The sequence below is a fragment of the Paroedura picta genome, chromosome 2 (assembly GCF_049243985.1).
Source record: "Paroedura picta isolate Pp20150507F chromosome 2, Ppicta_v3.0, whole genome shotgun sequence".
Classification (NCBI taxonomy): Eukaryota; Metazoa; Chordata; class Lepidosauria; order Squamata; family Gekkonidae; genus Paroedura; species Paroedura picta.
This window is the reverse complement of record NC_135370.1, coordinates 95,193,066-95,265,154: the sequence shown is the minus strand read 5'-3', so window position 1 is coordinate 95,265,154 and position 72,089 is coordinate 95,193,066. Positions and strand designations below refer to the sequence as shown.

The 72,089-nt window shown below is 42.8% G+C and overlaps 1 protein-coding gene across 1 annotated transcript; it reads left to right on the top strand.

Moving 5' to 3' along the window:
• The first annotated feature begins 34,022 nt into the window (after nt 1-34,022).
• On the top strand, nt 34,023-56,429 carry LOC143828751 (transcription initiation factor TFIID subunit 10-like). The gene is made up of 2 exons (XM_077318993.1): nt 34,023-34,095; nt 55,724-56,429. The coding sequence occupies exons 1-2, from the start codon at nt 34,043-34,045 to the stop codon at nt 56,367-56,369; spliced, it is 699 nt and encodes a 232-aa protein (XP_077175108.1). The 5' UTR covers nt 34,023-34,042; the 3' UTR covers nt 56,370-56,429.
• The last annotated feature ends 15,660 nt before the right edge of the window (nt 56,430-72,089 follow it).

The window sequence follows — 72,089 nt, the reverse complement described above, 5'->3', positions numbered from 1 at the left end:
AAAAGCATTTTGAAGAAACACATGCTTCCTTATTTGCATCTGTCATTTACCAAACCTGAAATATATCCTTACTGCACTGGCAAGGGGGCACTGGTTTTGCTGCTGGGGACTAATAGAGTGGCACTGGGACATTCTGCTGGACTTGTACTGCTGCCTAGCTATTTCCCCCACTGGAAATAATGGAGAAGGGGAACCTGAATTGGGCCCCTGAAAGTTTTTCCATCATTATGTTAAAGATCTTTTGAACCTAGCTATTTATTAGCCAGCCTGGTTCCTTCTGCTATCCTAAATTTAGCCAATCTTTTCCTTCTCTGTACTGCTTTGTATAAATAATCCATATAACTTTCACAAGATTGTGGAAGGAGGAACCCTTATTTTCCAGATCTTCAGTACGAAAGAAGCAACAGTTTATTCAAATATAAATAAACATAGGCAATGTCACCTGGATATAAGATGAAATCCTGGGAGATCTCCATCTACCACCAGGAGGTTGGTAACTCTAACTTTAGAGCCCACCATCAGATTATGGCTGGAGAATACTTTGGAAGTTGTCAGCATCCATTACTGGACATGCCACTTGAAGTGATTGTTAGAAATGATGTTTTATAATTGCATTTATAGTCATAGTGATCCACCTGTGATTACTGTGATTGGAATTATGTGGGGTTACATTGGGAGCGTATTCCCCCATTGTATCCCAGTTTGTTCATCCATGACAACAATTCAGCATCCCAGTTATTCAATTTGCTGACCTAATGATGGAGGATATAGATATCTTAAAGATCATTTGTTAAAATATGAACCTATCTCCATCATCTACCAGAAACCCTTCTCAAATTACTCCTGGCTTCAGAAGTTAGGCCTGCAGTTAGAAGAGAAAGGACCCCTTCTGCCTGCTGTGGAACTCTCTCCATAGTCTAGGTACCTGTTTTATACATTAACATCTTTCAGGTGTCAGGTGATGTCTGTTCTGTTTTGTTTAGTAAAATGCAATATCAAACACATTATTTATTTTTATGTTAAATGTATGCTTGCTCACTGATATAGGCCAATTACTTCCTGTCATGTGTTGCTGTCATGTGTAATGCACATATCTCAATCAGTCTCTAGATCAGAACAGTGCTCTTACTGCTGTCCTTCCTTAGGCAGAGGCTTGTGAATTTGATCAATGGAGAATTGATTGATTAACTTCTTCTCCCATAGTTTGCCCACTAGAACCTCCTCTTCCTGTTACCAGTATGTTTTTCTTTTCCCACAGAGCAAGCAGGAGTCTGGGTCATATGATTCTAGCTGTCTGTCTATTTGTGCCCCAGAATACAAACAGTCGCTGGTAAGGGCTAGCCATAGCCCATAGCCCAGGAGGGACACACCTGCATCACTCCCCTCCACACACACACAACTGCAGTCTGCAAGCCTCTACCATAGTATCAAGATCGCTGCTCATCTCTAGATTATAATGATCAGCTCTGCAGGCAAAAATGGCTACTTTGGACGCCAGACTCTGAGGCATTGTATGATTTTGAAGTCCCACCTCCAAACCTCCAGGAATATTTCTAATCCAGAGGTAGCCAACCTCCAGGTGGGGCCTGGAGACCTCCTGGAATTACAGCTCATTTTCAGAGTATAAAGCTCAGCTCCCCAGGCAGAAAGAGCTCCTTTGGACAGGGTTGTGGTGGAGAAGAAACATTTAAGGCCTCCCACACAGGTTGTTGTTGAACTGAAAGACTTGAGGCCTACTGCACAGCGTTGTTGTGCAGATGAAACAGGAGACAAAAGAATCTCCGCAACAGCATCCAGTTTAGTCTGCAGAATAATGCTGTGCAGTAGGCTTCAAATCTGCAGAGAGTTGTGAAGAAGAAATTCACATGGCTTGGCTGTGTCTAACCCCCAGCCAGAGCAGTATTTTAAATGAGAAGGGGCTTTTCTGTGGCCTCCCTGTCATCCAGCTGTTTGGCAGAAGAGGAAAGCTCCCCCCTCAAATTGAATGCCCTCAGACTCCCCTGTGTTGCTCTTGGAAATGCCTCCCTCCCCTCAGTCAGGGGCTGTCAGAGGCTCCTTCACAGCAGGCCTGAAGGGAGGGGGAGGGAGAGCACTCACCAGCCTCCTGCCAGCTCTGTCAGGGTTCTGAGGCAAAGTGAAGGAAGTTACAGTTGGACATGACAGTTAGGACAGCCTTGGGGTGAAAAGGGCTGGTGCAGCCTTCCAAGCCTCTGTTCTCATCCCCCTTGGCAGCCCTACTGACCTCCTCTCCCTGCAGTGGTCAGGGGCTGACTGGCAGTGATGTCTCCAGATTGCTCCTGGCTGGGCCGGGTGGACAGGCCCTGTCAGAATTTTGGCCCAATGATTGGGCCATCCGCCCACTTAGAAGAAGTGGGCGGTGACTTCTGCTCTGCAGGTGGGAGGCGCAAAGCACCTCTCGACTGGCTAGAAGTCTGTCCTGTCCTGGTGAGGGCCCTCACCCTGACTGACCCCGCCTACTCTCCGTCTCCCAGGCCCTGAACGAAATGTGATACCGCTCACTAAGCGGTTACAGGTTAATAATGAGAATGAGAATATTTCTAGCCTGTCTTTTCCTGAAGGCTCAGGGCATGTTACAACAGTTAAAATGGAACAATTCAAAGATACAAAAATAAATATGAAATATTAGGCTTTAAAATATATAAAATAAATACAAACTACAGGCATCACTTTACTATCAGAGAAAATATGTCTTGGCAGCCCTGAAGCCCCTTCTCCTTGTGCCATGGCTGTGACTGGCAATCAAAGTCCTGTGGCAGAAATGGGGACTTTGTGTTGTGTGGACTGGCCTTTCTGATCCATAATGTGACACACGTCTTCATCAAAGCTGTTCTGAGTAGGAAGAGGCATTCAAACCAGGTAGTGGTGACCCTGGAACTTCTCACTGTTCGGGTAAGTGAAAGCACATAGCATATTTGTTAAAGCTAGCAGGTGTAAAGGTAAAGATAAAAGTATCCCCTGTACAAGCACTGGGTCATGTCTGACCCTTGGGGTGATGCCCTCTAGTGTTTTCATGGCAGACTCAATACGGGATGGTTTGCCAGTGCCTTCCCCAGTCATTACCATAGGAGGGCATCACCCCAAGGGTCACACATGACCCAGTGCTTGCACAGGGGATACCTTTACCTTTATGATGAGGAAAAACTCTATGGCTGTGGCTTTTTTTAAATACATGAAGTTGGATTCTATAACCCGCAATCACTTGGTGGGTCTTCCTCCTGCACTAGGCCTTCATGGAATCTAGCAACTAAACTGCTGTCTCCAAGCAGAGAAGATTCAGCGAACTCCTTCTAGACTGGAAAACTCTGTTATCTACCAATCTAGTGCCAACCACTTGTGGGAATTACTGCTCTCTCTCTCTCTCTCTCTCACACACACACACACACACACAGACATATTCTCACTAACAATTACAAATGCCCATAAGCCTCCCATATAACTCCTGAAGGCACAAATATCAAGTTAAATCATTGCCTAGAGAGAAAATATACTTCACAGTCTTACTGGGATGTCCATTCTGTAACATTCAAAATCTTGTGAGGGTGTCTCTTGTGAGGGTGACTGCCTATGTTCAAAGGTGTGAAATATTTGGCAGAGTTTTAAAATCTGTCTCTTCAGGGCATAAAACATTCTGTGCATGTACATTGCTCTCACTGCCCTTAAAAGACGTTTAACGTATACATCAAAGGAAGGATTTACCCCATCATGAGCCCTGATGGGCAAAGACAACAGCAGCAAGCTCACTAGTACAGCTCCTAAGCCAGGAGGGAGACAGAGTTCAAACCAACAATGAACATTTTTTCAGTAGTGTGGGTGCATACATGTTGAATATAGGTCAATAGATAAATACGGGATGTTCTGTGACCAAATAACAGGTTTTCCTTTTAAGCAGGACATTGTTGAAACAAAGGAGTAAATACTAGCAGATAGGGTTAGCAGGTGCCAAGGAGATCACCATGTCAAATATTTGGTAAATATATCTCATTTTGTGGGGGTGAAAATATTTGAACATGCTGAAATTCTGTCTTCTAGACACTTGTTAAGGGAATTGCAATAGCATAAATCTTCCTGGCCCTGTTGACAGCAACCTCCATCAACAGAAGTAGCAGAGAGGCTAGGGGAAGCCTGTGATTTCAGGGTGCTGACCTGAAACTCACATGTGAGCATCTTGAAAGAACCCACCCTCATGGCAGAGTCATGCTGTAGTCCTTTGAACAAACACCATTCAAAAGTGCTTCTTATGAAAATATGTAGCAAACAAAGCTTGAATTAGAAATACAGTTTTTCTTGAATATTTGTACAGGGAGGGAGAGGTCTGGGTAGGAAAGGGTTAACAGCTTGTGCCTGAATGCTGTGGTTTGCAATCTCTAAGCAGCTTTAGTGTCTCCTACCACAGCCCTGATTTAAAATTCATAAATGCTAATCCTCCATAATTTACGGTTTAAAAAGCAGCCCCACTCACAGGCCCTGTGGCTACAGCTCTGTCAGAGTAATTATGCCGCCAAGCTGAAATTGGACTACTAACTGAGATATTAAACAGGGTAGGAAATCCTCTTCCCTGGCAGCCTACCCAATTATTCCAAATAAGCAAACAGATTAGTGAGTAATTTTCCAGTTAAATCTGGTGATTGGTGCCAGAATTGTATGTTAAATATTCAGAAGTAAATAGATTAAAGTTGAAATGTCCCCTTTTTTTCCCAAGCTTAATTTAGTGTGTATATTCTAACTTTTTTTTTTTTTTAGAAAGGGAGAGAAATCTTCATTGAAGTGCAGGATGATTGTTTTGAAAACAGAGCCCCCCCCCCCCCGCCCCATTTTGTTTGTCCTTGGGGAAGCTCTACTATTAATTAGTCAGGGCACGGCATGCTGAAGGAACCCTGTGTGGAGCGGAGAGAGGGGTGGGTCTTGGTGTTCTATTAACCCTGATCCTGGGGGACACCTCCTGGGTGGCAGCTCTGGAAAATCCCCAAACAGCTCCAGCAGGAAAAACTTTAGAATGAACTTTAATCAACATTTGATGGTTGCCAGCTTGGTTCTTTGAAATGCACTGAAAATGTGAGCCCTTTGTGGTCCTGTCAGTAGCTTATGTCCATAGAATTTTTGCTTTCAAGTGTCAACCCCAAAAATGGGTGTTTGGCTTGGTGATTTTTGCCCAATTGTGAATAGTTTGCTTTCGAAACTTACATGTGTTATTCCAGTCTTTCACCTTAATGGGACGAAGAAAAGATAGGATTGGGTGTATCTTCAGATGTCTCCAAAATTTCCTAAATAGAATATCCATTTCTAATTCTATAGCAGCCTGAGACAGTGTCAAGAATTCTAAAAGCACTTCCTACTCTATGTACTTCCTACTCTCTACAAAAGTGATATTTCTGCACGTATATCTCTAGATGAATATGGCACAAAAGGCAAATTAGCCAGATATCCCCCTTGATTCAGATGCAGGGTTTCACCCTGTAAAAATCAATGATAGCACCAATCAACTGTTCCAGAGAAGCAGTGGGCGGTGACTTCTGCTTTCCCCTCCTTACAAACCATTAACCAATTTGAATTTGTTAACTTGCTTACTGTCTAGGAGAACTCCATGAGTAACTGCACACCCACTTGAATCTAGACCATTATGGTAGCGGATGAAACTGCTCAAATGATTTCTTTATAAGGCTGGCCCAGTGGTAAATAATCAGTTCAACTATTTATTTAGTTCTGCCACTGTTGGGGTAGAACTTTTGAATGATTTACAGTGTGGTGCTCTGGAGCAGAAAGCTCCACAGTTTTCTATGTCCCCACAGGGGGCACATTTCAGTGCCGGGTCCACTCCAGCACCAAAATGTGTCCTCCTGGGAAACAAAGGAGTGGTGGAATAGTCCCTGCACACAAGGTGCATGAGGGGTTTTGTGTTTTGCAGGAGGGTGGGTTTACGTTCCATGCAGTCCCACCCTCCTACAAAATAAAAATGAATGTCCTTGTCTGCCCCGCAGTGAGGCAAAGCACTGTGAAGCTGATCTGGGCATTCTTTGCTCCCTCTGGGCCACTGTAGGGCAGGGAGGAGCCGGGCTTGTCCACACTGACCTGCTACAGGACAGGCCTTGTTGGCCCCTACAAAGGCTAAAGGGAAGCAGATTCTTCTGTGTCCCCATAGCCTGCACAGCGGCTGAGTCATGTGGACATGGGGATTTGCCCATGCAGAATCGACCACAGTTGACTTCATGTCTATATCATTGTAGCATTCTTTATCTGTGGTATGGCTGTCTCACAGAACAGGGACATTTACATAACAGAAGGTTTCATGCAATTGGGGGTGGGGATTAGTGGTACAACATCTGTTTGGCATGTAGAAGGTTCCTGGTCCAGTCTTTGGCATCTCCAGTTAATGGACCCGGCACTAGGTGAGGTGAAATATGTCTGCCTGAGACCTGGGACCATTTCTGCTTTAGGAGACATACCTTGTTTTCCCCTTGCTTTGGATTTCCTTTGGTTGCTGCAAGTTGACTCTGGTCTTTCTGCATTTGGGCTTTACTCCCCTCATTTCTCAGGCTGAAATTCATTAAATGCCTTTTGCACAGAGTCTGATTGAGGCAGCCTTCCATCATGCTTTGCTCCCTTCACCTTCTTTAAAAATGTGTATTTTGCAAAATGGTGCGTGTTTGTTTTCATTGCCCCCATTAATCCTGCCATTCTTCATCCTTGATTGCCTCTCCCCATTCCCCTCAAAGTGTCCTGAATGTAATTTCTTTTACAAAAAGTGTGGGTTATAATGTTATAACACTGCTGGACAAGGGTGCTTAAAAAAAATTAGAAAACTGTTGTAATGTCATCATCCCTTAAAAAGACAGATTTTTTTGGGAAGGGAGAAAAGGGAGAGGAAGGGAGGGGGAGGGAGGATGGTGATGAGTCAAGGAGTGTGCCCAAATGACCCAAAATGGCATGCATGGCAAAAAATCTGATTAAAAAAATCATGGCAAAAAATCTGATTACACACATTTCCGCATTGGCTGATGAAACTGCTATAACCGGGAATTCACAAAACACATTCTAAGCTAGATTCAAATGAGTAGCCGGGTTGGTCTGTAGCACAATAAAATCAGAGTCCAGTGGCACCTTTAAGACCAACCAAGATTTATTCAAGGCATGAGCTTTCGAGTGCAAGCACTCTTCCTCAGACTATGATCTTCAGCAATCCAGGACAGCACCCGGACAGGTGAATTTTAATGTAGAAATGCAGGCTCTTTAAAAAATGCAAATCCTAATGATATTGCTAGTGTGGAAAGCTTCCTGAAGAGCCACTGTCCCAGTCTGAGTTCACAATACTGGCACTGATGGACCAAAGGTGATTCGGCATAAGACAAATTCATGTAGTTATGGTTTTTTTAGACCTTAATATGTTTTCCAAGGGGAGACAAAATAAAGAGCTACAAGGCCCTCCCTGTGCTGGGGCATTGAGAGTTCTTCCTTAGGGTTTAGTAATTTACAGTCATCAGATATTTATTAGGAAGACAATTTGTGAAGGGAATAATCACAATTAGCTATTACGTAACAGTGCTTGCCTACCCCTAAGAATGGTATGTCACAATGTTAGTTATGCTTCTGTTTACTAAAGTGTACACTACTTAAATAGATTCATAACTCTACCCCAAAGCAGTCTTTTTGGGAAGTGATAGATGTGCTGAGGAAATAGCTAGCCATGGATTCCATTTCACCTGTATTCTCTCAAGCATCCTGTGATTTTGCCATGTTTTCAAAATACATAGTTCTTCAGAGTGCAAATATTTCAAATATTACTTTATTCAAATATTTGTACCTCACCTGTTCTTTGTGCCATGAAATGCTGCTGCTGCTACTAAGGATCTTGCCAAATATCCCTTTCCTCATCCACTCTATTTAATCATCTAGCTTCACATCAACTCCTCACCTCTACATTTTCATGCATAAGTCTTCAGTTTCTAAAGGAAATGTTCATTTACCCTCCCCACACACAACTGACCCAGGAGCAAGCCTGTATCCATGGCCTACCACAGGGTGCCCATAAATGCTCTGTGCACATCAGGGAAGTACTTATTGTTGTGGCCACCACAGCACCAGAAATCCTGTCAGATTTTATTTAGTGTCAAAGTACTTTTTTCATGCATTTTGGTTCCATCTGGACAAATGTGATGCTTTATTGCAAAATCTGTACTGAATGGATATAAATCAAGGGTGATTGGCCTTGGGCCTTAGCATTACACTTGAATAGTTATTAGTGGTCTATTATATTGGCCTATTATATCCAAAAGGCAAGAGAGGTGGGAGATTACCCCTCCCCCCACTCCTTAGCCTCATATTTCTCCCTCCTGCGCATCATCATGGTCATTGCCTTAGGCAAGGGGAATACAGGGTCTAACCTGACTTCCCAAACCTGCTGTTGCTAGGCTATTTGCTTCAAGAGTACACAAACTCCATGCTCCTCCAGGAGGTGAAACTCCATTTGGCATGGGATCTGGGAAAGAATTTGCAACCTTTACTCAGCAGGTATATTCTCTGTCCAACCCAGCATATCATTCTAGTTCTATTTGCAAGTAATAAGCGTACATTTGCTTTTTTAATTATGTGTAATACTCATTTTACATTCTGAATGTGTGATTTAAACCCCACTGTTATTCAGATATTAGTCCCTGGTTTCATTTATAAAGCAAACATGTGTAAGCTCTCTCTTACAAATATATACATGTGCATGCAGGATACACGTGCCATCACTGTAACATGTGAACAGGGACGGCTTAAGGCAGCGGTCCTCAACCCCCAGGGCTGGGGACCGGTACCGGTCTGTGGATCAGTCGGTACCGGGCCGCAGCTCCTCCTCCTCCACCCCAGGTGCTGCCTGGGGGCTGCCCTGCGACTCTGCTGCTGGCTCACCTTTGGTGCTCTCCAGCGGCCGCCATGGCTGGGGCTCCCCCTTGGTGTGGCACTGCACAGCTGCTGCTGGCAGCGCCCCCCAGTGCCCAGTGTGTGGTGGGAAGTCAGGAGCGCCAGCAGGAAAGCAAGCAGAGCAGGGGCTCAGGTGGCGGTGTCGACGTCCCTCGGCAAAAGACTCCCCCCCCCCCAGGCCTTAGTAAAATTGTCAAGTGTTGACCAGTCCCCGGTGATAAAAAGTTTGGGGACCACTGGCTTAAGGGACTTAAGGGGCATTACTTGGTCTTTAATGCACACAGTGCTTGTGAGTGACTATGAGCTGTTGCCCCCATTTTGTAATGGGAAGTGAAACTAAATTCCAGAAAAATCTTCCATGCTATATCATGGAGGCTGCCAGACACATGCCCTATGACAAGAAAATAAGCAAAATGGATCAGTTTGAGATCGCAGTGTTAGATTGATATGAGAAAAACACATAGTATCTCTTAGAGTGCACAGTACTCTCATTACTGATATAACCCTGATGTGGTGAGATGCACCCCACATTTTAGAAGGTGCCACTTGTTCTTTCTTAACTACTTGTTGTCAGCCATAGCATTATGAGTATCCCAAATATTATCCAAATCAAAGCAAGCCTGTCTGCATCACTGTCCCTCTATCTAGCCACGTTGGCAATTTTCCTGAAAATAGGTTTCACTCTGGTGACTGTCATTCTCTTACACATATATCAATGGTGCCTTTGTTAGCTGAAGCCACTTGAAATTTGAAGAGCTGAGAACTCAAACATTTCCGTGTGATCCTCCTGATTCTAGCCATTTGCAACAATATGTTCATGGGTTTCAATTATTCTGACAAGCCTCACAGGCAGTAGAGTTGTTCTAGTGCTCTCTTGCCTAATCCTTCTGTAGCTTTCAAAATATAAAGTCTGGAAACTGGCAGATAGGTGGACCTAATGCAAAGAGGCTGGACGTGGGAACTAACTTGCTGGAACAGATTAAAGAGCCATCTACGGCAGTTTATTATCTCGTCTCTGTCTGTGGCCATTTCTGAGTGATTCACAGAAAGTACAAGAGTTTGAACTCTGCCTCTCCATGAAGGGAATTTTCTCTCCTCTCTCATCTTCTATGCTTATGACCTGAGGCATGGTGATTGGTTGCCGTTAGCCTCTTGCCAAGCTGCTGATATAACTGCAGATGGTTTTCTTATAAATATCTAAACATTACAGGAGATGGAGGGGGGGCAGTTACTTGTGATACCAAACTCAGGGATTAATTGTGTGCCACACAGAAAATCCTTAAATTAAACCAACAATACTTTTATGCACAGTGGCAAAATAGACCCCCCCCCTCCACTTTTTGATTGGTTTCTTTACCATCAAGTTCCCTTTGTCACAGTGGCTTTTCTGAAAATACTGAGAAAGAAAAAGGGCCTCCTCTCTCTTGGAAATTCACCTTAAGCAGAACTGCATGCCAGAGAGCTAATTGTTATCACTTCAACTGTATCTAGAGATCCACCAGCAAGGGGCTGCATCAAGATTAAAAGAATTGAATCTAAGAATTATAAATATATGAGGGGCAAAACCCGTTGTATTCAGGAATACAGCAGGTGCTAGAGCATGGGGGGGGGGAAGTAAGTGGAGAGGTGTCCAGTCTAGAAGGACATGTGGCTGCATGGGTGTGTTGTATGGGTTGTGGTGGTGTGACTGGGAATGAGGGTGTTTGAGTGGAGATGTTTGTGGCAAGGATGTGTACATCTCAGGCTTAGTAAAGTGTGGAAGAGGACTGACTCCTGTGGGAGCGTGGTGTAGCTGTTGTGTGCGTTGATCAGAGCAGCATCTCACTGTAGACAGCAGTCAGGATGTGGAACTCTTGGGTCCATTCCGCACAAGTTTAATGTTGCAGGAGTATGGCAAATTGTAATCGCTACTAATATGCAGTTATGCACGACATCGTACACAATCTGCCACACTCTTGAAACAGTCCCGCTAAAAGTGCTTTGTTGTAGCGCTTCCAGGGAAATCCCAAAAGGTGGATTCACCCTCTGGAAAGCGCTACACTCTTGCAAGCAATCTGCAACACTAGCGAAAAAGACCTGTGCGTTAATATTGTTGCAGTTTCAGCAAAGTCCCTCCCCCTGGCTCTCTCCTAGGAACTTCCGGTGAAGCGATCACCTTTTTTTTTTCTCGGAGCGAGAGGAAAGCAACGAACTGGCGAGCCTTCATTCACCCAGCAAGGCTTCTCCAGCCGGCTGCAGTCCCTCCACAGAGCTGCTTTAAAGCTCGCCTCAAGTCACCAAGCACAACACAGCCCCGTTTGCAAGTTCCGTTTATTTTCGGCCGAAAATCGCGCCCGTGCACGGGGGGGGGATTTTTTTTCACTCGGGGGAGCGTGGCAATGATGAATCGGCAGCTCACAGGCCAGCTGCCAGCTAGATGGGTCTCTACATTAGGAGGAAGCAAGGAATCAAGGAATCAAGGCATATTCGTTGCAACATGTGTTTTTCTTTTCTTTTTTAAACCTGTTCTTAAAAGCAAAGGGGCTTTTCCGGAGCATGGTAACAACTGCCCATTGGCTGCTCGCTTGATTGACGGCCAGGGGCGGGACAAAGCACGGCAAAAATCGCTTCCTTTCTAGCGATTTTTGCCGAGACCGGAAACCTGTGGGAAACGATTGAAACGCAACTGGATTCCACTACAAAGGCAGGTATACGTTACGCCGAATTCCACTATTTAAAATTCCGTTTTTTCTTTCCGAAAGCAATTTGCCACATTGAACCTTATGCGGAACGGACCCTGGAATGCTCCTATACAGATCAGCTTCCCAGGCGAAAATGACTGTTTTGGATGGTGGACTCTGAGATATTGTTCCATTTTGAAGTCCCACCTCCAAACCTCAAGGAATTTTTCCAACCCAGGGGTAGCCAACCTCCAGGCGGGGCCTGGACAGCCCCTAGAATTACAGCTCATCTCCAGACTATAAAGATCAGCTCCTCAGCCAGAAATGGCTGCTTTGGAGTGTGGACATGTTTGTTGTGCAGAAGAAATATTTAAGGCCTCCCATGCAGATTGTTGTGGAGTTGAAACATTTGAGGCTTACTGCACAGCGTTGTGGTGCAGATGAAACAGAAGGCAAAAGAACCACCACAACAGCATCCAGTTTCATCTGCACAACAACCCTGTGTGGTAGGCCTCAAATCGGTAGAGAGTCATGGAGAAGAAATACACATGGCTTGGCTGCATCTTCCCTCCAGCAATAAGGCCGGCCACAGCAGTATTTTAAGTGAGAAGAGGTTTTTCTATGGCCTCACTGTCAGCCAACTGTTAGGCAACAGGAGAAAGTTTCCCCTCCCCTCAAAAGGAAAGCACACCCATGCCCTCAGACTCCCCTGCATTGCTCTCAGAAACACCTCCCTCACCTCAATCAGGGGATGTTAGAGGCTTCCTGAAAGAACTGTGAGGTGAAAGAACTGTGAGGAGATGATCGGGGGCGGGACATGGGTGCTGTTTGGATGGCCCCTGGGCAGACAGCCAATCAGGCTGGAGGAAGACACAGTCAGGAGCCATAAAGGTGACCTGATTGACCAGTAAACAGTGAGGCCCAACTCCTCCCACCACTTTTAGTGGATGTTTTATGCTGTTATAAACAGGGAGTCCTTTACCCCTTCCATATTCCCTAACTCTACTACAAGCTCCATCCCCTTGTTATCCCCAAAGCTGTGACAAATATAAACCCATTTCAGAACTGCCAACATGGCAGCACACAGAAAAACACATGGAGGGAGGGTGGGCTGTTGCTCACTCTGCTGCCGGGAGAAAGAGGCCAGGCTCGAGGCATGTGGCACCTATAAAGGTGCTGCAAGCCCGCTCCTCCCATGCAGTGCAGCTCCCCGGGCCATGCATGCTCCCTGCCCAGCGCTCTCAAGAGACTCCTCCTTCCCTCCCACCACACCACCGCATCAACGGTGGCTTTGGTGAGTTTCCAGCCGCTTTTATCTTCCCTGTGACAGAGGTCAGATGCACTGTAGTTTGCTAGATCATTTCTCCTCCCTTTATTGAAGATTGGGATATCATTCACTCTTCTCCAGTCTTCTGACATCTCTGTAGTCTTCCAAGAGTTCCTAAAGATGATGGACAAGGGTTCCACTAACTCTCCAGAAAGTTCTTTGAGCACCCTTGGGTGCCCACTATCTAGCCCAGGGGATTTGAACTCATCCATCCATCCAGCACATCCAGGTGCCTCTTGACAACCATTCTTAGATGTATCCATATTCCTCTTCAGGGACAAAACAGAGGCAAAATAGGTACTAAGCCTTTCTGATTTTTCTATGTCAGAGTTTCTCCATCTTCACCCAGGTCTAGTGCCTCATTTACTTTGCATTTGCTCAAATCAATGTTGGAAATAAATCCCAGTACCACCAAATTGTCCTTCAGATGTTTGCAGGTCGTCCCCTTTAATTCCTACTCCATTATCTGTATAGTCCTAAGGACACTCAACTGATATATGACCACAAAATGTTTAAACTTTTGCTTACCTATATTTTGCATATGTATAATGTAGATATGAAAAAGCAACAGATGTTATGCATATTTGGTGGTCTTGAGAGAAGATTCAGCCATATTGAGGAAGATAGAACTGCATGAATTAGAGCAATGTGAAGATGTAAATTGCCAAGAGATACAATGGTTTTACTCTTGTGTCATTTTAAGGACTGGTTGAAGCATACAGTACTGAGCTCATCTTTTATGTGCTGCAAGAATTTGTATTGTAGCAAAGTGGGAGCTTAATGAAGCACCTACTTTAGAAGATTGTTTTTCAAAAATCTGGCAGATAGCAGAAATGGTAAAGTCACTAATTATGCCTAAATAAGAAATTGATAATATCATGAGGATACATTTAATCAAACGATGGATTTCATTTATTCAGCATTGGAATAGCAAATATTATTCAGTGCAATTTATCCCTTGTCTTTACTATAGAAATTACAGAATGCTACTCTACTTAGCATTTTGCTTTTTTAACACCAACAAAAAAGAACATAAAGATGGATAGATTCACAGTTCCTTAGTCTTCTAAGGGATAACGTTTTGTTTTGAAGTGCTATATAAAAAATAACAGGTCATTTTATTTCCATTGCCTTCCCTAATAATTCTTACAATTGGATTTGTCTTTTTCACTGCTAATGGTATCAATTTTTTTTTACTATAACCAAAATGTTCTTTGTGGATAGATAGCATCCAGTTTAGATATCACTGGGCTATCTGTAAAACCAGGATGTTTTTATCCTGATTTACATTACTGCATGCTTACTTATGAGGGTAATAATTGTTAGGTACCATGAAACAAGAAAAAAAGGCACAAGTTCATGTGACGTGAGAGACACCAGAGGAGGCAGCATAAGGGGCAGACCTTAGGGTGCAAATCCAGAGCTGCACCCTGGTGTCCTAACAGTGGTGAAATGGAGTTTAGAAATGGAATTCTGGCTGGCATGTACAGCTAGCATCTAGAGGACACCATTGTTTACATTAACAAACAGCAAATATCTGTTTTCCCCATAGTGCCACAGATATTTCTACGCTTCACCATTTCTAGACTCAGTCAGTGTTATTTATTTATTAATTAAATTTATATACCACTCCTCCATGCGAAGTGGGTTTGGAACAGTTTCCAATAAATACAAAGAAAACCAATTCTTCTCCCCCTACCCATTAGATACCCTCCATCAGGCTAATCAGCCTGGTGACCCGAAAACACAGGGGGAGCCGAGGTGAATGAGGGAAGCTTGTATCATTATCCCTAACCTCAGCCATAAGCCTGGTGGAACAGTGCCATTTTGCAGCCCTTGAACAACTTTGACAGCTCCATCAGTGCCTGGATTTCAACTGGCAACACATTCTATCAGGTTGGATCTGGTTCTGGCAGAGATTAGGTGAATGTCTTTCAGGCCAGGGATTACCAACAATTTCATGTTTGCAGAGTGCAACACTCTGACCGTTTATGCACCGGAGGTTTAGTGCCAGGCTGCAGGCTGGAGTTTTAGTTGTGGCAGGTTGCCCCACCTCTTCCTGCACCCACATGGAGAAGCATTTGGCCCAGTGCGCCTCATCCACCCCCTATTTGTGTTCCTGCACAAGAGCTGGGGCAGTGAAGTTCTCTGTGCATAAACGGTCTCTGGGAAACATTGGGAAAGGTAGTCCCTGTATAGGTCAATATCAAAACCTATGCCTGTTATCCTATACATATTAACTTACAAGCAAGTTTTCATAAATTCATAGAATCATAGAATCATAGAGTTGGAAGGGGCCATACAGGCCATCTAGTCCAACCCCCTGCTCAACGCAGGATCAGCCCTAAGCATCCTAAAGCATCCAAGAAAAGTGTGTATCCAACCTTTGCTTGAAGACTGCTAGTGAGGGGGAGCTCACCACCTCCTTAGGCAGCCTATTCCAGTTGGAATTATTCCCAAGTGAGTGTGAATAGAATATAGTTCTTCAGTCAGATAATGACAGGATCCTGCACGGGGGGGGGGGGGGGGTGGATAAGAACATTCATTTCAGAGACCAAAATTACCCAAGACCAGTACTGAAGGCAGACCATTTGTCAAATTAACATGTTATTAAAAATGTGAACAAATGTATTGGAAGCCCAAATGTACAAGTACTTTGGACCACAATAAAATTTGTCAATGCTGTGCAAGAAAATGCATCCAAAGGAGCTGTCAAACATATGCAAAGACTTGCATGGTATCAGAAATTATTGTGCCAGAGCATGCAAAGTGAAGCTTCAAAAAACCCCAAGGGCACAATAGCAATATGTTCAATTTATGCATTGAGCTGGCATCCAATGCCAGCTCGAAACCCCCATAAACCTAGCGAATGAGTGATGTGCAAAGCAAAATGTGCGAGGACTTTTAGTAAAATTGAAAAGGCTACAGCAGGTTAATATTTGTCATCATGGTCCTCTGGGTCAATACCTGGCAGGAGTACATATAAGTAAAGTTTGTATTCTAAATTGTCAACTAGATAATGGTAGAATACCTCAACTTCTTGCTAAAAGAAGCTTGTTTGTATTTTTAAAGATTTCATATTATCTGCAAACCTAGGATTTTTTTCAAACCTAGACTCCGAATTTAAATATCCACAGGCGGGACTACTGTGAAAATTAGATATATTGATCTAATTTTGATCACTTAGAAGTTACTTAAACTGAAGTATACAAAGCTATAAACAACAACAACAACCAAATAATGATATGGATTGGCCTCTTAAAGCCAATAAAGCCTTGAACTCTGCAACAGCTGACAGGAAGTTCATACCAAAATCTGAGGCAGCCTTTTTCCATGTTTTTTTACCATTGAGAAACCCCTGAAACATTTGCAATCACAACACGAAGGTAACAGACTTCATTTAGAATTCAAAGATTCCATTTATCTACAACAATAATACATGTTTTGAAGCCTCCTACATACATGGTCAAGGCCCTTGTCACATTACATTTAGATTTCATAAATTAATTCTACATTCTGTGTAATAACAGCTTTTTTCTTCTTATGCTTTGGCTGAAATGATTTGACATACAGGTTGTGTCTATACCAAATTTTACACTATTAGGCTACAGTTATCACCTTTGGACTTAGCTATTGCATTTTGTTGACCTCCAAAAGGAGAGAATGTGTTGGAAGAATGTGTTCAGGTCAGTGCCCTCCTGGACTTATTTGCTGTATCGAACCTACCCAAGTTCAGATGAATATCCACACAGCAATTAGGAAGTCTACAAAAGGAAGCCTATGTCCATTTAAGAACTATGAAAAACCACCTTGAGGAAGCTTATCTGTGTACACCTCTAAGAAGTAAACCGTTTCCATGCATTCAAACAACTGCATGTATATCATGGATGGGACTTGCAGGCACTCTATACCTTTTGATTGTTCACAACCATTTATTGGTTGACTTTTTAAAAAGAGCTTGTAATAATATGAGGGTCTTTGGATGAAGATGCCTTCTCACATTCCTGTATCTGTTCAGTTCACCATACTTTTATCTTAAGTTGGTAACAGGGTATACATGAGGTCCTTTTACAATCGCTTACGAAACTAGTTCTTGATTTGTATTTCTATTTTTTACCATCTGTTTTCCCTGCTCAAATGCATTTTCTTTTTATTCCCAATATTTTGAAAAGTCTTTCCCATTATTCTCCTTGGAGAATATAGATGCATTCATTGTTTGCTCTTTGTACTTTCCATTGAGAGCTGTCCACCACATGCTGCCCAGATGTCCTTAAATTATGGAGAGTGAACACTTACAGTGAACACTTACACTGACTGGTGCTCTTTTCTCTCATTCCTCACAAATAATATGTGTTCATAGGCAATTATGGAAGTATGAAGCCAGAGGACTGTTTTTGAGGCATATCACTTAATGACCTGGAGACAAAAAAAGTGGAAGGCTGGCCATACAGTTCAAATGCTGTACTTTTCTTAATGGGATGTCCTTCAAGAGGCCAGAATTCTGCACCTTGTAAAATTATGACTTTTATTTGGCCTTTCCGATATGAACTAAGCACAGCTGTCAATGCATACTGTAGTCTTCATTGTGAAGGCGCTTTGCTTAGTCTGTCAACTGTAAACAGCTTAAGAGACATGTCATTTGAGTATTATTATAGCACTCTAAGATTTGTTTTTAGATTGGTTTGTCCTTTTTTCCTGGCAAGGGCTTAGATATAGAGATGACATGGGTTATTTACTGCATTTACTGTAAAAATGCAATGGGTTCTTTTGTGTAACGATGAATCGGTGCCATATGAAATAAAGAGCAAGGAGTGTAACCTGTTATTACACTAAGATAGCAACTTCTGGTCAGCTCCTAACCAGAAGGGTCTCCCACAGCTTTAATAGCAGGGTAGGAAGACGTTCAACAGATGCAGCATTTCCTTCTATTACAGCACTGGGATGGACATAGTCTGATATTATTCCTTTCACAAACACTGCAGAGTGAAAGGTTGATTTGAGTTGCACAAAAATTATAATATTTCCAATGGTTGTCTCTAGATATCAACAATTTGGTCCTCTGTTCTCTATGTCACAGTTGAAACAGGTATACCCTTTTCTGTGGATATGCATTCACCATCCACAATAAATGAATTGTATTTCATTGTGTCAGAGTATTTTGACAAGATCATACACACTCTTGGTCTTTAAAGCATCTGAAACTGGAAATTAGCTGCTGCTGTATATTTGAGATTCCTGTGTTACTATGCAAAATCAGAAAAGATTTAAGTTATTGCACAACTAAAGCATGAGAAAAGTATGATATATTTTGTGTTAATGATTGCCTGCCTCTCACAGGAAAGGGTACATTAAAAGACAATGAGTTGTTCAGTGATAGAAAAGGACATTAAACAACATGTTTTTCATGTCAAGTCTGGAGTGATCATTCTGGAATACACTGTTGAAAACTGAGCTGTGTGGCACATTTACGAATGGCTGCCAAACTGGTCTGAGAAATTTCATGCAAATAGTTGGTGCATGGTTGTTTAGTAGGTAGTAGTAGACAATTGACTAAATAAACCATTTGATGATTCAGTAAGTATTGTTATGTGAAATCAGAACTGGAAAGTTCATTATGACAGAATGAAGGAAATGAACAACTCAAGATTATTTGTACCAGGACTTTTTAACCACTACCAGTTTGGTGTAGTGGTTAAGAGTGCAGACTTCTAATCTGGCAAGCTGGGTTCGATTCTGCGCTCCCCCACATGCAACCAGCTGGGTGACCTTGGGCTCGCCACGGCACTGACAAAGCTGTTCTGACTGAGCAGTGATATCAGGGCTCTCTCAGCCTTACCCATTTCACAGGGTGTCTGTTGTGGAGAGAGGAAAGGGAAGGTGATTGTAAACCGATTTGAGACTCCTTCGGGTAGAGAAAAGCGGCATATAGAATCATAGAGTTGGAAGGGGCCATACAGGCCATCTAGTCCAACCCCCTGCTCAATGCAGGATCAGCCCAAAGCATCCTAAAGCATCCAAGAAAAGTATTTATCCAACCTTTGCTTGAAGACTGCCAGGTCACCACCTCCTTAGGCACCCTATTCCACTGCTGAACGACTCTGTGAAAAATGTTTTCTTGATATCTCGCCCATATCGTTGTAATTGTAGTTTAAACCCATTATTGCACATCCTTTTCTCTACAGCCAATGGGAACAGTAGTTGACAACAACTCTTTGAGTGCGGTTCTCTAACCAATTCCCTGTCCACTTGACTATCTGAAAATCCAGATTGCAGTCCTTCAATTTATCCATCAGAACATCATGGGTAACCTTATCAAAAGCATTACTAAAATCCAAGTAAACGACATCAACCGAATTTCCACGATCCAGCAAACCTGTTACTTGGTCAAAAAAAGGAAACCAGTTTGGTCTGACAGGACCTGTTGGAGACAAATCCATGCTGACTTCCTTGGATCACCAGATTGTCCTCCAGATGTTTGCAGATCACTCCCTTTAATATCTGCTCCATTATCTTCCCCACAAAAGAGGTCAGACTCACTGGTATGTAGTTTCCCGAGTCATCCTTCCTCCCTTTTTTGAAGATCGGAATAATGTTTGCTCTCTTCCAGTCCTCCGGTACATCTCCAGTCCTTAAAGAGGTCCCAAAGATGATGGACAAGGGTTGTGCAAGTTCTCCGGAAAGTTCTTTGAGCACTCTCGGGTGTATTTCATCCGGCCCAGGGGATTTGAACTCATCCAGTGCAGCTAAATAAGAATCAACTCTTCTTCTTCTTCGACCCAGACAGGTAGCTTCAAGGTTCATGTTTTAATGGCTTATTTTAATATTGTTGATTCTTGCTGCTGTTGTGGTTTTTTGTATTGCTTATTTTTTGTTAACTACCTCCAGAAGATCTGTGGAGAGGCAGCCTACAAATTCTCTAAGTAAATACATCTGAATTTTTTTCCTTGTAGATATTTCCTTGTAGATATTTCCTTGTAGATATTTAAGAGAAAATGTAAAGGCCATTTATTTCACTGTTTGCCTTGAAGGAATGGGGAAGAGAGGGTATATCCCCAAATGGCACTATACTGGCTTTTGACCTGATCCAGTTAGCCCTTTACTGAACAAATGCATTCTCAGCTGCCCCAGCCCTTACCCCGGATATAGTCTTGGTTCTTATGCCCTCATTTTCCTGAGAGAAGAATATATTGGCAAATGAGCCTATAGTGTGGGAATAAGCAAATAATTTTTCCTTGGGTAACTGACAAAATGCAAACTTTCAAAAGTTCATAGAAGTATCTGTCCAGCTGCTGCTTAAAGACCATGAGTGAGGGGGAGCTCGCCACCTCCTTCAGCAGCCTTTTCTGCTGCTGAACTACTCTGACTGTGAAAATTATTTTCCTAATATCTACCCTATACCATTCTACATATAGTATAGAAGTAGAAGAAGAGTTGGCTCTTTTATGCCACTTTCCTTTACTAGAGGAGTCTCAAAGTGGTTTACAGTCGCCTTCCCTTTCCTCTCTCCCCAACAGACACCCTGTGAGGTAGGTGAGACTGAGAGAGCCCTGATATTACTGCTTGGTCAGAACAGCTTTATCAGTGCTGTGGCAAGCCCAAGGTTGCATGTGGGGGAGTGCAGAATCAAACTTGGCTTGCCAGATTAGAAGTCTGCACTCCTAACCACTACATCATTACTGTGATTCCTGCCCTCTGCTGTCAACAGGAACTGTTCCATAACCTCCTCCAGATGACAAATATAAAGTTGCTGGGGAGGGCATATAGCATTTTACACTATGAATTATGTACAGTTGGATGATATGTTTTAGTACCATAATAATCTCTGACCCTGTCAATCTCATTTCCACTCATTAATGGAAAAGTTAAGTTCTTCTCAGAAGTACAGCAAGAATTCAAAAGGTGTCATTTCCTCTTCTACCCTGGTGATATACCTTCACTTAGAGGCTTCTTACAGTGCAATGCTAAGCAGAGCTGCACCATTTTTATTGTGTCAATTGACTTAGGAAAGTGTCATTGTCTTTAGCACTGCCCTGTTAATTTCCTGCTCTGTATACTATTATTGACACCAATGAGATTGTGAAGTGCAAAAATTGTTAATTAGATATGACTTTGAATGAAATAGCTCTCTGGCCTGTGGTGGTGGGCGTTCCATTATGGGTAAGGATTGTTTTTCTGCCATGTGGGGTTTTCGCATTGCTTTCACACTGGTGGACTTTTTATGCTGTAACCCACCATGAGCTGGCACACTGAGAATTGCAGGAAAGAAATATAATATTAATAATAATAATGATTACCTTACACTAGCCTTTCTCAACTTTTTTACTATTGAGAAACCTCTGAGACATTCTTCAGGTTTCAAGAAATTCCAGAAGTGGTGTGATCATGCAGAAGATGCATCGCTGTGTACATACTGACCCTGGGCCCCTCCCCTTCTCACTCTTCCAGGCCCATTGTTAGCCATGGGGGGTGGGGGCCAGGTCAATATATTCAGGAAACTTTCCCAGGGCTATCATGAAACCCCAGAGTTTCATGAAACCCTGGTTGAGAATGCCTTAGACCAGGGGTAGTCAAACTGCAGCCCTCCAGATGTCCATGGACTACAATTCCCACGAGCCCCTGCCAGCGAATGCTGGCAGGGGCTCCTGGGAATTGTAGTCCACGGACATCTGGAGGGCCGCAGTTTGACTACCCCTGCCTTAGACTCTAGACCCTAAATGAGCATTTGGGAACCCCAGCACTATAATTTAAATTAATAGATTCATAAATAAAGCATATTGAATTTATATTTAGGTTTTTGTTGCTTCAAAATGATTTACAATGCTTTCCCAAGTGTACCTTTAGACCTTCACACCAGAACATTTCTGGCGACAGCCCTGCTATTACTGCAGTTGACCTGATTCTTCTCTTTGTTTTATAGTAAACATCAGTTTCCTGCCAGTGTAGATTACAAACAAGAACAGTCTTCCTTACATGAACCTGTCATAGTTATTTTATGAAAGCAGTCATTTCTTGAAATGGCTGAAGTTCAAAAGTTAGTATCAAAAGTAACTGTTTAGCCATGTCCTGTCTTAACATAAGGCTGTACAACTTGAAACTTTCCCAGAAAAATACAGTTTTTTTGTGATAACTGTAGTTACTAAAGACTTGGTATAATCCCCCCACCCCCAAATGTATGGAACTACAGAAATAGGAGGACTGAGTTGAGCCCCTGGCTGGTGACAATATACATGGCTAAGATATTTTATTTGTCTTGGCATACCAGACATTATAGACAGTTTACTAAGAAGACTATTTTTAAATCAGAAATGACTATAACTATAGCTATTCTGTTATGCTAGTTGACTGTGTAACTGGTCTACATGACTGGACCATACATTTGAGGTGTGATTGTGACCTACTTGGTCTACTGTGTTCATGGTGGGTGATCTTGTACCATGTAGTAATTTTGTTAGTGTAGCATTCATTTTAAAGAGCTGTACTTAATATGTCTGGGGATTGTTGTTGGTTGGATTGTGGGCTAGTTCAGGTTCTACATGGTGGTTATGAGTATTTCCAGTGATGCATTCACATCTAGAATGTATTTGGATTTTTAGAGACAAATCTACTATTTCTTGGCAGTGATTCTACAGTCACAATGAGACAGTTTTTCAGCTTCCAAAATCATGGGACTCATCTTGGAAAAGCAGTGGCTATATCCATGGACATCTCACCTTATATAAGCATATTTAAGTAGATGACTGTCTTTGGGAAGTACTGCAAAAGGATGGGTTCAGATCCATCTGTTCTTCATGAACCATCACAAATCTCCATAAACTGCTTTAAAATTAATGGAAGTTTGTGTCAGCTCTTAAGTTTGCGAACTTCAGTTCACAAACCATGAACCAGCCAAAATTCATCATGAACTTTCATTCAAGAGTCAATTAATGTTGTATTGTATGGATAACTTGTCCTGTGAAACTTTGTGGAAATTTTTAGTGATTTTAATGATGTGACTGCAAATACTAGCTATTAACTGAAATTAAATAACCTAAAATATAACTATTTAAGAGCAGAGAAAAATACATCTTTAAACCGCCCGTGGCGCCACGGGCGCCACGGACTAAATAATTCGTTAAGGCCTGCCGAGGCGGGATGTGTCCGTGATGAGGAAGGGTCCGGATTGGACCCTTCCTCACGACAGACAATTGGAGGGACCAATCGGCAGGCGCGAAGCGCCTGCCGATTGGTCCCTCCGAGTCCCAGCTCCAGGAACTGCGAGCCGCGCGCAGCGCGGCTCACAGTTCCTCCCGGCCACCGACCCAGTTCCTCCCGGCCACCGACCCAGGGAGCCCCCGGCAGTCGCGCGAAGCGCGGCTGCCGGGGGTTCCCTGCCTGGCGGGCTGACGCGGCGAGAGGCGCGAAGCGCCTCTCGCCGCATCAGGCCGCCGCCCGAGGGAGCCCCCGGCAGTTGCGCAAAGCGCGGCTGCCGGGGGTTCCCTGCCTGGCGGCCTGGCGCGGCGAGAGGCGCAAAGCGCCTCTCACCGCGTCAGCCCGCCGCCAATAATAGAACCTCGCCAGCCAACCACCCAACCCTCCCCAGACCCCTTCCCAACCCGCCGCCGCTTCCCGAGACAACAAAACCCACCCAGCCACACACTCCAACACCCACCCGCCGCCACCCAACCCCCCAAACCCTCCCCAGACCCCTGCGCTACCTCCCGCCGCTTCCCAACAAAAAACAACCCACCCCGCCTCCCACCCGCAGCCCGCTCACCCGCCCACCCTCCGCAAACCCCTTCCCGACACGCCACAACGCCCCAAAAACCATCTGCCGCCTCTACCCCAGCCCCTGTCCCCACACTTCGTAACCCCACACCAACTCACCCTTCCCCCGGCCGCTCCCTGCTCCGCACTCACCTTCTGCCGGGCCTCCTGCTCCCTCTCCCTTTCTTCCCTTTGTCCTGCTCGCCACGCCGCCAGCCAGCGCGGCTTGCCCGCTGGCCGGCAGCCCACGTGAATGAACCAGGCATGCGCGGACTCACGCGCATGCCTGGTTGCTTGCCCCGACGCGCCGCCCCCGCCCCTAGCTCCAGCACGCATGCCCAGACTCCCGAGCATGCGTGCTTCCCTTCCCCATCGCCTGCACCACCGGACCTCCAAACCGCGCCGCTTACCAGCCTGTCCCCACCAGCTGCTCTGCGAGCTCCCAGGTACGGAGCCCTGGCACTATGCCTGCTCTCTGCCCATTTTTATAAATGGGCTTTTTTTTCTAGTATATCTATAAATGCAGCAAGGTAACATAAAAATGCAACAGCTGGTCTCATAAAACTTAAAATGTAAAACAAGGTTTCACATGATTTGTATAGTATGAGATGAATATAAACCAACACTGTGCTAACATTTGTTGATGCTGCTGCTTTTTAAACAATATTTTATAAGCAGGGGACCATCTTATTTTCCACTATATCTCTTCCTCTACTATTTCAACCCCCCTTTCATCTCATAGGCCAATTATGCACAGCTGCTGAAATGGCGGCATGGAGAATGTGGAGGAGGAAGAAGTGAAGCAAACCGCTTACGCACGGGATGGAACGCAACGGCAGCAAAACCCAGAGTATCCGATTATGCACATGGCTACTCCGGAGCTGCTTCTGGTTGCACCCTGGTCCCAAGAAGCTCCACTTTCTTCCGCATCTCGCTAACTCTTCCGCATCTCTTCCGCATCTCAACTTTTTCGGCAGCATACATTGACTCTGCACCCGGTTGCTGCCTGCAGTGTGCATAATGGGTGATTTTAGCCGCCGCCATTTCACCCCGAATGTGGACCTTCCACTCTGTGCATAATGGGCCTCTTCCCCTTTCCTGCTTCCTTCTCTTCTTCTCATCCACTATTTGACATACATGTATCCCCTTGGCAGACTTTCCCTGGGAAAAAAGCTGAGTGGTAGCTGCCAGGCTAGGCCCAGTTGTGAGGACGCTTTCAGGCCAGCTTCTGTTGCAAAGTGACAATGACCGCTGAATCAGACCCAGTTACTTGGTGGTTGTTTCAAGGCTAGAACAAGTAGTGTGGGTAGTAAGTCTTTGGTGGTTGCTACAGGGCCTTCATCTGGCTATTCCTCCTGTATCAGAGGACATGGGAGGAGAGGGAGGTAGGCCTCTTTTCAGGGCTGTTTTAACCTTCAAGTCAACCCCTGTTCATTCATGGCTTTGTTTCACAGAAGCCCAAACTTGGATGGCTCAGCAATATTGTGCTTGCCAAGCAGTTTCCAAAATGTGACTAAGTGTTCAGTGGGAATTCTTTTTTTAGAGATCCAGGTACTATTTCTGTTTAAATGTCATCAGTGTGGGTTTTTAAAAGATTTCCTGCGAACTTTAGGCCTTCTTCAGATTTGTATAGAAATCCCACATCACTATCACTGGCTCCATTTTGTATATCTATTAATCTACACCGTGAGGCTCAGTTACAAATTAGATATATGATAGGACATTCATATGTCACTCAAATGCAATTTCCAATAACTTATTGGCATGGAAACACAGGCTTCTGAGTGCAGTTTTGAATTTAACTGTACCGTCTATCTGATTGCTAGCTGACTATGGCTGATTCCACTTGGAGGTAGCCTTGCTGGGCCACCACTGGTTCAGTGCTGTATAGCTATATGCTCCATAGCTTTCTGTATTCTCATGGGGGGGATACATTTTGGTGGTAGACCTGGCTCCCCACTAAATTGTGTCTCCCTGGGAAACACAATAGCAGCAGACAGGTTCTGCTGCTTGGGGGGGGGGGTCAGTGTAGGGGGGTTATTTTGCAGGAAGGTGAGATTATGGTGAATGCATTCCCACCTTCCTGAAAAAAAGTTTTTAAGCCCTGGTCCACTCCACGGCACAGTGGGTGAAGTGCCACAGTGAAGTGCCACAAAGCCAACTGGGACATTTTTTGCCCCCTCTAGGCCACCATAAGATGAGGAGTGGCTATGCCTGGAAGACCCGGATCTTCCCTGTCCACATGGACCTGTCACAGGACAGGCCCCATTGGTCCCTGCGGGGGGCTAAGGGAACATGGGAGAATCCATGTCTTAGGCAAATGAGGGCCCGATCTGTGGCTGGCCCAGGAGGGGACCTGCCCAGCAGCTGCACCATGAGGAAGCAGCGATTAGCCCCCTTCCATATGAGTGCACTCTCGGCCTTTTCCACCTGTGCAGAATCAGCCTACATGGATGCATTGCTGTATGGCTTCCCCATATGGGAATTGTATGAATAGGCCTAGATATGCTTATTTGTACTTTTGGACATACCAGAAGATGCTATAAGACAGGAGTGTTCAGTAGTTAGCTGGTAATCAATACTTCACAGTTATTCTACGTCTGAAAACCAGATTTACCCAGAATTTGTGCAGAGACAGAAAAACCAGGGGAACATAGAAAAACAGAATGAGAGATGCCTCTACCACAAGAAGGAAAATAGCTACTTTAACAAGAATGAGTAGTTGAAGAAAACAAGTATTTTCAATATATTGCAAACAAAATTATCCACCAAAAGGGCAAGATAATTATCTTAATGTGATTTTTGACCAAGATAAATATATCTTATTTTATAAACCGAGCAACAATTTGAATCTTATGCAAAACATGGAGATAAATCTAAAAAAATATGATAATGTAATACAATCAAAATTATTAGGAACCATGCTGCCAAACTTGAGGCAGTAAAATCTTTTTAAGATCTGAAAGAAAATAGGCTAGTAAAACCCAAGTATGTTACTACAGTTTAATCACTTGATAAATTGCTGCATTGTTTGGGAAGAATAGACACTGCCATTATTGCAGGCTCCCTGTTCATAAATAGTACATTGCTGATTCAACTCTAATGGATGTCCGCAGAGTTGGTATCACAGTAGTGTCATTTCAGCAGTTTTAGTGATCAGGGGAAGGGCTAGTTGAACCAAGCTCATTATATGACTTTTACAGAATGTGGATTGCTGATTCTGGTGCTATGAAGAGCTAGTGATGTTCATGTAAAATTCAGATCTAGATTCCATTTGGAATTTTTACCGAGGTGTAGACAAAGGAAAGCATTTAGAGGGGGGCTACTTTGCTTGTGCAGATCAGCAGATATATTGCCATTGATGGCTAAAGCAATGGCTTAAGCATACAACAGAGCTTGTTGAATCAACCAAAATAAAATAAAAATAACAGGCTCCACTAGGATTCAGTGGCTTAAAATATGAGTAAATGGGATAATGGTGTTTTTTCCTTTCCTTTTAAGACTTGGTCTATAACCAACCCAAGTTGAAGAGAGATAGCTATACTATTGATAGCAGTTTGGGGACATATGAAATGACTTGACTGGTCGGCAGTCAGCCTTTTAGATGTCATCAAGAGGGATCTCATGACAGTAATGACCTGCCTACTAGGGGTCCAAACATGGTGGTCGGATTTGTTGGAGAGACAAAATTGGCGGGGGGCTATATCTCCCCAAAAAATTGATCTTACTAGAAGAAAGATTAATAAAGGGGTAAGAAAATTTGTGGAAGGAAAAGGGGGAAAGAATGTACCGCATCCAGGAATTGGTCATCAGCACTGGAGCTTATATCGGAAGGATGGTGTTCATCTCTCTGAGTGCGGAATGGACTTCTGGCTTGATGATATCAGGCATGCTTTGGTGGAGTTCAGCGTTCATAGGAGCTTTCCTTGATCCCCGGCTCTGTGGTGTGGAGGTGGCATTGGGAAGATTCCTTTGTGAGTGAGGCAGGCCTGCAAGCTGTCTCACTCTTTGGAGGGGGCCTCTATAAGAGGCTGGGGGTAAGCGGAACCGGGTGTCCCCCCACTCATGGAGGGGGGGCCTGAACGATGACACATTCCGGATGGCAGGAGACCCGTCAGAGGATTTCTGAGGGGTGCCATCTCCCTGATACCCAGTAGGCCATTGGGGGCATAGGGTATCTGGCATGGGGCCAGAAGGACCTGTGAGTGCCTGCTGAGATTAAAAGGTTGGCTGTCTTATGGCCAAGGGGGCCACAGGATGGCAGGATTTTTCCCCATGGTGACCAATGCTGTAATATTAAAGATTGTGGCCAATTTTGTGCCAAACAAACACTTCTGGAGTCCGAGTCATTTGTGGAGTGAGAGATGTTCCCCTGTGTTTTTTTCCAATCCTTTTAGACTTGGTCTATAACCAACCCAAGTTGCAGAGAGAAAGCTATATTATTGATGGCAGTTTGGGGACATATGAAAATTACAGGTTCTGTTAGAGGGATTTAAAACTCCATCATATGATGTAGCTCTAACTGTCCCAGCTACTGTTGTAAAAATTCACTGTTTTGTTGGTCTTTCTCACGTACTGTCCATGTTCAAGATGTTGGGCATGAAGTCAAGAAGTAGAGTTTTCAGTCCGTGGTACCTCAAAAGAAGGAGAGTTAGTAGAAAGAGAGAGACAGACCTCCCTTCTACTTGGATATGTCCCTTCTATTCCTTAACTGAAAATATCCCCAAGACCTTGTACTTCCACCCTGTTCTCTTCTAGTCAATTGGTTATCTTTTTAGATGTCTTGACTTTCTCTTTTCCTGCTGATGGAAAGAAAATAATTTTTCAACAACATCTACTGGTCCTCCAGACACCCCTCCCTATGATCTGAGCCCAATCTGACCTCCTATAGGATCATGGTCAGAAGTAATTGTTGTTATGTAAAATGTTATAATACTGTTATCTTCAGTTATGAATCCCACTGTTATTGTTGTTATGAATTACGATGTATTATCCCTTCATTTTATGTAAACCACATTGAGCCTTAATGGGAGGCTGGTATAGAAATATAATAAATAAATAAAATAATTTCTCCAACCAATCATCTTTCTTCAGGATTATGTTCTTTAACAATAATAACAAAACCCATAGGTGATCATGGTAGCTCTTTCCTGATGCCTTTAGAGATAACTGTAGAGTTCGTATTCCAGAACTCTGCTACTCTCCTACACTCCCACCAGATGGATATAAATTTGGCATTGTGAAGCCACAATTCTATATATCAAAAGCAGGTATGATATGTTTATACCAGACAGACACCTTGTTATCAATGAGATAAAGAATGGTTAACCTGTTATTCTCTGAATTAAAAACAAACAAAACAATTTGAGTCTATATCTTTCCTGGTAGTAATTCCTGTTATTGAAATAGAACTCGTGTCTTCCAGTGCAATCATAAGCAGAGTTACAAGTTCTTTGAAGCCAATGAGCTTCTTCATAGAACTGGCCTGTTAATCTTCTGCTGTTTAGAAACAACTTGGAGTTTCTGTTACTCTTTCACTTGTGACAAAAATAGAGTCCAATGGCACCTTTAAGACCAACAAAGATTTATTCAAGGTGTGCAGGCACTATTAATTAATTAATTTATTTAAAGCTCAGGCCTTGAATAAATCTTTGTTGGTCTTAAAGGTGCCATTAGACTAAATTGAATCTTTCTCTTGTGGTCCTGAAAGATCTCCTTTATGTCCAGCTTACACTTTAAGGGGCATTTGTGTTTGCCACGATGGTGAGCACACACATTGTGAAGATACGTTTGGAGAACACTGTGAATAATACCTCTGGGGGAGTTGTTCATTGCCTTATAGACATTGCTCTTCCTCTCAATTTATCCTGCCCTCCTCAATACACATTAGTGTGCATGCAGAAGGATTAGCCCCATGTCTTATGTGCTAGATCTTGCTAAAACTCATTTTCTCCCACCCTTTCACTTTTAGTAGCAATATATTACACAGCGTAACTAGAGGGCACAGAGGAGCTTCTACAGCTAATTTTCAAAGTTATCACCCTTAAGTGTCTGTGATCCCTTGCCCTTGTTATGATAGGAAAGACTATATGCTTGACACCCCTTACTTTGGAAAAACTCAAGAGGCCAATAGGAATATTCTAGAATAGCAGCATAACAGCAAAGGTCAGAAACTTTAACTTGCCAGGCACTGATTTTTGCCAAGAAGCAATAGCAAAAGTGTTCATTTTCTTGTTAGCAATGTCTCCCTAGCTCATCCCATGCCTGTCAGTGGGTTAATAGAGCATCTCAGCCCTGTCTCCCTTGCCCCATGCCAGCCAGTCATCTCCTACTAGTTAACATTTTAGAAAATGAGCCCTGGTACATTACAGCCTATCCTTTTGCAGTGGTGGGGGTGATAAGACCTAACTATAATAGAAACAGAGACCCAGTGATAGCACTTGCTAATACTGTATAACTAGAGAATTGCTATTGCAGGTAGAGAGAAAGGCAATAAAACAGCATTGATATCCTGCCTGCCCTCTTATAAGAGTTATTGAATCAAACCTACCAGAACTGCTAGACAAACAATTTTCAGCTGCAGTCTGAGGCATGACAAAAAGAAATAGGTAAAATGCACATGTTTGTAATGCCCTCAGTGACATACCACAGCAGGCTACTTATGATTTTTCTCAGCATTCCATTTCCTTCCATCTCCCTGCTTTTGGTGGCACTGTTCCTTTCTCTTTGATCCCCCAGAATTCCACTAATTTTGTTCATCACCCGTACCCTTCCAGCTCCTTGCATTTTATCTCCCTTTCTGCCATAATCCTTACATTTATCCTTCTATGGTGTTTTGTTCCTCTGCTACCAGCTTATACATTTGGGATGCAGCCCTACACCCTGAGATGGAGTCAGGACTGCAGCCTTATTCCTTCTTTTTCATATTTCTTCAGTTCACTTCCAGTAGCACTTTGGGGATTGGCAGAGCAATGCTAACCAGAGTTATATCCTTCTAAGTCCATTGAAATCAATAGTCAAGATTGCACTGTAAGCCTCCACTGTGGCAGACCATTACTATGAAAACTGTTTTCTTCTTCCTTGTCATTTTCAGAAGGAAACTGAAGACAGATTTTCAATGGCCCTCCTGCCCTACTTGCAGCAGTGAACAGGAGTCTACCTTTTCCCCCACTGCCAATAGGGAAGGATGGAGAGAGGGAAAGAAGGATCAACCTTAACTATTTTATCTCCTCCTTTGCCAGTGTACATGCTCCTTTTCTGTGCTCTATTAAATGTAAATGTTTCATTCCTGGAAAAGTTATGTGGAGTCTAATTTGACACATTGAGTCAACCCTTAACTATTAAGTAGAGTCCAAGCTAGTTTTGCATGGATCATTGTAGCTATTTTCTGCACTTTAAGGGTAGAGGTTGCCAGGTAGTGGGAGGGAAGGAAAGCTGGGGACAGATAAAGGTAGGTTGCTGGAAAGAGGAGGGCACATGGGGACTTTCAGAAAAGGGAATGTGGAAATGGAGGGGATGCTTTGACCTGTTAATATTCTGATTTTTTTGAAAAAAAAATTGTCATCCTAGAGCTCATACCAAATAAAACTGATGTGTGTGTAAGAATCACCCATTGTGATTTTCCTACAAATGACAAGGAAATGATAAGGAAATATTACCAAATCCCCACTTACACACAATAACTCATTTGCCCCAGAATTATATAGTTTAGATATAAAATAGGAAAAACTGCAGATACAAGAAATGAAAAAAATGTTTTCAGCCTCACTTGATAAAATAGATCTTTGTCTTGAGAGCTTCTTGAGAATTTTGCTATTAGATCTGCAAGGGCAAAAGTCCCTGTGTGCAATGAGTTAAGATTCAGGGTAAGAACTGTTCAAGTGATAACAACGGGGTAATGCCAAATCAATAATGATCAGTTCAGCCACTGCACTGAAGCACAAATAAAAGGATGTGGGTCTATAATGCCAATCCCCCCCCCCCTGCATTTATCTACTGGAAATAAGGTGACCAGATTTTAACATTGGTAAAGCGAGACACCATTGACCGGGGGGATGGGGTTCTTGATTAAAAATTTAGTCTATATGGAGCAACAAAAATTTTCATAGAATACAAAAATAGTACTGTAATATATATATTTTTAATTTCAACATAAGTACAATTTGCCAGATACCCCCAGATGTCCCTCCAAAAGTGGGACAATCTAGTCACCTTAACTGGAAACCAGATTGAACATTTATCAGTGACTTCCCAGCTTTCTTCCTTCCAGAGAGTGTCTCTAGTTTCTTCCATTCTGGAGGTATGCCTTTTCCTTTATATCTCCATAGCAAAAGAAATGAAAGCTGGGAATTTAGAGAATCTGGTACAAATATTGCTAAGATGGCTGCTGTGACAACCAAGTCTCACATTCATCCAAGATCATGACAGCCTGGCACCGTTTTCTAGCTTGTGGTGGCCTCTGCTCCTTCTGTTCCTTGCAACAGAAAGAAGTCTCCAGTGAGGACAATACTGGCATGATAAGTCTGGGCCCAGTTTAAGCCTTTCCCTATTAGAATTTAAAGGGACATTGGTAGAAGCCAAGAGACAGAGAGTCCTGGTGTGTACTCCACCCCTCTCTTGCATCTGGGCCAGCCTACTTCCCCCTTGTCCAGGTGCTTTTCATTAGTCTTTAACTGAGATTTGACCAGCTGCTAGAGATTCCCTGTTGTAGTGTGAGTAGGCTTCTGGTTAGTTTTCCGTCACAAAATATAATTCTCCCAACCTTCTGCTGTAAAATAAGAAATTGGTACATCTTGCCCAATTCCTTCATTGCTATAGTTAGGGGTGAGCATGAACCAGCACACAAAGCAAACTTAGTGCCAAACTTTGGCCTGTTTGGTGGTTGTAAAGTGATCTTTATGGAAGCATGTTGCAGCATAAAGTTTTCCCAAACATTGGGGGCAGTTTGGGGTAGGTCAAGAAATGGAAATGTTTCCCAGAAAACCTGGCATAGATCAATCAAACTCATCAAACTCCAAGATGAAGGGGATGGAAACTATATAAACCCCCTTTGTTGCGTTTTACAGTGAATTTGGGGGGGGGGGGAGAGAAGGAAATTTATTAGCGTTGCTGGGCATGGGATTGGTCATTGCTCTCTGTATGCCACCTGGTGTTTCTTCTCACAATGAGTAGAGGGGCTTTGCTTCTGCTTTGGATTCCTCTGAAGGGGGCCAGCATTTCTATACCACCATCCCTCCATTTTTTGGTTAATTCTCTGGGATGGAATGTTTTTGCTGGGCCAGTACTCTATGTGTGCCTCCCAGCCTTTCTACTACTGGGTCTTTGTTTCTGCTGTAGGTTACTCTGAAGAGGACCTGAATTTCATCCTGCTTTACTCCTCCTTTTTGTGATCTTCTATCTTTTTGCTCTTGGGTGATTGGTAAGCCAATTCTATGGGCCACCCAGCCTTTCTGCTAATGTGGCTTCACTTCTGCTGTGGGTTCCTCTGAAGAAAACCTGCATTTATACAACCCCCTCTTTTTAAAATCAACTCTCTGGACTGCAGTTTGAGTGTTTGGGGGGGCAGGGCTCTATGTGCCACCCACCTTTTCTATGAGTTCCTCTGAAGCAGGCCACTCCTTTTCTTTTTTCTTTTTTTTTTTGTGATCTTCTCCCTGCTAGTGGACTTCAGGTATTTGAAAGGGATGTGTGATTTGGCTTGTATAAGCTCAAAAACACTCAAATTAATGTTGGTTTCAGTATTTTTCAGGCTTATCTGAGGCAAATTGCACATGAAGTTGGTTTAAATGAGATGAGTCAGAGAAGCCCAAATCAATTTGGGCTTGATTCACCTGATTCTGATTCAGCTGATTGGCACAGTCTTTAAATGCAGACTCCTCGGAAGCTGTGGAAAGAGGGCTCTTCACAGCCTCAAAAGAATCTGTTGGGAGATACTTAAAAACCCTGACAGATGGCTGTTTGTTGGGCTCTGCCTTGAGGAGGGGCATTTAAATGGATCTGTTTAAATGCCCAGCCCCCAGCACACTTTACTCCCCCAGTGCAGAGACTGATGAACAGCTGAGGATCAGCTGTTTGTCAGTCTCTGCACTGGAAGGAGAAGTATTTAAATGCCCCAAATAACTGGAGAGAGGTTTATCTCCACAGATCAACTGTTTCTTGGGCTGTGTCCAAAGAGATTCAGCTGTACTTGAATCATCCACATCCAAATCCTTATATTGATAATGGGAATCAGGTGATTTGGGTATATCCAAATAAATTTGGTCTGAATTGAAACAGTACTGTTTTTTTTCTTGGTTCACATCCCTAGTGTTTGATTATCTCAGGGCTCAGCTGCCACAGCATAATTGTGGGGAGCCTCCATTGAAACCCTGTGGATGCCTGGTCTGCCTTTCTGATGTCTTTCTGTTTATCTATGAAACAGAAGCATTTGCCACGGTGGAGAACCAGGTACAGAGTTGAATGACATACTTATCTTCATGGGTGTGCTCTGTGCCTGTCTCTACCCCAGCTAGTGGTTGCCTCAGCTGAGTACCCCCATCCATTGTACCCTCCTAACTATCTTGGGGGTGCTTTGGGGAGCCCCTGTCAAAAGTTTGCAGTTGCCTGCCTTTTCATGGCAATTCTAGAACCCTCTTTGTTTACAGGGCCCCAGAGCCAGCCAATCACTTGCATCACTGGTGATGCTCTGTATGGGAAAGTAGTGCAGAGTCCTCTGAAGTTCACCTGCAAGTTTGGAGTCTCTAGCACACCAGGAGACTGTTCTTCCACATCATGAACTTAACAAGCCAGTTTCCATGAGCCCATTTCAGTTTGGTCTGGCTTGTGGTTTGGTTCACGGGTCCACTACAAACCATGAACCACATTTCCTCAAGTCATGCCCATCCCTAGCTGTAGTTACCTTTACTTCATTGCTTTTGAATGTGAAATTCCCCCATTCTCAGAAGTTCTTTTGATCTGAAAGATCAAAAAGGGTTGTTGAGGGAAAGCTGGGTCAAATTTCACTTCTGGTATTGGGATGCCAGTGGGCATTGGTAGATTTTTAGAAGGATTTATTGAGATGTTTTTATGCTTTGGGTTGAACTAAGAAGTATGACACTTGTAGCATTTTCTGGATTTAACACAAAGTGACCTATTTAGCTACCACTAAATAACATTACCTCCTGTGTATTTTCTATCTAAACTGGAAATGGAAATCTGCCCTTTGGGAATGGCAAGTGGCATATCACAGAAGCTGTTACAAAGACCTCACAAATCCACAAGCTTGTCAAGTCATGAAGAAAAACACAAACAAATAGCATCTTTACACTAGGGATTTAAAAAATAATATTTTGAGACTGTCTGTACAACCATTTTCAAACTCTATTTGAGGAATGTTTTGTATAAAATGATGCAATGTGCAATTAGTGCCATGGCAAAAAAAAGAAAATATTGTAACAGCCTTACAACCTTACAAATCAATGTGTAACTTTAATATATGAGTCATTGCTAACCTAATTATGGAGGCACGGGCATACCTCCAGCACTTCAGAGATACTCTGTACTTAATTAAATGCTCAGCAGTGAATTAGTATGGGGGATTTGGTGTGAGATGTGACTGATCTTTAAATTTGAATTGTTACTACAAATTCCACAATTTTGTATAATGCTATTCAATGAAAGCTGTGTTTGAAAAAAAAAAACCCTGTATATTTTGAGGTCATGGATTTTTCCAGTGGGTTTTTCTAAATCTAAACTCCGTTATCTCTTACTGATATGTGCACTGAAATTCCATTCTATCAAAATTATACCCACACTGTAATTCTATGTAAAGTGGCACTGCTGAATCATAAGAGCTCTGGTCATAAAATGGATATTTCTATGTCCCCCTATCTTCTTCAGCCTTCCCATCACCCACAAAAGTAGTCCTAAAATTTGGGGCTCCTTTGAACCAATGTGAAAAAATCAGCAGAAATCATCGACACTCCACTTCTTAAAACAAAGATATATTTGCTTGCACAAAAGTTAGTTTGGAACCACCCATTGCTTAGGAAATAATGCTTACAAGTATTGGCACTAGATCCTTGCATGGGGGGGGGCAATTCCCCCACACTTTAATACCAGGACTAGTGCAGTCCAGGGGCTTCACTGCTGCATGCCTTCATGGCTGCTGTGCAGCATGGCCACCAGGCTCAGCAGGTTTCCTGAAGTGTACTGCCACTGCCACTGGGCCCAGCAGCACTTCCTGGTGCTGCAACTGCAGCTATTGGATCCAGCATTAGTCCCAAGCTCTGACAACAGCTGCCTGGCAATGACTGCCAATGACTGTGATTGTACACAGAATGCTACTTTACTTTGGTTGGATTTAAACCCCAGATATTTTCTCTGCAAGCTGAAGAGTCCCCCAGGTTTATTGAAAAAAATTGTTTAGCATCCATGTGGCCCCAATCTGCAGATTTGGGTATCCACAAATGGGGACTACATACTACAGAATGAGAAGGAAGAATTGTGGTGACACAGTTGCCAGTTTGTTAGATTCAAGTTGTGTTTTTGTCCCTTATTTAAAGTTGCCACTTACCTAATTCTAGCAAGCAACCTCCCGCTAGCACTGCGTATCCACCTCCCTCACTCAGTGGAGTGGTAGAGATGAAATGGGTGGAATGACAGTGATTGATGCTAAGACATCACTTCCAGTTTTGGAACATAGAATCATAGAGTTGGAAGGCTGTGTTAACTAGAGGCAACATAAAAGGAATTTTGAAAACTTTTCAAAGGTTTACTTATAGGTTACTTAAGGTTTACTTATAGAAACATAGAATAATAAAGTTGGAAGGGACCTCCTGGGTCATCTAGTCTACCCCCTGCACTATGCAGGACACTCACTACCCTATCACTTATTCACTGTAACCTGCCACCCCCTTAAGCCTTCAGAGAATCAGCCTCTCTGTCAGATGGCTATCCAGACTCTTTTTTAAAAAATTCCAAAGATGGAATACCCACCACCTCCGGAGAAAGCCTGTTCCATTGAGAAACTGCTCTAACTGTCAGGAACTTTTTCCTGAGGTTTAGATGGAATTTCTTTTGAATTAATTTCATCCCATTGGTTCTGGTCCGTCCCTCTGGGGCAAGAGGGAACAACTCTGGTCCATCCTCTATATGGCAGCCTTTTAAATACTTGAAGATTGTTATCAAATCGCCTCTCAGTCGTCTCCTCTCCAGGCTAAACAGACCAAGCTCCCCCAACCTTTCTTCATATGTCTTGGTCTTCAAACCCCTCACCATATCTGTTGCCCTCCTCTGGACACACTTCAGTTTGTCTACATCCCTCTTCAACTGGGGTGCCCAAAACTGAACACAGTACTCCAAGTGAGGCCAAACCAGAGCAGAGTAAAGCAGTACCATCACCTCCCATGATCTGGACACGATACTCCATTTGATACAGAACAAAATCTGATTTGCCTTTTTAGCCACTGAGTCACACTGCTGACTCATGCTCAATGTATGGTCTACGAAGACTCCTAGATCCTTTTCACACATACTACTGCCAAGACAAGTATCCCCCATACTATAATGGTGTATATGGGTTCTCCTACCTATATGCAGAACACAAATGCCACTGTAGGAATTTTCAAAGCTCTATGAAAACAATCATAGAAATTTGAAAATTTCTAACATCACAACTTTCTATTCTAAAACCAGAAATGTTGTCCTAACAGTCACCCTGTGATGGTCATGGGGGGTTGTCAGCCAAGGACTGATAACCCTCTTCCTGTTGCAAATATTTAAGGCCTGGCTGTGACTTGGGTCATGAGTCAAATAGCAAGAGCTATATTTCTTTAATCCAACAATATCTCTGTCTCGTAAACATACTTCCCATTTTGTATTGTCACATGAAGAACACACTTATTGTGTCTGAGAGATTCTGGAGCTTATTCATCTCTTAATATGTCTGTATATTTTAGTCCACAAAATCTCTTGAGATGTTTGTAGTCTGAAAATACTAAACCTTCTAATAGTACTTGAATTTTTGACTGCACAAAGAAGATGTGGTAATCTTCTATCTTGCCTGAGCCAAATTTATCTCAAATAGTTATGAAATGTAGACACTTGGAGGCTGCATATGCAGTGTGTTCAGTGAATGGCAAATGTTTTATGATGGGTACTCAGGACATCCTTAAAGTCAACACAGCTTGAGAGTGCCTGATTTCCTGAAGAAGCTGAACACTCTGTGGGGACTTCATTGTTCCCTGGAAACTTGAGACTCATTTTTACTGTTCCTAGAGCTGCCAGAGCAAGAATTTATTGTAATCATGTGTCCTTTAATATACCATGAAAAGATGGAAAGTTCTCTGTGTTTTTGAATATTGTATCAAACCCAGCATTTAACTGTAAAATACAGTTGCCAGATTTATACGTTATACCTTTTCAGCCATTCTGCCATTTTATTTTCTGAGCTATCCAATGGTTGAACTAAGAGGCTGGTGTACTGACAAGGTAGCACATCTCAGGAAGATTTACTAGTGTTATTAATATCAAGGCTTGACGTATTCTCCATGGATAAAAGAGGCCATCAAACCAACACTGAAGAAAAGAGTAAATTCTGGAGAAAGGTGTACCTGCAGCTTCAGGAGGTTATTTTTATGTGGTATCTAAATATGTGGGATACTTCCATTCCCTTCAAACCGCACAATAGTCAAGCAAGACGGTGCTGAATTTTCTATTTAATGTTCTTTCCAGAAAACATTTATTTTCATTGCCTTTAATTTTGTCATTATATTATTTTCATTTTCACTTGGATTAACAAGTTTCTGACTGGAACTGTTTTCTTACCCACTGTGATGAATTTTGTTGGACTTTACCACTCATTTATGGGATTGTCCCTGCCAAATATCAGACAGAAAGAACAAAGAAATTTTATCAATGATGTTTTCTCATGCTTTTGCCATTCATGCCCCTTGAGTTTTCTTTTCCATATTGCATTTCCCCTGACATTCATTGGGCATGCCTACTGGGCTTCTCTTCTGCATTAATTTTCCTCTCTTCAGTGCTCAAATTGCTTTATCATTACTATTTTCCAGGGTTTCCTGAAAGTGGTTTTTTGGCAGTTTCCCCACTTTCCTTACTTCCAATCCAAAAGCATAAATATTTGCTTGGATTTCCCCTATATCTTTTTCCCACCCCCTTGGAGGCCACTCCTCCATCATCACATTTTGATCTTTTCACCCAAAATGCACCAGCTGCCATCCTCTTCCCTTCCTCGGTACTTCTTTTTTTTAACAAGTGGGATGAGTTCATCAACATATGATTTAATTGCAGACTTTAAACTAGCCTGCAAAGGAGACAGTCCTACAAGGAGAACTCTCCCCAAAGGCTTTGCTAGGCAGCCCAGTTCAAATCAGACTGCCTGACAGAGCCTGCAAAGGGACCACTCCTGAAATGAGAACTCTGGACTACGTTTTTGCATTGTATCTACAGAATATATATACTAGAGAAAAAAGAATGATACATAAAGGCAGGCACCAAATTCAAAGTCAAGCTTAAAGGCTTGACTGCTGGGTAAGCCATTCATGCAAAAAAGGCCAAAGAGACCCAGTTATAAAGTGCCTTTTACAGGCAAAAAATTTACAGGTTCTCCTAAGGGGCTGTGATAATTCAAGCATATAGGTTTGCATACAGGTTTTACAAAAAAAAAAGTGTAAAAGAAATCTATCATTTATTGTTACCTACCCTGAATATCCAGGAATGGGTGAAACACGGTTAAGAATCAAAGCAGCAAAATTCAAAAAGGCACTTTTGTGGCATATGTACAATAGCAAACATCACATACCCCTTTTCTTTCAAGCTAACGCTTTTTCTTTGAATACAACAATTTATTATTTAAAGCCTCCTGAGGGCGGTGTATAAATATAATTAATAAATAAATAAATAAATAATAAAGTCATTATATGTAACAGTGTCTAAGAGTATATACGCCATCTTACTTAACCCAGACCAGATACCCATTTTAATTCAATCAGTAGTGATTGTTATTTTGAGCAACAATGCAGATGAAGTCCAACTAGACAGAGGCAAGCTGGAGAGCCTCAAAGCTCCCTGTGCTAGTACAAGAGGGTTTCTACCACCTGAGGTTAGCCACTTTCTATCGGTATAGAATTCTGATCAGGACAAACACCAGCTATTTACTGTTGTGGCATATAGAGGCTTCTGTCAAAGCTGCTTACTTTAACTGTCAGTGTTGCATCTGATCTATATATTGTGTTACAATTTGGCACAAAGAAATTCCCATGTTGCCATTCCTTACCACTGAAGATGCCAGCCAGAGTTACTGGGACTAAAACCATCTGACCACAGCTGCATAACCTGGAAAATCTACAACAACCAGTCTTTATTAGTTTGTTTTCACCATTTTGAATAATCTGTTCCACTTAATATTTCTGGTAAGGCCTTGGAGGAGGAGTGTCTCATGGCTGGCTATCCCGCCCCTGAATGTCTCCTCCTCCACCCAGCTTGTCTGTCTGTCCAGCAGCCAGCCAATCACCTTCCGTCCCCCTCCCCCTCTTCCTTCTACTTCCCTCCCAGGCTCAGAGGCTGCAGATCCCTGCTGTGTGAGAGCTGCCCCTGCTGGTGAGTTACCTTCCCGGGGGCCTCCAGTCTGCAGCCTTTCCTGGGAGGAGGGAGAGGCCATCTACAGAGTTCTTCCATCCCACCACCCCAATCTAATGCCCGTTGTATTCCTGAATGCAACGGGCTTGGCCCCTAGTTCAGTATAATCTGCAAACTTAACTACTGGACTGCTCACCTCCAGTAGTTATTTTATTGCAAAAGAAATTTCAAGATTTCCTTCTTATAATATGAATCATATATCTTTCACCTGGTGTTAAATTTTAAGCCAAATATACACAAATTCACCACCAGTTTATATAAAACATTGGGAATATATTTTTTATCCAGCAACACCGTATCTAATCTATCCCTCAATAGCCTTGTTGAAGGGAGAACATAAGCCTCTGGTCAGATCTTGTTAATAACTTGAAGGCCTGAGGTAAGATGCTCAGACACTGCTACATGTTCATTATTATTACATTTATTTCTTAACATCTTTATGGTTCTTAGACCTTTGTGCAGATTAATGTGATAGTCTTCCCTTATACATTTTTCACCTTGCAGTAGCTGTTTATATGTCCTACTCTTACTTCCACATCCATCCCTACTGTGTAGAAGGTGACAATTTAGGGAACACTCCTTTTTGTGAATTGTGATCTAAGCAATTGTGTGCACCTCTTTTGAGCCCTTAGCCCATTGTAAGTTACCCCCCTTTGAACCTGTCTCCCATCCCCTTTTATTGACCAGTTCTTCCCATTTTTTTTCAAATGCCTGGGCCCTGCTGCCTGCTCCCACTGTGAGTGTTTTAATTCGTGATATTTCTGCAGCAAGACCTGGGCTGTCATCAGTTTGTTAGAGGAGTAGAAGACAAAGGCTGGTTGCTGTCACTGCAGTTGAATAGGTCAGCAATGACAACAATGTGTTCCGCAGGAATTCTCCCCCCACTGACTCTGTTTTCAGTCTATTTGAATTGAGACACTTGGGAGCCTTTCTTTGGGATGTGGGGGCAGAGAGGTGGAGAAAGAAAAGAAATCAGATTTTAAAAGTAAAACCCAACTTCTTCAGTTGACATGTGTTTCATGAATGGAAATAAGTGGCATGATTATAAAAAGTGAACTTTTCCTTTGTATTGCAATGGCTGGAATCCTGAACTCAGTTACCCATGACATGCCAATCGCCTTGCCTCTGGTAAAGTACACACTTTGTAATTTTTTATTTTAAGTGGGGCTACCTTAAAGTGCATAATTGAACAGAATGGTTTCATAAGAATACCTCTGTGTGCTTTTATTGAGGCAGGAACTACTCATTACCGTAAGCACAGGCCTGCCACTGAAACTTACAGTCCTGTGTCCTATTCACATTCTCTCTTTCTGGAGCTAATCTGTGTTCTGATATCACCTTGTATTCTTCCCCTCTCCATTGCACATTATTTTAGGCTGTTAATGGTGAAGTGGTGGTGTTAAGTCACAGGAAACTTTTTGTACAATTTGTGAGGAACAATAAAACACAGGGCTTCAATTTTCAGTGGCACCCTGCTATATATTGTAAAAGTTCTACAATTATTGGTTTTTTGAGGCCGCATTATCAATAAAACCAAGAGTAATTCAGTGGAATATGTTGCTTTAATGCAAAGTGCAAACTTTACCTTCCTGACTGAGACATCATTTTAATGACTTGTTTAAATTTGGTCATTTTATGAGGCTTTGCATTTGCTGTGTGAAGTACAATCCTATGAAGTACTATGTATTTATATGAAGTAGGTCAATTCCTGGATCTGTCTGACCCACAGAAATGTGGGTCAAAAGGAGGCACATTACAGTCAGCTGAGTATTGAAGTGATCATAGTGACAAAGCTTGACTATCTTGCCTAGCTCTAACACAACCTGCAATTACTCTTCCAATTTGGGGTCGTCTGGTCAGTGCTGTCTAAGGTGAAGCAATCACACCAGAACTGGCCACAGCAGCACTACAGAGCAGCCCAACCCGTCTCTTAACTTGGTAGTTCAATTCTGCAACGCAGCCCTTTAGTGATTTAATCAGTAAATGACCAGATATTCTAAAGTGGGTTTTGCATACTTGCAAAATACCGCATCTAATATACACCTGTTCTGCCGAATGCATACGTTTATAAAATGGACTAAGTAACGTGTCTTGGGAGATAAATAATTATACAGCACTGAAATTGCAGAATTGTCCCGTGTACTGCTGATGAAGTTTCATTTTGTAGCTTGCCAGGGGCTGGGTAGCCTAACACATGGAAAGTACTCTATAACAGCTCCCCAAAACTAATAATAAAGGCAGCCATAAACACTATATGGTACATTATTCAGATAATATACATTTTGAGAGGATTTTAGAGTGTTGTTTGCATGTTGATGCCTGTTATGTAAAAAATGTCCTCTGCACACACTCTCTCCAGCGATGGATTTTTAAAGAGGAAGAGTGCCAGGTCCAGACTGTGTTCCAAGCAGTGCATTTTACTGCTGGTGATAACCTAGTGGAGTATTTGAGCTGTCCTTTCCACTTGCTTCCATAAGTCCAAGGGCGAAACATATGTAGAATGGGGAAAAATTCATGAATTGCAGAACCATTAGAATCTTCTCTCTAGGAGAGTAAGTGGGAGCTATTGAGATATTTGAAAGAAAATATGTTTTATTTAAATCTGTTATTGGAAAGCGAGTGAATAGACAAAGCTGATAGAACCTCTTCCTCAGCAGTCACATACATTTTAAGCAGTCAGTCAGGCTGGAAAATCACCACATCAAGATTGAAATAAGACAGTGCTCATCCTTTCTAGCTTTAAAGTATGCTGGTTAACTCACTTGAAGAACTGCTGATGCCTTACAGAAAACTTTAAGAAGTATTGTGGTAAGTTTGGTGTTAGATAAATCTAGGAAAGAATCTCTGTATAAAGAGTCATTGATACTTCTCATGATATGCTGAACATTAAAAAAAAAACCTCCAGAGCAAGCTCAGCCCACCAGGATCCTCTGAACATCCAGCACGTTGGGAGAATCCCCTGGCCCCGTGGGGAACAGAGAGCAGCCTTTCTGCACGCACAGGGGCCAGATGCTGCCCAGCTCCAAAAGTCCCCTGTCCCTGAAGGGCACAGAGAATAGCCTCTCTGCACCTTGCTGTGGTGGTGCCAGTACCAGGGAGCTGGGCAGTGCTTCTCCTGATGGGGAGAGATGCTGCCAGGCTCCATAAGGGCACCAGCCCCCACAGGGCACTGAGAAAGACTCTCTGCACCTTATAGGAATGGCGCTGAGGCCAGGGAATTGGCAGTGCCTCTCCTGATGGGGAGACATGCTGTCCACCACCATGGGGCACAGAGAGAACCCTTTCTGCATCCTGTGGGGGCAGTGCCAGGGCCAGGGAGCTGGGCAGTGTCCCTCTCAATGGGGAGAGATGCAGAGAGAGGTGCCAGAGCAAGCATCTCTGCCAATGGGGAGAGATGTTGCCCACCTCTTTAAGAGAGAAGCCTCTCTGCACCCTGCAGGGATGGTACCAGCGCCAAGGAGTTAGCTACTGACTCTCCCAGTGCCAAGAGGTGCTGCCAGACTCCTAACTCCCCCACCACTGCTGGGTTAAGAGAAATGCCTCTCTGTACACGCTCTCTTTAAATCCTTCCCCCCAAGCCCTTACCTAGCGGCCAGTGCATTACTTCTAGTATGTAATAATGCTTGAATCTGAGAAATCACAACAAAAAATATTTAAGGCACAACTTTGTCTTGTAAAACGGTAATGACTGGGGAAGGCACTGGCAATGCCACCCTGTATTGAGTCTGCCATGAAAACGCTGGAGGGCGTCACCCCAAGGGTCAGACATGACTCGGTGCTTGCACAGGGGATACCTTTACCTTTACCTTTTTTTTGTCTTGTAAGTTTATTAATTCATCAGCTTCATGTTCATTCAGTTTAGTGTGTGAAATATTCTTTATATCTCTATCTACCAGGAAACAAAGTAATAGTATAGAGGAGATACAAAAAAGGAGACAAAAGATTACATATAATTATATACATCTATACACACACATACACATGCACATATACATACATACATACATACATACATACATACATACATACATACATTTAACACTTTGCTCTATCTAATATTTGGGAAACTGCCTCCTGGGCAGAGACTGCGGGGGCCTGTCTGGACTCTGCTTCCGGTCCTGGGGGCAAATCACGATTGGTCCCCAGAAACTCGGCACTGACAGTTGCCACCATTTGGGGCCTGGACATTGCCTGGGGGAAGGGCAAAGGGGCTCTCTAGCGCTGCCCAGCCAAGTCTTGGAGTGCCATGCATGTGGCCCCCGAGGCTTGGGCAGCCAGCACCAGGCCTCTTCCACCGGGGGGAGGGAGGGTGGCCTGCCTGGCTCCAGTGCCCTCCACAGACCACACCTCCACCCCTTCCTTCCTTCCTTCCTTCCTTCCTTCCTTCCTTCCTTCCTTCCTTCCTTCCTTCCTTCCTACCTACCTACCTACCTACCTACCTACCTACCTACCTACTTCTCCATTTTCCTATCTTTCTCCCTTCCTTCTTCCCTCCCTTCTTTTCCTGGTAAGAGCTGCCTCAGAAGCCTGGTGCCAGTGATGTGGTCGCCGTGGCAATGGGTGTTGACTGCATTGGCTTAATTTAGACCCAGCTGCTTCATGAGTGTTGAGTCTCTATGAGCTGTCTGCAGGACTGGGTCATGGAGGATCACCTCCTTGATCTTTGTGTTACCTAGCAAGTGCATGTACATGAACCTTTCTCATTCACAGAGGAAGAGCAGCATGTGGCGGAGAGTGCCATGGCTGTAGTGGCTTCTCTCCCCACCGACTGTTTTCAGTCTATTTGAATTGAGACACTTGGGAGCCTTTCTTTGGGATGTGGGGGCAGAGAGGTCGAGAAAGAAAATAAATCATATTTTAAAAGTAAAACCCAACTTCTTCAGTTGCCATGGGTTTCATGAACGGAAAAAATGGCTTGCCATGGTGCACCACCACATCATGCAGGGGGCCCATGGCAACTCCCTCAGTCCCTCTCTGGGGCAGACACATGGGGGGAGCAGCAGCAGTGATGGCCCTGCAAAGCGGCTCTTCCAGGAAGCAGCACAGGGAGTACGCCCCAGAGGAGGAGCGCACCTCCTAGGCCAGACCTTCCTTAAGCTTGCCTGCCAGGAGAGGAGGGCAGGGAAGCATAAGGCAGGGTGCTCTGAGGCAAGATGACTCAGCCCTAACAGCCGCTCTCCAACCCCAGCAACCACGGCCTCCTTGGAAGGAAGGGGGCCCTCCCTACTTTTCCATTTCCATTCCTCCCTCCCTTTCTTTTTTCATTCCTTCCTTTATCCTTTTCCCCTCCCTCCCTCCATTCCCCCTTTCCCCCTTCCCTACCTTCAGTCCTTTCTGCCCCTCTTCCTTCCTCCCTCCTTCTCTCCCTTTCCTTCCTCCCTTTCTTCTTTCCTTCCTCCATTCCTGCCTTTGTCCTCCTTTGCCCCCTTCCTTCCTTTCCCTGTCCTGTCCTGTCCTGTCCTTCCTTCCTTCCTTCCTTCCTTCCTTCCTTCCTTCCTTCCTTCCTTCCTTCCTTCCTTCATCCCTTGCCCCACCAGGAGATCCTAGTGCACGTTGTATTCTACAATTCAATGGGCTTTCATTCTAGTGTATGTGTGTGTTTGTGTGTGTATGTGTATAAACAGAGTATATAAAACAGAATATATTTCTCTCCAACATCCCCTTTACTATAATTTGAATACATTAACTATGAAATGCAACCTTGCTTACTTCTGTTGGGGTACTTTTATATTTAGCATTTAAAATTTCATAACATCAATTTTACAATTACATTATTATTTTCATCATTACTACATATTCAATATTACATATATCTCCATTTCTATATACTATAATTTTAATATATCAAAATACAATAAAATATATCATATATCACATAATAAGAAAATAAAAGATATTTCTGCTCAGAATCCACTTCCTTATACATTTATATTCAAAACCTCATTCTGTTTCTGTGTTACAATCCATTTATATACATTTTAATACTGTTTCACATTCTAAATTTTTCTCCTTGTGTAATACACATTCCATCTTGCTTCAAATTTCATAATTGATCTGTTTCTCAAGCAGGTTAATTTCACCATTAGTGCATAGTCAGCACGTTTATTTTCCCATTCTTCTAAGCTTGGTCAGATGTCTAATTTTCATTTTGCTGCCTAGATAATTCTATGAGCTGTCACCATATAATTGTCTCCATCTTCCTCTTAGTTTTCTGCAAATACCACTGAGTGAATCTCTGCTTTGTCTAGATTTATTGTTAGACATTTAGCACATATCTATCCTTGAGTACGTTTATTATCAGAATAAATGTAAAATCTCAGCCTTTTGGATGCATGATCCTCCACACATTATCTAATTTCAGCATTTCCAAATACTGGAATATGTTTTCCAGTAGTTCCCTACATTTATGCCTCCAAAAACTATTGTATCTTCATCTTGAAATTTGAGCATAGTTTGGAAAAAATTCTCTAAAAAATTATCTTTAGTATTACTTGGGCATACATTTCTTAAAATGCCTACAAATAAGAAAATAGTACACCAACCAAGTGAAGGAATAGGACCTTTCTACCTGTTGGGCTGTCTTTCTTCTCATAAGAGTCAGAGCTGGCATCTAGAGTCTTCCCTCTGATGTGATGCAGTCTGTTTTACCACCTTGCCCCCATCTCATTCTCCTGAATATGTGAATCAGTGGTATCATTCTCTCTTACTTCCAGCCAGATTGTAGGCAAAAAGCATCAGATAGAAGTTATGCATCCATGGGTTCAGCAGTGTACATAAAATCTCTTAGAGAAAGCCATCTCTCTGGTGATCATCTAGCCAGGACTTTAGCCCCAAATTTTATAGTCAGATAGCTAAGACTATATTAATCCAACCATGAGATTCATTGGGTGGTACTAATGATGTCAAGGATGGGGGGCAGTAATGTCATTTAGGTGGGATCTGGAAATGTTGGTTCAATTCAGTTTATTTTGATATATTATGATTAATTTCTTTAGAGGAGTCTGAAAGGAGATCACCTGGATATGTCACATCTCAGTATGTATTATGTGTGTTTTGGAGGACTTAACATTAATGTTTTTTTAAATATTAGCTGCCTTGGTGGTCCTTGTGAGGTGAGATGTAAATTTTGTAAGTAAAAATAAATAATCATGTAGCTCTGAAAAGCTGGACTATTTAACACACTGCAAATAAGAAATAGGAAATTAACTGTGTGTTAAATATAAAATGTAGTTGAATTGTTAGTGCTGGATTATTGCCTCTTATCTCCAGTTTATGTGCTGTAATCACCACAGACATGCAAAGATATCTTAGAAGCCATATATCCATAATATAGTGTACTATCAGCTATACATTATCAGCATACTGAGGAAACTGCATTTCAGATTTACAGACATCTTTGTGGGACTGCCAATTACTAGCTGTCAGCAGGAAATTGCCCACTGCCATAACTTTTGGCCTGAGTGGTAGAAAAGCTGGCATCAAATGCACCATTTTGTCTAACCTGGAAGTGGTGTTAACACATGATGGTGATGCTCAAGGAATTATCCTGACCTGTGGCCATTTTGAAACTCCTTCTGGTAGTAAAAAGCAGGGTACAAAAAAAAAAAACAGCTTTTTTTCTTCTTCCTGGGGAGGTGGTTCCTTAATTGTGGGACTGTCACTGAGAAGGTTTTCTCTCATGGAACCACCAAATGAGTTTCTTTGATTGACAGGACACTCAAGAAGGCCTCTTCCTGTGATCTTCATTTCCAAGCAGGATCATATGGTCTTTGGTCCTAAGCCTTGAAGGGCCTTAAAGTTCAAAACCACCACCTTGAATTGAGTTTGGGAACAGATCAGTAGCACACAAACCTGCTATATTGTTGGGTCACATGTTCTCAATAGAAACATAGAAACATAGAATCATAGAGTTGGAAGGGGCCATACAGGCCATCTAGTCCAACCCCCTGCTCAACGCAGGAGCATCCTAAAGCATCCAAGAAAAGTGTGTATCCAACCTTTGCTTGAAGACTGCCAGTGAGGGGGAGCTCACCACCTCCTTAGGCAGCCTATTCCACTGCTGAACTACTCTGACTGTGAAATTTTTTTCCTGATATAGCTAGCTCGCTAGCTGCAGCGTTTCAAACTCTCTTCAGCGGTAGCCCCAAGTAGAGCACATTCCTTCTAGATGTAAGGTGTGGATCACCATGGCTGGATCTGACTGAACCAAGAATAGATGCTGAAGGCTTCTCAGTGGTGAATTAGTGTGCTTTCAATCTCAAAAGAAACCCCTAGCCATTAATATTGATCAAACAAAATGTTGTAACCGTGCATGCAATCAGCCAATGAATGCTAGATCTTGACTGCTAGATCCAGTCCATTTGAATGGAAACTGACCAATAGTACACAGTGGTGAGAAGATCCATTGTGTTGCACTGTATATAAGCTGGGGGGGGGGGGGGTGGCATTTCCAGCTCAGTTTTTGCCTCTTGATCCATCATGCTGTGGTCACAATAAAGAGCTGAACTGAATTCTCAGTGTTCTGGTCTCTGAACCCATTGATTTACTAGAAAGAACCCTGTCCACATTAGCATTTTCTCCTGAAAGATTTGTAATCAAATTTAAATCACTTGAAGTTGCCCATCAAGACTCCATTTTTCATATGAAGACTCAAACAAACCTTCGCCATGCCTGGAAAGGTAATCTTTTCTACCATATTTGAAAGTTTCCCCAGCATCCTGATCAACCAGCTCCTTCTTTCATCCAGTAAGCCCATATACATGAATTTCCACTTGGACCCTCCCCTCTTCCTAAACCTTGAGAGAAAATAATCTTTTGTTTTTGATTCTGACTGCTCCAAAGTGCTCACATCACAGTAACTTATTGTGTAGCTACAGAAATTTCCTGTTCTGCCAGCTACAGTTTCCCTCCCTCTTCCCTTGAAAAACCTTTTACATCTCTCTTCATTCATCTCACTGTTCTTACTTTCCTTGAAAACTTGTAGAGGCACTTCACCTCTTTGTCAAAGATTACCTATAGCCAGAGATTGTCAAGGACTACCTATGGGTGTATAACCTGAGACCGCAGTGTCTTTAGCAGAGGAGTGAGAACTGTTTTCTTACTTGCATATATTTGGGCTAAGACTGGAATGTGAGTCACATTCATATGGCCACATGTCTTTGGTACATTTACCTTCTGGCCATATATGGTAACAGCATCTTATCATTGTTTGAAATATACATTTTGATGACTAGATATAAATTTATCAATTGGCTTATTAATGGGATTCAGTAGATGGAGAATTTTAAATCCAGACCATTGCAAAATTGCAAAAAGGACCAAACAGCGATCTTTAAAAGAAGTGTATATTTCAGGGGCAGCAAAAGTTCAAAGTATGTGCCCTTCCTAAATTTGGCTGAGGCACCATATTTTACATCTAGCTCCAAACCAGCCAATGTTCAGTAGTCAAGAAATAAGAAATTAATTTACAGTGCAGAATACTTTTTAGCTACTGAGCATTACTGATTCACAAATTACATAATCAATTAAAAGGGTCCTATGCTCCTAGTACTGTTATGAATGTACTAGATTAGTATTGAAAATGTCTGCAGATTCACCCCCCTCCCCTTACATGACATTTCTAGTCTCTATGATAGTGAAGAAAAGTTTGTAAATATGTAGGATCCTTTGAAATCTGAAATGCTAGTTCAAAACCAAGGCCCAGTTTTTGCCCTTCCCTCAAGGTTACTTATCCTATGGTCCCTGGCTTTCCTCTAGCCCTTATCTCTTCCCTTTGTCCTTTCACATGCCACAACCCTTCAAAAATAATATGAGCCAAATTCACATAACAATTAAGGATTTTTACCAAATTCACACACCTTATTCTGGTTTCAGTATTCAGATTTTTGAGTGAAAGTACAGATGGTACTGATCATGTGGGATTGGCTTAATTTTAAATGTGCACATAGCTGACCCAGTGCACATTTATTTGCTTTTGTCAATTTCTCCCTTCCACCTTACAGTTCCTCTTTTGTCTGATTTTTAGATGGTAAGCTTTCAGCAGGGATCTGTTTTATTCCATCTTGTAACACACCATGTACATTGATGGTGCTATATCAATAATTAATAGTAATAATAATCACACGAATCTGGGGCATCAGTGTGATATCTCATTAAGGAAGGTGACTTACTGAAGCAGTAACAGAGCAGCACTTATAACATTTTGTGGCACAGAGCTTTTATATACAACAGCAGTGGTGATTTGCTTTTTAATAAAAAAGAGTCAACATTCACTTAGCAGTTGAGTTCAGAACTATAATAGTCACTCCTCTGATTCTTTGGGGGAAAGATTAAATTTACTTGTGAAATTTGAATAGGCTTTTATCTCCATGTCACTCTGATGCCAGTGAAGAAGTTAAGAGTCCACTTTCTAGATTTTCTGTTCATTGAGCTACAGATAGATGTGTTTCTGTAATTTAAGAGACCCATCACAATCCCATTATTTAATAAATTATATTGTGGCTTGGTTCACTCTGTTTCACACACAGCAGTTATGATGGCTGGTGCAGCAAAACGCAAACATTACCATGGTAGGCCCTCAAACATTCACATAGTGCAAGTGCCATTTATGAGTTAGGCCAGGGGTAGTCAACCTGTGGTCCTCCAGATGTTCATGGACTACAATTCCCATGAGCCCCTTGCCAGCAAATGCTGGCAGGGGCTCATGGGAATTGTAGTTCATGGACATCTGGAGGACCACAGGTTGACTACCCCTGAGTTAGGCATCCTGTGTTATATGATGCTTCTGAAAAGCTGTCGCCTTATCTAAGTTAGAGATGTTGAGAACTTTGCAGTGAATGTATCATATTCGAACTGCCAGGCAAGACCGTAGTTGGGTTGCCTCTTCTTTGAACATGCTTGATCAATGAAGTTTGCACTTGTTTTTGCCCTATCCAAGATCTAAGCAACTGGAGAAGAGTCAGGATTGTTCAGGTTACTAAACTGATCGAACTCAGAATTTAGAGGAGTTTGAATCCTTTCAAGTTCAGCTTTGGTCATAATTACCACTTACAAATAAACTCCAGAGTGATTGCTGATTGGATCTGTGTTCACTGAGATTGTCATTGCAGTTTGCTTGGGGGGCAGGTGTTGCCTGTCTATATCTAGTACAACAGCACTCCTGCACATGCATGTGAGAGCAAGGGAGCATGAGAAAAGCACAGCCGAGACTTACCATGCCTGATCATTGACACCGTGGAGGGCTTGCTGGAGGCAGACGTGATCGCCTCAGAAGCCTGCTTGTAATACATGCTGCAGGAATGCAGCATGCATAGTGGCAAGGGCATAGGCCCTATATAGGGTGCCACGCGTGTGGGCCCCACCCTCTTTCCCGGGGACATTGAGTTGTGAGAAGGCTGGACAGGTAGCTGAAGCCCCAAAATACATTTTGTGCCAATGGTGGACTTAAATACAAAGTGCACGCATGGCTGAATGATTGGGAGAAATCTCCTTGATCACCTGCCCCCCCTTCCAGTTTGGTGTAGTGGTTAGGAGTGCGGACTTCTAATCTGGCATGCTGGGTTCGATTCTGCACTCCCCCACACACATGCAACCAGCTGGGTGACCTTGGGCTCACCATGGCATTGATAAAACTGTTCTGAGCGGGCTGTGATATCAGAGCTCTCTCAGCCTCACCCACCCCACAGGGTGTCTGTTATGGTGAGAGGAAAGGGAAGGCAACTGTAAGCCGCTTTTAGCGTCCTTCAGGTAGAGAAAAGCGGTATATAAGAACCAACTCTTCTTCCCAGCTCATTTCCCACCTACAGAAAACAAAAACAGGGCTGTGTTTTGTTTCCCTGATCCCAAGAAGACAATGGACACTTTAAAGAAGATTTTATTTCACCTTGGATAATGTAAGTTTGCAGTCCTGCTGCAACATGGACCACATCATTTAAAATAAAACATTACTCAAAGCAGGAAATGGAGAGGGGAGGGTGGGAAAAAAGCTGCTGAGATGATTGCGTGTTTTCCCCTCCATATGGTCTTATCTCTGGTTGCTCACTGGTGACTTACCATTGGTTTGAATGATTTAGGGTGGTAAATCCAGTTTTCTGGATTACTGAAATCACAATTTTAAAGTGGCCAAATAGAAACCTGGCTACTGGGCAGACTCAAGATGTTGGAGATTTATTAATTATATTTATATACCGCCCTCCCCGAGGGCTCAGGGCGGTTTACATAAAAGATGTCATGTGGAGGGGACTGTATATGTTTGCCAACATGCCAAGGCTGTCCAGAAACATCTTCCTTGTGTTGAAATGGCTATGATAACCCCCCCCCCCCAGTATTCCCTTTGGAGCCTTCATTTCAACAGCTGAAACCTCACCTAAACCTCTGAGCCAGTTTGGTGTAGTGGTTAGGAGTGCGGACTTCTAATCTGGCATGCCGGGTTCGATTCTTCACTCCCCCACATGCAACCAGCTGGGTGACCTTGGGCTCGCCACGGCACTGATAAAACTGTTCTGACCGGGCAGTGATATCAGGGCTCTCTCAGCCTCACCCACCTCACAGGGTGTCTGTTGTGGGGAGAGGACTGGGAAGGCGACTGTAAGCCGCTTTGAGCCTCCTTTGGGTAGGGAAAAGCGGCATATAAGAACCAACTCTTCTTCTTCTTCTTCTTCTGAGAGAATTCTTCCCATTTTGAGTATCTCTTGTAGCATGGTGCACTTCTGAGCTCACATCATCAGTAAAACATAAAGCGAGGTGCATACCCAAGGAGTTTATAATCTAAAATGTAGATAGTGTGATGGAGAAGAATGCTATCATTCATCCCCCCACATCCCACAATAATTCCTGTGTGCAGGGTAGTGAAATCCATCTGACTTGTTCCAGTTTTTAAAAGAGAGTGAGACACAGAAGCTAGTGTCTCATCCATAGTTTAACACATGCCCTTGCCTCACATGTCTCCCAGGGAGCAATGCAGGGGCAGGGGGTGATGAATATTTTTATTTTTATTTTTCACTGTTTTTTCAGGCAACAAAATTCTCTGAGCATTGTAAGTTTGCTGAAAACCTTTATGACTTAAAGTGTAGCCGTGCAGCATAAAGACTACACCTTTCCTGCCTTCTTGGGGTTTAGTCCCTACTTTTCCCTACTCTCCCCTTCTCTCGACCAGCTTGTGGCTACTCCATTTGTTAATTGTAAGATGGTTGGGAAAGGGGAAGCTATACACAGCCATTTGTAAGACATTCACAATGTTTTCCAGGTTAGCAAAATAATCCCCAGATAGGCTCACCATAGTTGCTTCCTATTGAATGAAATAAGTTCATTTGACATACTCCTTTGTAGCAAAGAATGCAGCTCCCCTGCTCAGGATCACTTGTTCACCCCCTCTTTGCACCTGCAGCTATTTTCCAGAAGTATGTGAGAACATATATCATGAGGTCCTTACTGTATATTCACAGAACAGGATGTTTACAGATTCTTACACAGAGAAAGAAGAATGCTGGATGTCTGAGATAGACTGGGTTTTCCAGTCTCCTCTAATGGAGGGGATAGCAGTAAGGAGTCAGTTTGGAAGTCCATTTGCACAAAGGTTCTTCTAATTCAGTGTGCACCTGCATGTCTTTCAGTAGAAGGATCAAACTTCCTCATCCTCCCCTATGTCCCATTGTGCTCTTTAAGCTCAACAAAGACAAATGTAATAATGCTGAAGATACAGTACAGCCATTGTCCGCTCCCATTCATCTCCACAGAAATGTATTTATCCACACTCATCCATCTGGTTGTGTTACTGCTTTCAGCAAAGAAATTCTGCAAGATTTTGAAAAAAAACACACAAAAAAACATGAACTAAGATAACTGCAGGATGTTTCTGTGTGCTAAGGATAATAATTACCAAGTAACTCCCATTTCTCTGAGAAATCTATCTCCAACTGTATAAATGCCTTTCATAATCCATGCAGCAAGTAAAGACAGCCATATATAAGAATATGTTCATAATGATGGCCTGATATTTGTGGAGTTCACTTGCTTTGGAGAATCACCAAAGAGTATCAAGAACACAGCACTGGTTTTAGAGGTTGTGTGCACTTCGGTTTTGCTCATTCTGTTTCTATATTTCTGCTATGAAGAACAAAGAAGAAGAAGAAGAAGAAGAGTTGGTTCTTATATGCCGCTTTTCCCTACCCGAAGGAGGCTCAAAGCGGCTTACAGTCGCCTTCACATTCCTCTCCCCACAACAGACACCCTGTGGGGTGGGTGAGGCTGAGAGAGCCCTGATATCACTGCTCGGTCAGAACAATTTTATCAGTGCCGTGGCGAGCCCAAGGTCACCCAGCTGGATGTATGTGGGGGAGCGCAGAATCGAACCCGGCTCGCCAGATTAGAAGTCCGCCCTCCTAACCACTACACCAAACTGGCTCTCTAGAAGAAGATACAGTAGAGTTTTAACAAAAACCAACCTCCCCTTAACTTTGCTGCTTGTTGCATATTGAAACATCATTGCCAACTTTCTTTTGCATTATCCCCCCAAATCATGACAGTTTGCTGCTCTTGTGACTCTAGTTTTGTCAGATGATTCTCTGAGACTTGTGCATGCTTAAAAAAAATTATGTGAAGTGAGGCAAGATGGTGGAGAGATAAGAATCCTTTTTGGGTCCTCTGAAGCTGTGTGTGGGCTGTTCCACACCACTGAAAGGCAGGAGTGGGGGATTTGTGCTTAAATCCACTACACCTACTCCAGTAGTCCCTGGTGGGCCTAGAATACAGGACATCCAAACCACAAGTACATGACTCTGGATCTTTCGGTCCCATGGCATTCAGGCCATGGCGACATCTACCTGCCCTTCAGTTGTTGTTTTTTTTCCTCTTGTCTTTTTGTGTTCTGTTCCTTTTTTTTCCCCTCCAGCTTTTCCTTAATTTTTTTTTTTTTTTGTGTGATCATCAGAACAAATAATGAATAAGCATAAAGGCTAGGCCTCTTAAATTATAATGTATAAATTCTGGGGTTGTGATTTAAGCAAGTGGTCATGGAGAATGGTACTGTGGATATTATTCAAAGGACATTGGACCCTGCATTATTCGTGAGAAGAAAAAATGCATTTCAACTGGTGCATTATTGACACAAGGAGGAGGATGTGATAATTTGAAGTGCGTTTTAATAATCTGACTTACAATCAAACTATAATCTACATAATTAAGCTTCTGGCAGTTAGCAGAATTTGGAGCAGTTGACAGGCTACCTCTAAAATAAATGTCAAAAGTAAGGAAACGATTGATCAAAATCAAATACTGGCAATATATTAGGGAACATCTGGAATCCAAGGAAATGATGACCCCTTTCTACTGATTAAGTAGGTCATCACTGATGAAGGGGGGCCATAATTTCCATGAGTTTCAGATCATGGCCCATAATATAATACTTTTGTTAAAGGACCAAAATGCTATTTCTAAACAGATTTCAACATCTGAATTATTACAAGGCCAAGCCCAGCCCGGCGGCCGCCGTCATGGTCGTCACCGCCGCCCCGCCAGCCCCGCCCCAGCCGGCCCCCTCTGCTCTCCCCACCGCCGCCGCCCAGGCCAGGGAAGCCGCCAAGGGGAGCCCCGGGATGGCAGGCGCCACTGGAGGAGCCAGCTCTGTCGCCGCTGCCGCTTGCCCGGGGCCACCCGTCGAGGGCCCCGCCGTCTCCAACGGGGTGTTTGCACCGCCCGCAGGAGCGCCCAATGGGGACGCCAAGCCCGCCTCCGCCGCAGCCTCCCCCGCCGCCTCTGCCGCCTCCAGTGCCCCCCTCGTCGACTTCCTCCTCCAGCTGGAGGACTACATGCCCACGATCCCTGACACCGTCACCGGCTACTACCTCAACCGCGCTGGCTTCGAAGCATCTGACCCCTGCATCATCCACCTGATTTCCTTGGCTGCACAGAAGTTCATCTCTGATATTGCCAACGATGCTCTGCAGCACTGCAAGATGAAGGGCACAGCTTCTGGGAGCTCCCGAAACAAGGCAAAGGACAAGAAATACACGCTGACCATGGAAGACTTGGCTCCTGCACTGACAGAATATGGAATTAACGTCAAGAAACCCCACTACTTCACTTAGGTCCAGAGTGGCAACTGCATCTTCTTGGCACTCAGCCAAGCCCAAACAGACCTTGTGGTGCTGGTTGCCATAACATTAAAGTGCTTTCTTGGGACTGTGAAAAAAAAACAACATCTGAATTATTACAAACATATTGAAAATAATTCAGCTTAAGAAAACTATAATTGTCATGTCTGTAACATTGGGTTCTTTCTAACCTCAAGGACAAACAGTTATTGCAGGTGCATCTGTACCTCTGTCACCATCACACACTATCATTGTACCTTGCAGGGTAAACCGGACAAGATACTGACATGACTCACATTGTCTTTTTCCAGTTAGAGTAGATAAAGCCAAGCCAAATCAGACAAGGCCAGGACCAGGCAACCAAAAACATGATTCTATGCAGAAGTTATTCTGTAATGACAGAAACTAGATCAATGTCAGGAACCAGAAGATCAGACAAATAGATACTATAGAAGCTGTCAAAGCAGCTATTGCATTATAGCTGGTTCAGGAATGAAGAAGTGTTAGTTTTTATACTAGAAGATGCCTCAAAGACCTATTATGCACAGGCCGGATAGTTCAGGGGAGCAGCGGCAGGGCAGCGGGGCTAATCCTCAATTGCCCATAACACTACCGCCATCCCGTTCCCGGCCCGGAGCAAGGCCCTGGATAGCCTGTGGTATGGAAATGTGGATTCATCTGCATTTCCCATGATGCAGCGGCCACCATCCATGGCCCTGCCAGGCTGGCCACATGCCATCCTCCTACAACTCACAGTGTCCCTGCTGGAACACCAAATGTCCACATGTGCCAGGAGATTCCTTCCTCCATGCATTCTCCGGCTATGGCAGGGCATGCTACCCTGCTGATAGCAACCGGTAGTGGCCTGGTGTGGCCACTGCCATGCATACTAGGTCAAAGTGCCTTAGTAGCTTCAAGACAATAACAAAAGGTTCTTATAGGCCAATTCTGCATGGGTGGAAAAGACCAGAGCATTGACAGTATGGGCCAGGAGCGAATTCCCATGTCCACATGACATCACTGCCAGCCCGCTGCTCTCTTGGACCTGGTATGAATTGGGCCTTCAGCAGCCTCGCATTAGGGAACATGTATACTTCTGCATTCCCTTTTGGTGCTTCAGGGGCCAATGAGGCCTGTCCCATGACAGGTCCCTGTGGACAGGAAGAGACAGGCCCAGATCGACCTCCTCCCTACCCTACAGGGGCTGGCAGGGGGCAAAAAATGCCCTGAACTTCTTTATGGCACTTTGTGGAGCCACAGGGCAGACCAGGGCATTTTTTTTTAGTTTGCAGGAAAGTGGGATTGAATTAATAATAAAATAGTACCTGGCCCCCCATGTGGCGAAACCTTTGTACTGTAGCTGTGTCCTCTGGGGGGACACATTTCAATGAGACACAGGAGCAGATCTGGCACTGAAATGTGTCCCTCATGGGGACATAGAAAGCTAGAAAGCATACAGAACATGCAGCTCTGCAGTAAGACACTGGTGGCAGCCCAGAGTGGCATCACTGGTGCAGAATCAGCTGTCTGTCCGGTGAATGCCGCATAGTCTTCTGGTCCTGGCCTTGACTATCATTGTCCTCTGGGTGATTATGGGGAATCCAGAAGCAGAAAGAGTCAATTTGCTCGTTTTCTGAGCAGAGTTTTCATGCTGGTAGCTACTGGTTTTCCTATGTGGGTCCTGCTTCTGCCTCATGCTGGACCCATTTACAGTAGGCACAGTCCTTTCCCTCCTTTTAGGTTTTCCCCCCAAATAGGACATAGGCAGTTCCTGACATATCAACAGATTGATATTTTAAGGAATTTATATTATATCTAATCTATGCATTTTAAGGTTCTAGTAAGATTAATGATTAATAAGGTTGACTCAGCCTTCCATCCTTCCGAGGTCGGTAAAATGAGTACCCAGCTTGCTGGGGGGTAAACGGTAATGACTGGGGAAGGCACTGGCAAACCACCCCGTATTGAGTCTGCCATGAAAACGCTAGAGGGCGTCACCCCAAGGGTCAGACATGACTCGGTGCTTGCACAGGGGATACCTTTACCTTTACCTTTAAGATTAATGAAGAGATGAAGGGCTAAATCTGAAATCATTCTACTTTTACTACAAGAGCATTTTGCTGTTACAGACTGAGAGAGAAATGATCATATACTCTGCTCAGGAGAAGGAATCATGCCACATTCCCTGGAGGAAATATACAGGCTATATGCAAACACTGTCATTTTCTATCACATATCTGTCTGTCTGTCTGTCTAATCACTCACAAATGCTTACCAAGCACCAAATGAACAGAGGTTTGAAAAGGGGTAATAGGTGGGTGATATAGGGGGCTGTGGAAGGAAAGTTGGGCTGACACAAAGACATCATCTGGTCAGAGGAAGGGCTGAAAAAGAATTGCATGTTAATCCTGAATTGTAATTTTTAATGAAGGCTTTGGAGTTCTCTGTAATAAAAAATCCCAAACTAATATGCATTTTCTTTTTCTCAGAACAAGGAAATGATGAGGAGCAGAATGATGAGGACAAGTAAGATCAAATCTTACTTCTATGTTTTTTATAAAATAAAGGAAATCTCAAAGTAAACTAAGTATCTTGACACTGATCCTTAGAAGACTGCATTCAGCGCTCTTCTCTCTGTCATCTTGTCATTTGATATTCAAGAGGCTTTGTATACTGCCATTAAGAGTGTCTAATAAGGAAAATAAATATGTTCCTTCCATTTATATGTCATCATTTTTATTACTTTATTTCCAAATGTCACTTAATTAAAAGAGAGACTCACTAAATTTCTAAGCAGAAAAGAAATGCAAGGAAGGAAAGCAGATTGTCCTCAAGAAACCCTTCTGGTTCTAGAAATTAAACATTTCAGCAAAATCATTTCCTTTATTACATAGTATGCTCTGAAGTTGACTGTTTGTTGAATGTAATTTCAAATGACAGTTTAACATTATTTTATCCAATTGTATAATAGATAAAATATTTTTCCTCCAAATCATTTACAATACAACTTGATTCCCATGCCACCTACCCACAGATTCAATAAACACGAATGAATATTTGCTACTGGTGTGTGGAATTTTTTTTTTTGTCTTCTAAATCACAGAATGGATTAAGAACTAAACTAGAAATGAGATGAAAAAAGTGCCTCAGAGCTGTAATCAAACATCCATTCCAACAGCTGAAACATGTTATTACATCTTTCAGCTGATTTATAGTACCCAAAGAGATTTCATAATCATCTTCAGTATTAAAACAAGGGGAACAGAGGCACATTTCAATAACAATGGTTGTTGTTCAGAGAGCAACAATCACATCCAGGACTGTTATCAAGCAACATGGAAAGGGCTATGCTGTGCCCATTATTTGCTCTGGCGTCGTGTGAGTTGTGCAAATGTATGTTAAGGAATTATGACAGCTGGTAAATATAATAACAAGCAGAAGCCTTGTCTGTTCAGGGTGGGGGTGGGGTGGGATAGAAGGGATGGGCATTCCAAAGGCTTGAGAGGAGACACATTTTTATTCCTTATTTTTGGACTACAACCAAAAAAACTTGGGGAAAGCTCCTCGGAGATGTCCCACTTGATGGGCTACAGTAGAAATTAAATCACACATACTAATTTATATTTACTGTGAAAAGAATAATGCTAATTTGGAGCTTGTAAAAGTAAAGATTGTGGCAAAGCTATGGGCAGTAATGGGATTTATTATGAGAGAGTCTGCCTTCACTCTGGTGTTTGTTTGTTTGTTTTTTTTCAAATGTGCGGTTTTATGCTTTTTTTTTCTCGTGTCTCTCACAAATCCTAAAATACCATTATAGAGTTAGCAGATGGTTCCCAAGTATTCATACCTGATAAAGCCTCCTGGGTGATCAAGCTCTGAAAAATCAATATATTTTTCAACTTTCAATGGTCAGCTATTCAGTTTCATTATATCTTGCTATTCCTCCATGGCTACTGTGATATGGACACTTCACCATTGCATTAAGCTCTATTCTCTGGACCTGCTGATACAGGTGGTTAATGAATAGCTATTGTACCACCACTGTATGCTTCACTATTCTTCTGATCTCAGTAGGATGTTTCACATGCTATGATCTTGTGTTCAGTAGCACCCCTCTCCCGGTTTCTTCCCCCACACACTTATTTTATTCATATATCTTCACACCTTCTGCTTTCTTCACTAAGAAGAATGGAGAATATATGCAATTAATCAGAAAATCACACAGGTCTAAAAGATAGTAAATGATTGTTCAGGCCAAAGTTTTGTTTGCCAGTGATAGTTTTGCCAGACCTCAAATCCAAAACAGCCCTGCCTGGATACTCTGAAGATAGCATGGTCAGAAGCTCTTGTGTCAAGATTGGAAAAATCTTCAGTCAGCTGAATTTTTGCCTCCCTGCTCCACCTTTGGCTGATAACATCAAATCCCAAAAGAAATTTCATAGGGGTACCAGACCTTCATGTCACACAAGATAAAGCATCTACTCTGATATAACCTTTTGCTACCCAAAGTCAGGAAAATCCCAGACTGGTCTCTTTGACTCTTTTTCTAGGATTGTATTCTCTTGAAACTATAGTATTAGATATCCATTCCACATAGTTTCAGCATGTGAGAAAATAATGAAAACAGAAATAGCACCTTCATATCTGTGACTCAGCAAAGTTAGCAATAATTTCAGTTTAATTCCTTAATTATAATATTTTAAGTAAATTTGTAGTTAATTTCAGGAAGGCATTATTGAGACTAAATAAAGTGAATTGTGAGAATTTTTAATTAATGAATTTATTTATTCATTTAATTTATATATCACCCCTTATGTTATCTGTAGCCCACCTTTCTCAGCCTGGACTCAAGGCAGTTTATGATTCTAGTGTGCATGATTCAAATGCATATGACAAATATCCTACAAGGTGCATCAGAAGAGATATGTATTCAGCATAGTTAGCTTAGGAACTTCCTGGAATCTTTTGAATAGTCTTCTTCAGTGTCCTGATTGGCTCAATAGGAGACATACGTCTTCCCTGCTTGTCTCCACAACAGACAGAGCAACAGAACAGAACAGTTTGACTCTTAGGAATCTCTCCTCATTTTCTAGAAGTTGTTTCTTTTAACAGTAAAACCATTCTTTTAAGCAGCATGGCATTTGACTTCTCTTTGCATATCTTGTCTGCCAACAGATTACACAGAGTGAGTTAGTGCAATCAACAAAATGGGACATTCAATAACCAATGCATCTAGACCAGTGATCCCCAACCTTTTTATCACCAGGGACCGGTCAACACTTGACAATTTTACTGAGGCCCCGGGGGGGGGGTAGTCTTTTGCTGAGGGACATTGCTGCCGCCTCCTGAGCCCGTGCTCCACTTGCGTTCCTGCTGGTGCCCCTGACTTCCTGCCGCCCGCTGGGGGGCGCTGCCAGCAGCAGCTGTGCAGTGCCATGCCGAGGGGGAGCCCCAGCCATGGCAGCTGCCAGAGAGCACCAAAGGTGAGCCGGCGGCAGAGTGGCAAGGCAGCCCCCGAGGCAGCAGCTGGGGAGGAGGATGAGGAGGAGCTGCGGCCCAGTATCGACTGATTCACAGACCTGTACCGGTTTCCAGACCGGGGATTGGGGACCACTGATCTAGACTATAGAAGTCTGGAACTACCAGAAATAATTTACAATACTTAGAAAGCTATACACAGCAGTATAGTCCCTAATCATTTATCCAAGCAATTTGTAAAACCTTTTTGTACAGGAGTTAACTGAGTCCTGTAATGTCAATTAGTTGGTTTCCATACATTCCTTCATGGCCTTCATTTACCTCATATTATTTTTCATGATCCAAACAGATCCTCTCTGTTCTAGTTCTACTGAGTCCTCCAAAGTGACTGAAAATAGCTCGCATTAATTGCCAATGGACTATGTTGAATTTGAATACTGCATTGCATTCTATATTTTTATAATGTATTTCCCCCTTGCTTGGACACATGAAAGATTGCTTCTATCGAGTGTTTTCTGGCAATAATCAGTTCTCAGACAGTAATCAGGGTCAGTACTTGGATGGGAGGCTACCAATGAAGATTCTGAAGAGGAAGGTATGGCAAACTCTGCAGAAGAAAGCAATGGCAAGCCACCATATGTGCCATTAACCTGAGACTTGACGACACATATATACCACCAAAAGCAGCTTTAGTTACAGATTTCCAAAAGTCAAAACTTAAAACCGTGTGCATAAACTTAGTTTCTTTATACCCAAGCACCACGACATTGGTCATTAGGCATCTGGAAAACTCATTCCTGTCTGATCAAGGCAAATGTTAACACAGAGACCTAGGCTGCCTTCCAGTGTAAATTTAAGGAGAGGATATCCTTTTGGTAGAAAATGGAATGTTTAATATGAATAACATATATTTATATACCACTGCATAGACCATGCACAAAAAGGTGCTTGCATGCATTACATTTTTGAAAGCATTGCATAGTTACTTTAGGTACCCCTCTGGTCCAGCTGGCCTGGAGTTTCAGGCTGGGTTGTTGCCAATACGCAGATGACACACAGCTCGATAGATGGATGGCCGCCCCGACTCCCCCTGCATACATTCACCAGATGTTTGGAAGCTGTAGCTGGGTGGTTAGAGCAGAGTCACCTGAAACTCAACCCCCTCCCAGATGGATGTCCTGTGGGTGGGTAGGAAAGGTCCAGATCAGGAAGCACAGTTGCCCACTCTGTGCCAGGATACAACTTAACATCGTCCCTGTGGCTAGGAATTTGGGTGTGATTCTGCATGCCTCACTATTGATGGCATTTTTTCATCTCCATCAAACCATGCCATAGTCGCCTCCAGGATTGATTTCTGGAACTCATTCTATGTGGGCCTGCCCTTATCCCTGACTCAAAAATTGCAGCTGGTACAGAATGGAGCTGCTAGGGTCCTGACAGGAACATCTTGGAGGGTCCATATACAGCCAGTGCTGAGGCAGCTACATTGATTGCTGGTTGCAGCCTGGATCAAATTCAAAGGTCAATTCCGCACAAGTTCAATGTTGCAGTAGTATGGCAAATTGTAATCACTACTAATATGCAGTTATGCACGACGTCGTACACAATCTGCCACACTCTTGAAACAGTCCCGCTAAAAGCGATTCGTTGAAGTGCTTCTAGGGAAATCCCAAAAAGTGGATTCACCCTCCAAAAAGCGCTACTCTCTTGCAAGCAATCTGCAACACTAGCAAAAAATACCTGTGCGTTAACATTGTTACAATTTCAGCAAAGTCCCTCCCCCTGGCTCTCTCCTCTGAAGTTCTGGTGAAGCGATTGCCATTTTTTTTTCTCGGAGTGAGCGGAGAGCAACGAACCTGTGAGCCTTCATTCACCCAGTGAGGCTTCTCCAGCTGCAGTCCCTCCACAGAACTGCTTTAAAGCTCGCCTCAAGTCATCAAGCACAACACAGCCCCGTTTGAAAGTTCCCTTTATTTTCGGCCGAAAATCGCGCCCGTGCACGGGAGGGGGGATTTTTTTCACTCGGGGGAGTGTGGCAACGATGAATCGGCAACTCACACGCCAGCTGCCAGCTAGATGGGTCTCTACGTTAGGAGGAAGCAAGGAATTAAGGAATCAAGGCATATTCGTTGCAACGTGTGTTTTTCTTTTTTTAAAAAACCTGTTCTTAAAGGTAAAGGGGCTTTTCCGGAGTATGGTAACAACCGTCTATTGGCTGCTCACTTGATTGATGGCCAAAGCACGGAAAAAATCACTTCCTTTCTAGCGATTTTTCCCAAGACTGGAAACCTGTGGGAAATGATTGAAACGCAACTGGATTCCACTACAAAGGCAGGTATGCGTTACGCCAAATTCCACTATTTAAAATTCCATTTTTTCTTTCCAAAACCAATTTGCCACACTGAACTTTGTGCGGAATGGGCCAAAGTTTTGGTACTGACCTTCAGGGGCATTCACATACTTGCGGGAATGCCTGTTTCCCTATGCCCCCCCCCCAAGGCTCTAAGCTCTCTGGATATCTGCTGAGCAGTGGAGGGGGGGGGAACTGAGCTGAGACTCAGGTTAAGCTGGAAGCTCCTGGCAAGGCTTTTCCTCTGAGGAGTCCTACCTAACAGGACCTGGACTCACAATACATCCCCATGGCCCTGCAGCTAGCCATCTATGCTCTCCCCCACCCTCCTTCCAGCAGCCTTCCCCATCCAGCCTGGCCCAGGGGGGGTGGGAAGGAGGTAGCCCCCCTCCCCACAGCCATACCTGTCCATCCTGCCATAGAATCATAGAGTTGGAAGGTACTTCCAGGGTCATCTAGTCTACACCCCTGCACAATATGAGGTAAACTCACAACTACCTGCCCACTGACAGTCACCCCAATTTCATGCCACAGTGATCTCCCCACCAAAAATCTCTAAACTCTAGCCTGGCCTGGAGGAAATTCAACTACTTTCCCACAGTGGCGATCAACATTTCCCTGGGGCCACAGGGCCACAAGAGACAAACACTGGCACATGCCTTCCTGCCCATCCACTCACAATCTGCCTAAATTCATAAAATCACCATTTCTGTGAGATGACTATCTAGCATCTACTTAAAAACTTCCAAAGAAGGAGAACTCACCACCTCCCAAGGAAACCTGTTCTGCTGAGGAACCACTCACTGTTAGGAACTTCTTCCAAATGTTTACCCAGAAATTCTTTTGAATTATTTTCAACCCATTGGTTTCGTCTGACCCTCTGAGGCAACAGAAAACAATTCTGCTCCCCTTCAAGTATTTGAAGGTGTTTATCATATCATCTTAGTCGTCTTCTCTCTAGGCTAAACAGACCAAGCTCCCTAATCCTTTCCTCATACGACTTGGTCTCCAAACCCCTCACCATTTTCATAGCACTCCTCTGGACACGCTTTAATTCAGTAACACTTTTTCACGTGATCTGGACACTATACTTCTTTTAATACAGCCCCAAATCCCATTTGTCATTTTAGCCACCAAGTCACACTGCTAACACAAGTTTAGTGTATGGTTTACTAAGACTCCCAGATCCTTTTCACATGTAGTACTGCTAAGACAAGTCTCACCCATTCTATTATTATTATTATTGTTATTATTAATTATAATTAGAGAGAGAGAGAGAGAGAGAGAGAGAGAGAGAGAGACCTGATATTACTGCTTGGTCAGAACAGCTTATTAAGTGCTGTGGTGAGCACATGGACACCCAGCTGGCTGCATGTGGAGGAGGAGTAGGGAATCAAACCCGGCTACCTAGATAAGAAGTCTGTGCTCCTAACCACTACACCAAGCTGGCTCTCAGCTTAATAGTACCAAGGTTTTCCTTTGATGTTTTTATTGGGGGGTAGGGGTGCAGATACAATAGCCTACATGCTATCATGAAGTCACATTCATTCCTTTACAGTTAGCAAAACAACACCATAGTTCTAAAGCTTTAAACAGTAAATAGGTCCATTTGAGGAAATGCAGTTCAGTTTTTATCTTCAGCATATGCATTACTTTGAAGATGTTTTCTATGATTTTTTTTAAAGCCTGTCACTATATATAATGGTCAGATTATGTTTAGCAAAATGCTTAGGCTCCAGACTTCAAAGGCTGGTACATGACTAGCGTTCTTTATTTAAAAGATGGGGATTTTAAATTATTAGGGTTAGGAACAATTTACCACTAATGCAGCTATTTCTCTTCTGCCTCTCTTTTATTAGAAAGCTCAGAATATTGGGTCAACAGGTATTCACCATCTACCACTTTTGCAAAGAGCACAGACATAGAATGATGTTGTAATGAGAGCGTTATATTAACATCACAAGTACACAATTCTGAGGGCCTTTTCGCACAGGGATCTTTGTTGCAAATTGTTTGCGGAATGAAAAATCGCCATTTAAAATAGTGGAATTCGTCGTTATGCATACCTGCCTTTGTAGTGGAATCAGTTGCGTTTTTTTAGCGTTTCCCACAGGCTTCCGGTCTCGGCAGAAATCGCTAGAAAGGAAGCGCTATTGCCAAGCTCGTCCCGCCCCTGGCCGTCAAGCAGCCAATGGGCAGCCGTTAGCATGCTCCCAAACAGCCCCTTTCCCTTTAAGAAAGGTTTTTAAAAAAAAAAAACGACCCATAGCAATGAATCTAGGTAGATTCGTTGCTACGGAGAGACCCATCCAGCTGCCTAATGTGAGCTGCCGTTTGATTGTATGATCATTTGCACGCTGCCTCGAGTGATAAAAAAAAAAATCCCCCCCCCCTCTCACGGGCACGATTTTCGGCTGAATTTATTTGTAAAAAATAAAGGGACTTTATTTCAGCAAACGGGCTTTTCAGTTGTTTGTGCTTAGTGACTAAAGGTGAAGGACTGAAGCCAGGGAAGCCTCTAAACAGAAAGAGGCTCGCCGGTGCGTTTATCCCCGCTCGCTCGGAGAAAAAAAAATGGCGATCGCTTCGCCGGAAGTTTGGAGGAGAGAGCCAGGGGGAGGGACTTTGAAGAACCAGCAACAATGGTAACGCACAGATCTTTAGCGCTACTGTTGCAGATTGGTTGCAGGAGTGTATCGCTATCCGGAGGGTGAATCCACTTTTCTGGATTCCCCTGAAAGCGCCACAACGAAGCGCTTTTTGCTGATTGGTTTCAGGATTGTTGCAGATTGTCTACGATGTCGTGGGTTATGTCAAATTAGTAGCGTTTCCAAATAGCAACCATTCTGCTACTTTGAAGCCGTGCGAAATGGCCCTGATATTTTAAAAACAAACCAACCTTGGCCAAGCTTGAGCTTTGACATTAACTTTGTTCAGTGTTGGGGATAAGCTGTTGGATGTCCTATATGCACCAAGAAAGAAAGAGAGTGAGATCTTTTGCAATGATTAATTAACCTTAACGAGTTTAAGGATGCTCATTTGCACATGCTAAAGAAGTGTTACAAGATGTCAGAAATGAGAGAGGTTCCTATTATCAACATAGCCATATAAACAGGCTGAGCCAATTGTATTTCCTTGAAAGTTCATTGCGGGGGAAATGAGAGGAGTTTGAGAAGCTAAACAAATCCAGGCAATAATGGAAATGTAGCATGAAATTACTTCTGTAAACAACAGCCATTCATTATTTGAACATTTTTCATAAGAGAGTAGTAGGCAGATGAGTGTTGATAGAGAAGGGTGTGGAGCGGAGGATTCTGGTTGGGGAGAACAGATTGTATATTTCCAAAGAGATCTTCTAATATAGGTCCAAATATAAAGACAGATGCCTCTTTTTTTATAAAATACACACACCCTATAAAACATTGATTGATCCCCTGAATATTAACAATCAATGCCATTTTCTTCATTAACTTCTGAGTGGAACACAAAGAAAGGTATATTTGATTTAAGAAGCCACAGAAAGGAGCACTATTTAATGTTGATTTGGTGTAGTGAATAACCCCGGAGAGTAATGTAAATACCAAGCTGCAATAACATGACAGCACACTAATCATATTTACAAACTATATTAAATCTGTCCATTGTGTTTGCCTGGCTGCGGATTGGCTTGACTGTAATTGTCATTGTAACCCGTGTTGGCTTATGGGAGAATTTAACTGCAGTGATATAAGGTGAGTGCTGGGCTTATTATTACTTTATTATTACCCGGTTTATGTTTATTAAAACAATTTGTCATGCAGAACAGGAATGAGGGAATGGGAACATTAAATCGTGCTGTACTCAACCTGAAGAAATGAGTTACAATAAAATTAATGGCAGGCAGGCCGCCACTGACACTTGTAGCCGTGTGGAGCAGCTACACACTGGCTCATTTCATTTGCTGATCGTTTCTTGTTAGGGTCACGCCATTAAACTTACATATTGGGAACTACTGAGAATCTGAGGCAATGAAGGTAAAGTTTATGAAGCAAAAGTGGGATTTTTCCCCCCTACTGCTAATGCATTCCTTTCAATTATGACCAAAATCAGGAATGCAGATTGAAAGTTTAAATCATACTGAGTTATTAAAGACAAGTGTTGGAGGGAAATGTCCTTCAATTTTACAGAGGCTTAGAGAGCTGAGGAAAAAGCTGAGTTTAGGTTAAAGTAAGAGTGCTCTCTGAAGGCTCAGAGAAATGGGAACAGTGAGAATATTGGTCATGAAAGGTCTCATAACAAGTTTAATAAAAGCTGCTTTATTTTCTGTCCTAGAAACTTCAAATTTTGTTTGACTCAAATCTTCATTACTTTAAAAGCACAGCCTCAAAATAGTTTACGCTGGGGCTGGACATGGTGGAATGCAGCAGTCTTTCACTAACACAACTCCCATCTTGTGACTAAATTGCTACAGAAATTAAAAGTGTCAGGCTCCATGTACACTAGCTGTGCTGAAGAGATCTGGCCTCTTGATGAAACATAAGGGTGCATGAAATAATAATTCCTTGTCTTTGTTTCCCATTATACAATGATGTTAAGGAGTCTACTGGGGAAATTATTAAAAATGTGTGCAGATGAATATGTGCTGAAGATTAAGTCTAAGCTTTAGCAATTAGTATCTGCTAGTCAATCAACTGAAAAAGAATACTATGGATTCCCACTTTTATGATCCTTAGTAGCAGTTCTACCATATAATTTGTAGCAAGTGTAGTGAAGTGATACACATTTTGGACAAAGACAGCAGAGGTCCAGGTCAAGAGCCTCACTCAGAAATGAAGTCTACTGGATGACCTGGGCAAATCACTCACTCACTGGTTGATTAGGATAAAATGGGGAACAGAAACAGTTTTGCTACCCTGAGCAATTTCAAGGAAGTGCAAGACACAAATGTAATGGATAGATAATGGATAATTTCTGTCAAAGTTGACTTTCGTGGACTCAAAGGTGTAACTTTGAGGTGTTCAAGTCACTGAAACTTTTTTACAGCAGCAAGTGGTCAGTATAGAGTTTTTGTTGCCCCATACAATGGAATACTCTCCCATTTAAGAACTCACCAATATTTTTCTGACATTGTGACATGGTTGTGTTTGAGGTGTCAGGTTTCAGCTGCTTCTGGACTGGGAGATTCATAGTTCTGGCTGTTATTACAATTACGTATTGTATGGTATATCCTCCCTTCAAGTAAGTTGAATTTTTTACTCACAAACACCTCTATAAAGTAAGTTCATGGCTGAGGCCACGGCACGGAAGATCATGGATCCCTCCAGGAGAGAGACTCCAGGTGAGTCTACATTAGGCCAGACCATTGCCGGAACAAAAAATCAACATCCGTGATGCCCCCATTATACACCGTGAGGGGATTAGTTGTGGGGTGGGAAGATAGCTTTTTTCATTGCCAGGGTGTGTGTTATATTTTAATGGGGTTAAAATAATTGTTTTATATGGGGTTTCATTCTGTAACCCACTATGAGATGGTTTGCCTATAGCAGTGGGTAACAAATCCAGTATGATGATGATGATGATGATGATGATATTAATTTAATTAAAATGTTAGACTCAGATAATAGCTTTCTTAGGGTTATCTTCTTTAAAGCTGATTTAAGATTTGAGATTGAGCTTTCAGTATTCAAGCCACTCTCTATGCAAACTGAATTGTAATGGTATATGGCTTTGAAAATATATCATTTTGAGACCCTGTAACTCCAATGGTATGCACCTCTTGTGGCGCAGGGTGGTAAGGGAGCCAATGTGCTGTCTGAAGCTCTGACCATGAGGCTGAGAGTTTGATCTCAGCATCTGGCTCAAGGTTGACTCAGCCTTCCATCCTTCCGAAGTTGGTAAAATGAGTACCCAGCTTGCTGGGAGGTAAAATGGTAATGACTGAAGAAGGGAAAGGCAAACCACCCTGTATTGAGTCTGCCAAGAATACACTAGAGGGCATCACCCCAAGGGTCAGACATGACTTGGTGCTTGCACAGGGGATATCTTTACCTTTATCTCCAATGGTACACATTCCATGTGTGCCTAATTGTACCATACTAAAATAAAAGGAATGTAAGGATCAGCTTTGACACGATTGTGTACCCTGTGCATTAAAAATACTGTGTGAGATAGGTTTCTGTGTAATCACATGTATGTATATTGTATTAATGACCAATGCTACAGGTGTGATTTATCCACAATTTATGCTATTCCTGATAAAGATCCATCCAATAGGTTGCCCTAGGCACCCCAGGCCACAAGGGATGGATGACAGCAGAGGGCTGGGCAGGAAGGCCAGCCCTCTCTGCGAGGAAAGAGGAAGACAAGTGTTCTCTTTCTGCATCCCAGGGGTGCAGAGGGTGGGCATTAGGACAGTTGGTTAAGCCAGTAGCAAGGAGGAGAGATGGTGATTTTCCACCTCCCTGTGGAGCAGAGGGAGGTGAGGAGGGCTACTACTAGTGAGTCCTGCAACCAGAATTCACCCCACTGCTGGGACAAGGGAGATGGGGTACCCTGGGAACCCTTTGCTAGGGTGACCCAAGTTGTCATGCCAACCATGTAAAGATAAAACAGATGACCTGTCAGCCAAAGATACATAAATCAAACTTTTATTCAAACAATATAACAAAATGAGTTCCTAGGTACAATCTAGATTTTGTATTACTTCATCAGTGACACTTTATCAATATTGTGCTGTATTTCTTTAAGTTTTATTTCTACAAAAATTTCTATCAAAAGTAGTCTTCAGCAGCCAACCTTATATTGTAAAACATATATCTTGAACATCGAAATTCTCTTTTATTTAATATTTCTCAGAAATGGGTCTATTAGTATCAATCGTCCATCAAGGTATCTATCCTATAGGTTATATTATAAATGAACTTGAGCTTTCCATTGCCAAATCTTAGAATTTTTGCTCCCAGGATCTTGTAATAATTTAATTTCATTATGAATCACTAATTCTTTTTAAGATCTTTAAGCCAGTGGCTATCATAACTTGACAATTGTATAAGGCTCAATTTCTAGGTGGCATACTGTAAAATGGAGTGGTGACACTCCTAGATTCAATTTAAAAGTGACATCCTGTATGCAAGGAAAAAAGCTCATGTAATATTCCATGCTCTTCACATTTAAATTGAGCCCTTTCCTGTGAAATATTCATCATTACAATATCACCAGAATACCCCCATGTACTCCCATACCAAAGATCCCTGGTATGCTAAACATTGTTCATGAGGTGGCTCAGTTTAAAAAATGATCCTGAGCATGTCACATGAGTAAGGGTTTTATTTAACAGTTTCTTGCTGTCATACTTCAATCAGATCTTATTCATTCTCATTTCCATGGTGAGTGCCACAAGCCTAGTGTGCTATAAAAAGGATTGGAGATCGAGTGCAGAATTAAACATGCTCAGAATTTCATCTTTCTTTTCTTTTTTAAAATGAAGCATCTAGATCATACAAACAGCTTTCGTCATGCCTTAGGAGCTGAGTGGTCTGAGTGCTGTGCTTGGCAGATTTGTCCATCCTATACTCATCAGAGCCCCGACTTGGCTAGCCAATCCCATCAAATCTCAGAAGCTGAGGGGGTCAAACCCAAGCCCTGATGAGGATTTGGACGGGAGATCTTCAAAGAATACAAGGGCTGTGACGTGAAGGCAGGCAAGGGCAAACTACCTCCGTACGTCTCTTGCCTTGAAAATCTTATCAAGTCTCCATAAGTCAGCTGTGACTTGACAGCAAAATCAAAATCAAGCCCCTCATCAGAAGCAAAATTAATTATTTTGCATAATTTATTCAGGTAAGTGAAATGGAAGAGCAGAATGCCATACCTGTATATACTGAAAACTGTATAAAACTCTGTGTTCT

Bases quoted from the DNA above. Each gene is read 5' to 3' on its own strand.
- LOC143828751 (XM_077318993.1), top strand. From the start codon at position 34,043: ATGTCTTTCTGTTTATCTATGAAACAGAAGCATTTGCCACGGTGGAGA. The intron at 34,096-55,723 runs GTACAGAGTTGA...ATTTCTAAACAG, and splicing joins TTGCCACGGTGGAGAACCAG to ATTTCAACATCTGAATTATT.